The sequence below is a fragment of the Spinacia oleracea genome, chromosome 4 (assembly GCF_020520425.1).
Source record: "Spinacia oleracea cultivar Varoflay chromosome 4, BTI_SOV_V1, whole genome shotgun sequence".
Taxonomy (NCBI): domain Eukaryota; kingdom Viridiplantae; phylum Streptophyta; class Magnoliopsida; order Caryophyllales; family Amaranthaceae; genus Spinacia; species Spinacia oleracea.
This window is the reverse complement of record NC_079490.1, coordinates 97098833-97170921: the sequence shown is the minus strand read 5'-3', so window position 1 is coordinate 97170921 and position 72089 is coordinate 97098833. Positions and strand designations below refer to the sequence as shown.

Genomic DNA, 72089 nt, shown 5'->3' with positions numbered 1-72089 from the left:
TCATTCTAAGTTCCTAGAGTTAGCTAGGTTTGCACCTACTATGGTCCCTGATGAGAGAGCTAAGGCCAACAAATTCATTCGAGTTTTGAACTTTGACACCCAGAAGGTTGTGATTGTTTTGAGATGCCGAACCTTGCAAGAAGCTTATGTTAGCGCAGCGAGTCACTACAGAGTTGAGAAGCTAGAGGAGGAAATCAAGTCCAGGGGTAAGAGAAAGGAAGGAGATTCGAGGAACAACAATCAGAATGGGGGAAATTCTGGAGGCTATGGGGATAAGAGGCCTAGGTACAACAATGGTAATCAAGGTTCGGGTGGAGGATACCATGGAAATAACAACAATTATCGAGGAAACAATGGAGGAAAACCCCAAAACCAAGGGCAGAACCAGAAGTATGGAAATGGGAACGGAAAAAGAAATGAGAGACACTACTATTGCAAGCAGTGTAGTAAGGACCACCCAGGGGTTGATTGTAAGGGGAATGCTGTGCAGTGCTTTGGTTGCAAGAAGATGGGACATCGTGAGTTTGAGTGTTATGCTAAGAAAAACGGTGGTCAGCAACAGCAAGGGAGGCAGAACAATTTCAGGAATAACAACAACCAAGGGAACCCTTCAGGGAGCCAATCTGCTCAAAATGGCCCTAACAAGACCTTGTCTACCCCGAATAGTAGCAATGGGAATGTGAATGGTGGCAACAAGGGGAGGATATTTGTGATGAACCAAGCTCAGGCTAATGGAGAGGCTAATGTGGTGACTGGTACTTTTCTTATAAACTCTATTCCTGCATATGTACTTTTTGATTCTGGAGCTTCGCATTCATTCATATCATCTTCCCTAGTTAAGAAGTTAGGTCTAGAACCTTCTTCTCATATTTTGGCTCAAATTTCTATTCCAACTGGGGAGGTAGTGTCATGTAGAAAACTTTATAAGGATGTTTCAATAAACATTAGCGGGACTATACTACCAGGAGACCTTATAGAGTTCAATCTTGATGATTTGGATGTCATATTGGGAATGGATTGGTTAGGAAAATATAGAGCCCGAATAGAGTGTCATGATCAAAAAGTTGTTCTGAAAGGTCCAAATGGGAATAGAATATCCTACCAGGGTATTGTAACCAAACCTGGGGTGAAGATCATATCAGCCTTAGCTATGCATAAGTACCTTAGAAAAGGACAGGAAGCCTACCTGTGTCAGATTCAAGATTTGGGGAGAGAAGATAGTGAATTAAGTGATATTCTGGTTGTTAAGGAGTTTCCTGACGTATTTCCTGGGGATATTCCAGAGATGCCCCCAGATAGAGAAGTTGAGTTCACCATAGAGTTGATTCCAGGGACTGCACCAATTTCTAAAGCACCTTATCGTATGGCCCCTGCCGAGATGAAGGATTTGATGTTTATAGTGACGCTTCAAAGAAAGGTTTAGGGTGTGTTCTTATGCAAAATGGTAAAGTTGTGGCTTATGCTTCTAGACAATTGAAACCGTTTGAGGAAAACTACCCTACTCATGACCTGGAGTTAGCTGCAGTTGTTTTTGCACTCAAGATATGGAGACACTATTTGTATGGGGTAACCTGTAAGATATTCACATACCATAAAAGCCTTAAGTATATTTTCACACAGAAAGAGCTGAATATGAGGCAAAGGAGATGCCTAGAACTTATCAAAGATTATGATCATGAGATCCAATACCATGAGGGAAAAGCCAATGTAGTGGCGGATGCATTAAGCAGGAAATCCAGTCATTCAATCAATTCTATGTGGGTACTCCCAGATAAGTTGTGTGAGGAATTCTCGAGATTGAACTTGGAGATTTAGGAGCATGGAGAGGTGGAATCTGAAATAAAACTATATGCCATGACTATTACCCCTACCATATTTGAGAAGATTAGAAGTGGTCAACCTGATGATGTCAAGCTAAAAAGGGTGATATCTAAAATGGAGAATGGTGAAATAGGACCTTTTAAGATGCATGATGATGGTAGCATTCGCTATGAGGGTCGGTGGTGTGTTCCAATGAAGTGTGAAGAAAAGAACCAGTTGATGAAAGAAGGACACTTCACGCCCTATTCGGTACACCCCAGAGGCGACAAGCTTTATAAGGATCTCAAGCAACATTTCTGGTGGCCTAGAATGAAGAGGGAAGTCGCTGAATTTGTCTCTAGATGTATGACATGCCAAAAGGTGAAAGATGAGAGAAGCAAACCTAAGGGATTACTTCAGCCTTTAGATGTTCCAAAATGGAAGTGGGATTCGATATCTATGGATTTTGTGACTGCCTTACCTCTGACTAAAACCGGAAAGAACACTATTTGGGTCGTAGTAGATCGTTTGACCAAGACTGCTAGGTTCATTCCGATGAAAGATACATGGTCAATGGAGCAAATGGCAGCTGCATATGTTAAGAATATTGTAAAACACCATGGTGTACCTGATGTTTTTGATAGAGATGCGAGGTTTCTTTCGAACTTTTGGGAGAAAGTGCATTTGGCGTACGTTTGGAACGCAATTGAAGTATAGTACTGCAGTTCACCCAGCAACATACGGTCAAACTGAGAGGACCATTCAGACCTTAGAAGACATGCTTAGAGCTTGTGCCATTGATTTCAAAGGTTCATGGGAAGAGCAATTGGATTTATAATAATAGCTACCATGCAAGTATAGGAATGGCTCCTTATGAAGCTCTCTATGGAAGAAAATGTAGAAGCCCGTTATGCTGGAGTGATGTGACTGACCAAGTGGTGTTAGGCCCTGAGTATTTGCATGACACGGTTGAGAAAGTCCGAATTATCCAAGAGAGGATGAAAGCTGCACAAGATAGACAGAAATCATATGCTGATCAGGATCGTCGCCAAGCTGTCTTTGAAATAGGAGAAAAGGTGTTGTTGAAAGTTTCACCAACCAAAGGTGTTATGAGATTTGGTAAAAAGGGAAAACTTAGCCCGAGGTATATTGGCCCCTATGAAGTGTTAGAAAGAGTTGGAGAAGTTGCTTATAGACTCGCCATGCCAACCGAGTTGTCTAAGGTACATGACGTTTTTCACATTTCACAACTCAAGAAGTATATCCACGATCCATCGCATGTGATTGAGCCAGAAGTAGTGGAATTGGATGAGACTTTGACTTATGAGGAGAAACCCATAAAAATATTAGATGAGAAAGTGAGAAAAACAAGAAACAAGGAGGTAAAGATAGTAAAAGTTTTATGGTCGAACCATCAAACTGAAGAGGCTACTTGGGAAGCAGAGGATACTATGAAACAGAAATATCCTGAATTATTTACTCAGGTATGTATTAGAGTTACGGGGACGCAACTCCCTTTAAGGAGGGTGAATTTTAACAGCCTCGTACTTATAATAAGATGACCTTAATTAGTGTTGCTAATAATACACCCGTCGTCTAAGATTCGAGGACGAATCTTCCTTTAAGGGAGGTAGATTGTAATATCCCATATTTCACTAAGGAAAATAATATAAACAACCTTAGATTTATAGTCTTAGTCATATAATAATATAGATGTATAATATATGATAGTATAAATTTATAACCTTAGTTATATAATAACACCTTTTATTTTGTGGAATACTTTTATAACACTAGCTTCTAATATTATCTAAGATAAGAAAATATCTATTATTTCATAAATAAGTTGGTAAGCCTAGCACCTCATTCACGTTTCTTTCTTTTTTTTAAAAAAAAAAGGAGAGAGAGTTCTTATCTTCATGTAAAACAAACTCCATACTTATCATCTCCCGTAACCTATTAGTCTAGGATTTGCTACTAACAAAAAGATAAACATCATCATCCCTAAACTTACGCTAGTAATCGTAACTGTATTCTGAACAGCCTTATCATCCTCCTTCCATATAAATAATAGTACAAAACCCTAATACAACAATTTTTTCAAAACCCTCGTACACTCACAAAACACCACCAGGAGCCGTGCATAAGAAACCGCAGGAAAACCTCGATCGCAGAAGTGGATATCTACCTACTTTCGGTTACACCGAAACACCATTAAACATCACCGGATTCTACCGTAAGGACTACCGTCTTCAAGCCCTCGCCTTCCTCTTTACACCCGGTCTGTTAGCACTAGAAGCCGAGCTTGAACAAAGGTAATGAGTCGTCTCAAACAGAGTATAGTTTTCCTTATTATTCGACCTTGTCATTCCCGTATAATCGGATTTTCAGAAATAAAAGGAACCTTACTTCATTTAGCCTTGATTATTTGATTGAAATATCACGTGGACTTCCAAGAGCTACTACATTATTGGCCTGAATTCCTTATTTCCTCCATTAATAATATAAAAGAGGAATGTAAAGTAAATGCACCATCTTTCTTGTTTTATAAATGCACCATACAATTAAACGATAATATAAATGCTAACCATGCTAATATATAAGTTGACATACTAATAGAGCTTAGTTTTTATAGGTGTAGCTTACACCCAGATCGTATATATATTGATGTCAATTATGTCATGCTTGTATGTAGAGTGCGTAGAGCGTGAGGATACGTACTAGTGTTTACATGTGCTGTTGGTGATACTAAGCTTGTTAAGGTAAGTTACTATGTTCACCACTTTACCCAACCCTATAAAGAAATATGGGTTTGACATGAATATTTTTGATATGCTATTTGTATAGCATATGATTGTTGATATTGCATGATCTGTGACTTAATTTAAACCCTAAGACATGTTTTATTTTACGTGATCGAGTTTTGATGAATAATGATAGAAGTCAGACTTGACATTATTCTACATATTTAAACCCAATATGTGTAAGCTTATTTCTGTGTAAATCATAATTTGATGTATTACACCCATGATTGGGCATGTGGGGGATTTGTAAAAGTCATAGCAAACCCCTTATTTCACATTAATATCTCGGTGGGAGTGATAATGGGTGCTCATGAATTTTGTATTGGTACTGTGAAAAAAAAACTATTTGTTGCTATAAGAAAAACTATTTTGTATTGGTACTGTCAAAACCATAAGAAAAACTATTTGTCGTGTAGAAATGGTTATACTTGTATGATCACCGAAACCCTCTAATAAAACATAATCACTTAAAGTGAAACATGCTTGGTTGGTAAGACACTTTAGGCAAGATTCCCTAAGGTGACGAACACATTGGTGGTATGACACAACGTGTCTTAATATTTTATCGGAGCTAACTAGCACGACCTAGGCTTATTCTACTCCTTTGAGTTAAAAACACTCACTAGGGGTGTGCCCACTTAAGGACTAAGACCTATTTTGGTGGTTACACCCATTAGGGTGGTAGTCTCGAACTACAATTATGGTGGAATTATCTTGTTCTCTTACCTCTAAGTGATTAATTAACTGTTAATTATGGACTGAGTGCGTGTGCTTGTTACGTGCTAGCTGTGCATGAAATGTTTTTAAGATAAAATGTTTTCCAAAGTAAGAAAAAGGTTTTCGAAAATTGTTTTATAGGGTGAAGTAGTACTTACTCAATTTCTACTGATTTGTGGTTTCTTTTCTGTATATGTTTTTCCAATTTACAGGTATGCATGGCACGTCATGAGCGACCGTTTCGCAACATTAGTAGCAAGTTATTAATAACGTAGATCACCTAAAGACAATCAGTTGATTTTTATTTAATTCAGTTTGTAACGACATTTTGGGTAGTTGGTTTAAGTTATCTAAGACAATGTTGGTTTATTTATAAAGGTTGGATTATTGATGGATAATATAGCCTTACATTTGGGTTGTAGCCTAAATGTGGCGGTAATACCCTTAATTCATTATTTTATGCTTCCGCTATAAGTCTTAAACAGGTATGAAAATTGGGGGTGTTACAATGACGAAGCCCTCCCTCATTTGACGGTTGCGGAGTGGGACCAGATAAATATAATTTTTAAAGCAAACACACACCAACTTACTGCAGATAAGTCTTTTCATGTGTCGGCTCAATGGTTTCCACACATAAGCCGATTTCGAAATGAGGCGTTTTTAGCCGTCGTCGGCTAAGGGTATTTTATAACTAGAGATAGCGTCTTAGATCATGGGACGGGCATTTTAATTTTTTCCTCCCTTTTTTATGATTTCTTTTTGGTAGTCCATGAGTGTGATTCATGCTTGCTTGCCCAGAGAAAGGTATCAGCCAACTGAAGGATGTTGATATTGGAGAAGGGGATGTGACGGACTGGATGGCAGATATTTATAAGGCCAAAATGAAAAAGGCCACTGCGGAGCTTGAGGAGAAGGTAAGTGTGTTAGTGAATATGCTTCGTTTGATGACGAGTCACCACTTAGTGAGTGACTTGTGATTACTTGAGTGCGTTTCGTCAATTTGTTTGGACGGGTGACTTTTTGATGACGAGTCACTACTTAGTGAGTGACTCGTGGTCGCTTGAATGCGGCTCGTCAATTTATTTGGACGGGCGGCCATTTTGATGACGAGTCACTACTTAGTGAGTGACTCGTGATTGCTTGAGTACGGCTTGTCAATTTACTTGGACGGCGACCTTTTTGATGACGAGTCACTACTTAGTGAGTGACTCGTGATCTCTTGAGTGCGGATCGCCAATTTATTTGGACGGGCGACCTTTTTGATGACGAGTCACTACTTAGTGAGTGACTCGTGATCGATTGAGTGCGGCTCGTCAATTTACTTGGACGGGCGTCTTTTTGATGACGAGTCACTACTTAGTGAGTGACTCGTGATCGCTTGAGTGCCACGTCAATCTCTTTGTACGGGCGTCTCTCCTCGGTACTTACCTCTTTTGTTAATGTGGTGATGGCATCAAGTAAAGGAAGTGGCGAAGTTGGTTGCTGGGGCGAAGGGGACTGGCCTTTCCTAGCTTAAGAAGAGGGTCGCTCCAGCTGAATCGGGGTCGACCAGCGTCCTTAAGAGGCCACAGCCCAAGCCTCGCCGTTTGGCCAAGAAGGAGGACACTACTGATGTAGAAGACGCCCCACCTAAAGGGGAAGAACAGGTGGTGGAAAAGCCTGTTGCGATTGTGGACTTGGAGTCCAAATCAAAATCATGTGATGCTCCTTTGGGACAGGTGGATCCCCTAGCCGGCATTGCTGCCGACGTCCGTTCTCAAATTCCTGAAGAGATCACCCGTTGAGCAAGATAATCTGGCGGTATGTTTTATTCGAACATCATAAGGACGTATCGTTCCTCCTATAATAGTTCTTCTTTATCTCCGCGCCATCCTAAGGCCGTTGTTTTTCCTATTGCTCAATGGGACGAGCGCTAAGATTTGGAAGAGGATCAGCAGAATCCCGGCAGCCCTCACTTCTCTGCTAGGGAACGGTCGGCTATTTTCCGTAGCATGTATAACGATGTCCCCAAGGACTACATCGCTTTTCTTTCCGGCCAACCTGAGGCTCAGTTCGGTGCTATGCAGGCTTCCTTGGTTCACGTGAGCATCTGTTTATTTTTGGTTTCTTATTATTTTGGTAGGCGTCTGACACTATCTTGGTTTACCCGTGCAGTTGTTTATTCGTATGGAGTTCTGCAAAAACTGGAAGAAGAAGAAGAAGAACAAGGAGCTCCAGACACATGTCTCTAATGCCGTCAACCATGGGGATTATGCCTTTGCCAATACGGAGGAAATTCGCATTAAGAAGCATACAACCATTAATTGATCTCCAAGCAAAAGAGCTGGCGACGCTGAAGTCGAACAAGGCGGAGCTACTTAAGAAGATTCTGCACCAGGACAAGGATATTTTGGCGTTGACAGACGAGAACAAGAAGGCGGCGACCGAGGTGGTGGAACTCAAAGCCGAGCTTGAGGATTATCCTCGAGTGGCCGGCCGTGCCGAGCAGCTTCAAGGGGAGTTGGATGCCACCAAATCTCAGGTTTGTGTCTTAAGAGAGCGCCTGCAGGAATCTTACGACTAAGGAGAGCAGGCTATCAGGGAGGCCGCCAAGCTGGCATGGGAGAAGCATATAGAGGAATCCGATTTCTCTTGGTTCGAGCGGCGTTTGGACCATAGTTCTGCCGTCCTTGCTGCTGAACGCCTCGGTCACCCATCTCCGAAGTTTGTGCCTTCTGATGATGAGGAGGATGCTCCAGACGGCTCACTCCTGACTTGCTTGGTTGGTGTGCGCCGTGGGTGCTTTTTAAGAAATTTTTTGTTTTTTGCGCCATGGGCGTATGTATCATAGTGCTAGTTGTGCACTTTAAAAACTTTTAACAATTTTTGTTGAACTGTTGCCGGGGGGCATTTAGAATATTTTGGTGCCAGTGCACCTTTTTGCAAAAATTTGCACCGTCTGGGCGGTGTTTGGTTTGATAGTGATGCTTTTGTTTGTGATTTCTTATTCCATCTCTTGATGTATGTGTGTCCCAAAAATATTGCCTTCAAAAACAAATTGCCGCAATCTCCTACCGTTTAATGACGAACGTGTCTATAGTAGGATTGATTGGCACAAGTCAATCAATCGGTATGATTGCCGCTACACATGGTCATCAGAAAATGTTAAACATCTTCCGCGGGCACGACACACACTTGTGCCGTGGGGGATATTAGAGAACGATCCTTGTTTTCAAGGATAAGTTCGCCGCTGAGAAACTTTGATGCTGCTGGATTTTATTTAACCTTCTCGTGTCGTTTTCGGACGAACGTGTCTATAATAGGATTGATTGAAGAAAGTCAATCATTTGGATGACTGCTGCTAGACATGGTCGTCAGAAAACGTTAGACGTGTGACGCAGGCACAACACACACTTGTGCCGTGGTGCATATTAGAGAACACCCTTGTCTTTAAGGATAAATTCGTCGCTGGGCAACTTTGAAGCCGCTGGCTTTTATTTAACCTGCTCGTCTCGTTTTCTGACGAACGTGTGTATAATAGGATTGATTGGTACAAGTCAATCAATCGGTATGATTGCCGCTAGTCATGGTCGTCAGAAAACGTTAAACGTCTTCCGCGGGCACGACACACACTTATGTTGTGGGGAATATTAGAGAACAACCCTTATTTAAAAGGTAAGTTCGCCGCTGGGAAACTTTGATGCCGCTGGCTTTTATTTAACATACTCGTCTCATTTTCTAACGAACGTGTCTATAATATGAATGAATGACACAAGTCAATCAATCGGTATGATTGCCGTTAGACATGGTAGTCAGAAAATGTGAGATGTCTGTCGCGGGCACAACACACACTTGTGCTGTGGGGCATATTAGAGAAAAACCCTTGTTATTAAGGATAAGTTCGCCGCTGGGCAAATTTAATGTCGTTGGCTTTTATTTAACCAGCTCGTCTCGTTTTCTGACAAACGTGTCTATAATAGGATTGATTGACACATGTCAATCAATCGGTATGATTGCCGCTAGACATGGTCGTCAGAACACGTTAGACATCTGACGCGGGCACGACACACACTTGTGTTGTGGGGAATATTAGAGAACAACCCTTGGTTTTGAGGATAAGTTCGCCGCTGGGCAACTTTGATGCCGATGGCTTTTTTTTAACCTGCTCGTCTCGTTTTCTTAGGAACTGTGTATAATAGGATTGATTGAAGCAAGTCAATCAATCGGTATGATTGCCGATAGACATGGTCGTCAGAAAACGTTAGACGTCTGCCGCGGGCACGACACACACTTATGCCGTGGGACATATTAGAGAACAACCCTTGTTTTTAAGGGTAAGTTCGCCGATGGGCAACTTTGATGCCGTTGGCTTTTATTTAACCTACTCGTCTCATTTTCTGATGAATGTGTCTATAATAGGATTGATTGACGCAAGTCAATCGATCGGTATGATTGCCGCTAGACATGGTCGTTAGAAAATGATAGACGTCTTCCGCGGGCACGACACACACTTGTTCCGTGGGGCATATTAGAGAACAACTCTTCTGTTTAAGGATAAGTTTGCCGCTGTGCAAATTTGATGCCGTTGGCTTTTATTTTACCTGCTCGTCTCATTTTCTGACGAACGTGTCTATAATAGGATTGATTAACGTAAGTCAATCAATCGGTATGATTGCCGCTAGACATGGTCGTCAGAAAACGTTAGACGTCTGACGCGGGCACGACACACACTTGTGTTGTGGGGCATATTAAAGAACATCCCTCAGTTTTAAGGATAAGTTCGCCGCTGTGCAACTTTGATGCCGCTGGCTTTTATTTAACCTGCTCGTCTCGTTTTCTGACGAACGTGTGTATAATAGGATTGATTGATGCAAGTCAAACAATCGGTATGATTGCCGCTAGACATGGTCGTCATAAAATGTTAGACGTCTATCGCGGGTACGACACACAATTATGTCGTGGGCCATATTAGAGAACAACCCTTGTTTTTAAGGGTAAGTTCGCCGTTTGGCAACTTTAATGCCGCTGTATTTTATTTAACCTGCTCGTCTCGTTTTTCTTACGAACGTGTCTATAATAGGATTGATTGACGCAAGTCAACCAATCGGTATGATTTTCGCTAGACATGGTCGTCAGAAAACGTTAGACGTCTTCCGCGGGCATGATGCACACTTGTGCCGTGGGGCATATTAGAGAACAACCCTTGTTATTAAGGATAAGTTCACCGCTGGGCAAATTTGATGTAGATGGCTTTTATTTAACCTGCTGATCGTCTCGTTTTCTGACGAACGTGTCTATAACAGGATTAATTGACGCTAGTCAATCAATCGGTATGATTATCGCTAGACATGGTCATCAGAAAACGTTAGACGTCTGACGCTGGCACGACACACACTTGTGCCGTGGGGCATATTAGAGAACAAACCTTGTTTTTAAGGGTAGTTCGCCGCTGGGCAAGTTTGATGCCTCTAGCTTTTATTTAACTTCTATAGGTGATCAGCTTATATTGGTGCTAATCTGGGCCACTTCTTAGGCTTCAATCAATTAGGCTTGTTTTTGTTTGACACCTGCTAATCAGGCCACTTCTTAGGCCGTTAATCAATTATGCTTTTGTAAAAGAGTAAACGCAATTTTATTTTTAATTTTTGCAAGGAGAATTTAGCCAAGTACAAAAGGAACTACTGTACTACGACCGTATAGGCTTTTAAGCGGAATAAAACAAACATAAAATCACACTATATGGTCGTTAGTGACCGAGTACTTTTTAGAAGTAGTATTACTTAAGGTTGTCACAGAATAGGACGACCCTGCATATCTTACATGCGGTAGATTCCATCTCGCACCTCATCATATATATCATATGGACCTTCCCATATAGGAGTCAGTTTACCCTGTTCCTTGGCTCGTCCTACTGCTTCCATCTTTCGGAGGAAAAAATCCCCAACTTTCAGTACTCGCTTTGAGACCTTTTTGTTGTATTCTCTTTCCATGCGCAGCTTGTATAACTGTTGCCTCAGGGCGGCATTACCTCTCACTTCTGGCGAAAAATCTAGAGCGGCCTTCATCATTTCCCAGTTTGCATCCTCGTCATATAACATGACTCGGAGCGTTGGCTCACACATATCAATGGGGAGAACAACTTCGGCCCCATAGGCCAGTAAGCACGGAGTCTCTCCAGTAGAGTTTTTTTGCTGTGGTGCGAATAGAGAATAAGATATTTGACAACTCATCTGCCCATTATCCTTTAGCCTCATCCAGCTTCTTCTTCATTCCTTCAGAAATGATTTTGTTAAAAGCTTCCACTTTCCCATTTGCCTGCGGCCTTCCTACTGAAGCAAAATGGTCGGCTATACCATGCCCAGCTAGCCAGTTTGGGTGTTTCGAACTATGGTCCGTTGTCGAAAAAAATTGACTGCGGCACACCAAACCGAGTGATGATGATTCTCCAGATGAATGCTTTCACATCGTAAGTTTTGATGTTTTTTAATGCCTCCGCCTCCACCCACTTGGTGAAGTAATCGACAACAACAATAACATAACGCCTCCTCCTGGTGCCGTGGTGTATGGGCCCAAGAGGTCCATTCCCCACTTAGAAAATGGTATTTGGCTAGTGATGGGCGTCAAAAATAGAGCCGCCCGGTGTATCAGATGAGCGAAGCGCTAACACTTGTCACACCTTTTGACCAAGGAGAGAGCATCTTCCCTTAAGGTAGGCCAATAGTAGCCGGTTCGAAGTGCTTTTTCTGCCAAAGCCCTTCCCCCAATATGCGAACTGCATTACCCTTGGTGAAGATCTTCTAAGATCTCCCGTCCCTTTTCAGATGTTACACAACATTGAAGAGGACGAGAGTAAGACTTTTTATATAGTGTGTCGTTCCATAATTCAAACAAAGGGAATTTCTTCTTAAGTTTTTCCGCCAGCTTTAGGTCGTCTGATAGAACCCTATTCATTTTGAAATTCATAATTTTATCCATCTAGGTGGATGTCCTATCCAGTACCGCTGTTTTATTATTCTCAATGCTCTTCCGATCCAACACTTCCCAGAGTACGTGACGTGGGGTGTCATAGGAGGCTGAACTGGCAAGTTTGGACAATGCATCGACCTGATTATTCTCTGATCGAGGGACTTGTTTTACCTCAAGGCTCTTCAAGTGTTTCAATTCTTGGTGGACAACATTCATATACTTGATCATTGTAGGGTCTCTTTCTTCATAGTCTCCGTGTACCTAACTAACCACAAGTTGAGAGTCGGATAATACCACAATTTTCTCGGCCCCTACCGCCTTACACATTTTGATGCCGCAAAGCAATGCTTCATATTCAGCCTCAGTGTTTGACGCTTGGAATTTAAAGCGCATTGCATATTCGTAAGTATCACCCTCAGGTGACTGGAAGATGACGCCGGCGCCACATCCATTTTGTGTGGAGGAACCGTCCACTAAGACTGTCCACAGGGTCTTTCTGTCTTTGGGGAAATTAGGTCTTGTCATTTCCATAATGAAGTCAGCAAGTTCTTGCCCCTTGATAGCCTTCCTAGGCTCATAAGAGATATCAAAGGCATTAAGTTCGATGGCCCAATTTAACATGCGGTTGGCTGCCTCTAGCTTTGTGAATGGTAATTTCAACGACTGATCAGTATAGACCACCAGTCTGTGAGCCAAAAAATACGGACGCAACTTCTTGCTTGCCAAAAACAAAGCTAAACCAAACTTTTCCACTGTGCGTATCTTAACTCAGCATTTTGCAAGACATGACTAACAAAGTAGACAGGCATTTGAACTCCCTCTCTTTCCGTGAGGAGGACGGAGCTAAGCGAGTGCTCTGATACTACCAAATACAATTACAAGAATTCTCCTCGAAGGGGGCTGACAAGCCGAGGTAAAGTATGAAGGTGGTCTTTCATTCTCAAAAAGGCCGCTTCTGCTTCAGACGTCCACTTAAACTTAGCCTTCTTTTTTATTGTGCTGAAAAAGTAATGAAATTTATCTCCGGCCCTGGACAGAAATCTACCTAATGCCGCCAGACAACCCGTGATCCTCTAGACTTCTTTAACAGTTTTCGGCAAGCTCATGCCTATTACTGCTTGTATTTTGTCTGGGTTTGCCTCTATCCCCCGCTCGTCAATCAAGAAGCCGAGGAACTTCCCTGAAGTTACTCCGAATACTCATTTTTTATACCTCATTTTATAGGAACGGAGTGTTTCAAAAATTTCTTTCAGGTCGGCCAGGTGTGCCGCTCGTTCCTTACTTTTTACAATCATGGCGTCAATGTAAGCCTCAATGTTTCGGCCGAGCTGCCTTCCGAAAACAATGTTAATTAGCTGCTAAAATGTGGCCGGCGGGTTTTTTAATCCGAACGGCATCACCTTGTAGCAGTATAATCCCCGTTCTGTGACAAACGATGTTTTCTCTTGATCCTCAGGCCACAATGGTATCCGATGGAATCTAGAGTATGCATCCATGAAACTTATTATAGCATGCCCCGCCGTGGAGTCAACAAGCCGATCAATCTTGGGTAGCGGGAAACTATCCTAGGGACAAGCTTTGTTTAAATCCGTGTAATCAACACACATTCTCCAAGTGTTGTTGGATTTCGAGACGAGGACCACATTCGCTACCCACTCAGGGTATTGACCCGGCCTTACAAACCCTGCATCCATCAGCTTTTTAACTTCAAGCGCAGCCGCCTGATTTCATGCCTCTCCATGATATCTTTTCTTCTGACAGACCGACCTCATATTTGCGTCCATAATCAACTTGTGAACGACTACGGCTGGGTCTATACTCGGAATTTCTTCCACAGTGAAAACGAATATATCTTCATATTCTCTTAATAAGTGGACCAGTTATGCCGCTGATAGGGTGTTTTTCCGTCGTTGATAGATCAACACCTCACAAAACAAAATTTATAGAACCGCTAGACTAAGAAACTATATGAACTATAGTGGAAAGTATAGGGATCGTCCCAAAGAAACGGTGGTTCACTAGTGGAAAAAGGGTCATTTGCATCGCACTTTTAAGCACATTTGCGTCGCACATCGTGCGTGGCAAAAGCTCTCGACGCAAATGACTAAAAGTCATTTGCGTCGCACATTTGTGCGACGCAAATGAACCTTATTTGCGTCGCACAATTAGCTAATGTGCGACGCAAATAACTTTTCAGGCATGGTGCTGAAAAGTCATTTGCAACGCACATTAGCTAAATGTGCGACGCAAATGACTTTTCAATATGTTAAAAAAAATGTCATTTGCAACGCACATTAGCTAAATGTGCGACGCAAATGACTTTTCAATATGTTAAAAAAATGTCATTTGCAACGCACATTAGCTAAATGTGCGACGCAAATGACTTTTCAATATGTTAAAAAAAATGTCATTTGCGTCGCAGATTAGCTAAAGTGCGACGCAAATGACTTTTGGATATTCTAAAAAAAATGAGCTGCTGATTTTATTTAATCCATAGATTAAATAAAATAAGCAGCTTTCAGTACTAGTATATTCAGAGCATAAAAATAAAAGTAAACTAGGTGAAAATTTTGACAATATTTCCTTTGTAATTTGACCCTCCCCAATACCGGGAATGTTATAATACATTAATATATACCTGTCAAAACAGTTTACAACCCAATAAAAGGCAAATTCACCATAGATCAACCAACATGTTGATAACCTAACTACACTTTAAACATAAAAGTTTAAGTAAATATCTCTATCCTGGATATAAAAATGGAAGATGTTAGAAATCAAATCTATGACAAATCAAGATATGACTTTCAATACAAAGATGGGATGCATTACCAACGGTGATAGTCACAGTTAAGGCAGAGAACTTCAAGAAAGTCCAGCAACTGGTGAAAATAAACACTCTTTAGGCTGGCTTGGTTTTGTTCTTGTTTCAACTGGCTGCTGCCAGAATTGCTGCTTTCTACTTCTGCCAGAACTGCTGCTGCTGCTTCTAGCTTGTAATCGATAACTGTTGTTGCCAGAACACCTGCTGCTGCTGCTGCTGCTGAAGCTATGTTCACCAGTGCTCGGACGCTCAAGGGATGAAAGATGTCACCCAATGGATGACCGAACCAGGCAGAGTCGACCAGCAGATAATTGACGGCCTTAGAAGGATTACATGAGCTGTACTTTGGTTGCAAACCATCTCCATGGTGTCGCACCCCGATGCTGCTCCATGCCACCCTATTCCACAACATGCTCCTCTTGTTTCCTTGATGCCTACCACCCAAAAATTCACATACCATCACTACCAACATCACAACAGAATCAGCTTAGAGACATAATTATGCATATATAACTGCATAAGTAACACTAAGTATTGTACAACATTATAACCGGCATTGTTACAAGATCATAGGTTAAAAACAGTTCCACCAATGTAATGTAATGAAAGTGCTTACCATAGTGTTTAGGGTTGGACAAGATACGCATGAAGCCTTGGTAAACATCACAGAACACAAACTGGGCATCAGAGAGCTCCAAAGGTCAGTTATGTGATCCAACAAAAGCTGATTATGTTGCGAAATATACTGATTGATCTCATTGACACAACCTCTTGTACTTTTAATATTTCTGCCGGAATGAAAGTACCAGTCAACCACCGTCCTAGTAGCTCATTCCATCTGCAAGACACGTGGATGCTTCTTAGCGAGTTTACTGGCTTCAATCTTAACCATTTCCTTGTATTCTTAGCGAGTTTACTGGCTTCAAACCCTAGCTTCTTCTTGCTCCGGCCATCTTTCTCTTCTTTTCCTCAAGTAGAGACAAAAGGTAGTCAAGATCCTTCAGAGACACGTCAGTGCCCTGTCTACATATTATAGATTATTCAAAGAGTGAACTTCTAACTTCACAGATCAAGACAATATAGAGAAACTCCAAACTTAAGCGTGTGACACGCAAAATTTGCATATCGCAACCTCAAATACTCCAAAAATATCCCCCTGGTCCCAAAATGATCTCTACAATTAGCATATCACAGTTCCGCAACTATGCAATCTACTCAAGTAAACAATATGTCCCTCTTGAAAAAGAAAATGAAATGAAATGCAATCTACTTTGTTGGTTTTAGTTTTGATAGTTTTAGTTTTAGTTGTTGTTTTAATTGCTCAAATTCTTTATTTGTATTTTCTATGCTTGTTGATTATATGAACTCATGAAGAAACAAGTGTAGACATGAAAACAGTAGAACCGAAGGTACATATGGGCCAAAGTAAAGCCAATTAATATTAATTTGGTAAATTGAATTTATAAACCGAAAGCTAGATAGTCCAAGTGCTAAACAAAAAGAAATAAACAACAAGATTTCACAACTTAAGGAATTAGCTCACAGTTCTAATACAGAATACTATGCAATCTGCCTTGCTCCCTGTTTTCAAAATGCCTGAAAATAACTACTGCAAAGCTCAACTATATATTCAAGAACCTGAGCAGCAAAAAACATACTCAATCTTATACAAAGTTGTAAATAAGAAAACACATAACAATGTGATAGCAGGCTGCATCATCTGGAGTTCAACCATTTCTCTTATCATCAGGTATTCGGGTGTTATTAGATTTTCCACTAAGTAACTAACATAATAACACAACTTGTTATTAGAAATACAACAATGAACAATATACCAATTTCATTCATCTTGATTAAAGAACATAAGCCATGTAACCGATTCAGTTGGTACATTCTGCTCATTTATTCTCCACTTTTAAATTCTCAATTGATCAAATAACGAGACTTTGACTAGCTTTTTAAACTTGGTTCAAGAGCAAATCTGAAAGCATATGTTTCAGAAAGCCTAGCCATTCCACCAAAATCGAATCCCAATGGTTTTTATAAGAAGAGATAAGCTTATATAGCTGCATAAAACATAATTCCTATTCATTATGTTTATTGATCATTAACCACGTGTGCTAATGGCATAAAGATCATAGAGTTGGCTAAATGAAAATTGTCATAAACATTGGTTTGACATGTTTCTGATCTGTTGCAGTTTATACTTGAGATTCAGGCTTCCCTATTGGGTAATGTTGCAATAATAATGAAAATCATAAATCACAGGTTCAAACACACAACCCAAAACCACAGAATATCAAATCAAACCCAGAAAATCTATATTTGACCAAAGAATTCAAACCCCATATCATATGACTAGAATGCCATCAAACCATCATACTTAGCAAAATAAATACATCAAAATTTTTAAATATTATAAAACCAGAAAATTAAATCCATCAAATTTTCTTGGGAGGCTGCAAAATAAAATGACAAAAGAGATTAGAGAAATACCAACGAATTTTCTTGGGAGGCTGCAAAATTTCATTGTTGCCAGATCTTAAGTGACGAAATTTTTGCTTCTTCATCAAAGTGATTTTTCCTTCGCAAGCCTTTGCTGCATCATCCTCATCATTATCTTATATGCATGTTTTTTTCTTTGATTTTTCCAAGAATCGTCAAACTTTAGCCTTGCACAGACATCAAATTTGAGTTAGCCAGATCTACTCATGTCACTTCCTCACGATTAGCTAAACACTCAAATTAAGCATTCTATTTACATAACCTACATAAATTTATGCAACTATGGACAAAAAATGAAGTGAAATTTAACATATTTGACGAGAAAACTTAAGAAATACCTCCAGAAATCAGAAATTTGAACAAGTCAAAGGAAGAGCGAGGAGAGGAGATAGAATCAGCTCCTCAAATTATGCTATTCTTCGTCGCTCCGCTGGAACCTAGGGTTTTGCCTCTGAATACCAAATCAGCATAGCTTGAGTTTTCAAAGAAAATGGAGAGATTGGGATGGTATGGTGAAAGAAGGCTTTGAAGGGCAAGCTCAATACTTAATTTTTTTTAAGGAGAGACAGAGGTTTTGGATTTTCAACAATGAAGATCTGGGAAAGAGAATATGCAAGAGAAAGGGGGTAGAGGGGAGACGGAAAAGGGCTTAGCATTTTAGGTCATAAGAATGACGGTGTTGCACCAAAAAAAATTAGAAAAAGAAAAGGAAAAATAAAAAGAAAAAGAAAAGATATTACTGCATCGCGCATCTGTAATATGTGATGCAAATAACAGGTCTATTGCGTCGCTTAATAAGGCAATTTGTGACGCAAATGACTGAATTGACCTACACGGGGTAAATTGCGTCACATGTTAGTTAAATAGCGACGCCAATGATAATGTTTACCCAAATTAGTTGCTATTGCGTCGCTCATTACAATGTGCGATGCAAATGTACCGACGCAATTATGCATTTTTGTACTAGTGGTTATTGAGTTTAGAGTCAAGCTAGTTCGAACAAGAATTTGGTTTGAATTATTGCTAACAAACTAAACTAACAAATATATGAATTTGAATCAAGAAAGGGAAACGTTAGGGAGTTGGGGATAGGCTAGGGAAATCGGGGAAAATGAACTACTATCTAAATAATCATGAATGATGCAATGACATAGCACATAGGGGAATAAAACCAAATGACGTGCTCGCCACCTCTCGGATGGAGCACGCGAAGCAACCTAGCCTATAGAAGAGCTTTCGCCTAATCCTAAGCTAGATAGGCTTGCATATAATAGGAACAATCATTCACTTGCACAAATTAGGCTCACAATGTCTTGCCAAACCTAAATCATACATTCCAATCAAGTCCAATCAATTAGCATTTGCAACTACTAAGCTACTCAATTGGTCATGGAAAATCCTATCACTAAATCAATTTAATTACATCAATCATTCATCAATTTAATCATCAATTCCCCTAATTAAGCCCCTAGATTCTCCCCTTTTTCTAACCTAATTCTACTCACTAATCATTCTACAAATCAAGAAATCCATTAATACTAGGCTAGCAAGCATGAAATTGAAGGAATAAGAGGAGAGAATCAAGAATTCAATTGCAAACTAAAATCAACAACTAGAGAATTGAGAATTAATGGAATTAAAATCAAAGCAAAAGAAATTCAAAAGGTTGAAGAACAATCAAAGAACTATGAAAAAATAGCATGAACAAAATACTAAGAACTTGAATTAAATTGCAAGGAAAAGAGAAGAGTTGAAGAAATTACAGATTTGAAGCTTTAAATCAATGAGTTTCTCTCTCTAGAACACTAGCTTGAAGAGCAAACCTTCTACAACTTCCTAAATTATATTTCTGAAATTAACTATCTAATAAAAATAATGAAAATTCTATTTATACTAACCCCTAAAAATGAGAAGTTTAAACTCGAAAAGGGAATCCCGCGCAGCCGTGCGAACGGGCATACCCAGATGCGATCGCATCTGTGCGAGCGAGCTGTGGTTCCGTGCGAGCGAGCTCAGCGACGAATTTTCTTCTACGATCCGTGCGATCGTGCTCATAAACCGTGCGATCGCACGGGCCTAACTTAGCCAAATTCTCAGAAATCTTCATGTGCTCGCACGGAAATTCAGTGCGAGCCCACCAAAAATCCGTGCGAGCGGGCTCTTCTTGTGTGCGATCGCACGAAATCACAAATAGTTCCTGCATCGTTTTTTCGATTTCGTGCGAACACACAATCTGGGAGCACGAGCGCATGACCCTGCTTGACCTTGGAGACAATTCTGCTGACCCGTGCGAACACACATAAATTCTGTGCGATCGCACGGGCTTAATTCGAGCAATCCTCAAGTCTTTTCCATCATTTCCAACATTTTTACCTGAAAAGTTCATAGATGGAATAAAGGGATAAAATTGCAACAAAACTATACAAAACTATCAAAAATCATAATAAAATCCTATAAAATCCTAGGCCTAGAGCGACCTAAAGTGAAGCGCAATGGTAGAACTCAACTCAAGCAAATCAAACCAAAAACAAACTCATACCACTTATTTGGGGTACCCCCAAGCTTATTCAACAACTATTCTAAACTACAACTCTTTTTGCACTTTTCTTGATTTGATTTTCTCTTTTTTTTGTGTTTCAATTGAAACTTTTCTCATTGCCTTGTTTTTCTCTATTTTTGGCCTTTTCAAAACTTCACTTTCTCCTTTTGCTTTTGCTTATTTATTCACTATATACAACATATTTCCCAAACTTTCCATTCATACCAATCAACAATCATTCCTCAACTTTGTATAATCAATCAAACCCAACAAGCATCATAACTCAAAGCTTCACTATCACTTCTAAGGGTGAAAATAAAACAAAGGCTATTAGGCTTGTAATGTGCTCATAAGAAATGAAGGGGAAAGGCTCAAATGGCTAGCAAGGGGGCAAATGCAAACAAAAATATATGAAAAATAGAAAATAAAAATAAAGATGTCCTAATCTAAAAAAAAGAAAATTAGTCACCGAAAGAAATGCCTCTATCGTCCCCTAGTTCGGTCGCGGTTTCGGGAAGGAAATAGTCAAACTCGGGAGATAAGAAAGTCAATGCTAAGGATCCATGCCACTCAATATATGTATAATGTGTTTGGGCTAAAATGAACATGATCCTCACATGGGAGCAAATACCACTCTCTCCGGTTTCAAATCACTAGAGAGATCGACACCATCTTACCATAAGCCAAGGGTTCAAGACGCATGCTACCCAAAGTTTAACCAACTTTCTTAACACCTAAATCCTAGATTCGACCCAAGACATTGAAAACCGTGCAAACATCTACCAATTAGGAATAAAAGCATGCTAACCTACAAGTTCCAATTTTATTTGCCCAAATCAAGAATAATGCCTAAAAAAACTAGGAAAGTTTGCCTTGACAAAAGGAAAGGAAAAAAGGAAAAAGAAAGAAAAAGGAAGAAAATAAAAAAAAACACACCAAAAAGGAAAACAAAAAGAAACAAACAAAACAAACGAAAAGAAAAGAAACAATAATCAAACTAAATCAAACTAAAAACAAAGAAACTAATATATACAAGTGCACATAGGGTATGGTTTCAAAGAAATGAGAATAACAAATAGGCAACCACACAACAAAACTCCCCCCAAGCTAGAATTAGGCCATGTCCCCAAGGCCTAAAACTAAACAAGGAGGGGCACAACTACCCATCCAACCAAAGGCCCCATATGCAAGATATGCCCATCCCAAAGAATACATGTGAGATAGAAGGATGTTACCAGATATGTCGTGGGAGCAAGTCCCGCAAAGAACCGGTAAAAACCGAACAAACTCACCAAAGAATCAACGAACAAGGCATTGGTGGAAAGTGTGAACCACATCAACAAAACCATACCAAGAGCATGCAAAGAAGCCGCGGGGTGCCTCCCGGAAGCGCTCGTTTTACGTCATTAGCTTGACGAATCCCCCCAAATTTATGGGGGGTCCTTGAGGTCTAAGGTAGCAAAAGATCCAATAGAGTCTCCCAAGTAATAATGTTTGGGCCGATGCGCATTCACTTTGAAGGACCCGAAATCATCATTCCGAATCTCGATAGCACCATGGGGGAAGACCCGAACAACATCGAACGGACCGCTCCACCGGGATTTGAGTTTTCCCGGGAACAACTTCAAGCGAGAGTTATAAAGGAGGACCTTCTCCCCCTCCTTGAACTCTCTCTTCTCAATCTTGGCGTCATGATATTGTTTATAACGCGCTTTGTAAATGCTCGCCGAGTCATAGGCATTCATGCGGAGCTCCTCTAACTCATGGAGATCGAGCAAGCGCCGCTCACCCGCACTAGTCAGCTCGAAATTCAAAGTTTTGATGGCCCACATGGCCTTGTGCTCAAGTTCCACCGGCAAGTGAAAATTCTTGCCATAAACAAGTTTGTAAGGAGTCATCCCAATTGGCGTCTTGAAAGCCGTTCTATACGCCCATAAGGCGTCATCAAGTTTGATTGACCAATCCTTGCGGTTCTTGGCAACCGACTTCTCTAAAATAGACTTGATCTCCCTATTGGTGACTTCCACTTGGCCGCTAGCTTGAGGATGATAGCCCACACCAACTTTGTGATGAACACCATACTTCCGCTAGAGAGCCTTGAACATACCATGGGCAAAATGGGATCCCCCATCACTAATCAAAGGAACCCCAAAACGCGGAAAGATGATCTTCTTGAAGAGGTTGACAACCACTTTGTGATCGTTAGTGGGAGAGGAAATGGCTTCCGCCCATTTGGAAATATAGTCAACCGCTACAAGAATGTAGAGGTTGCCATAAGAAGAAGGGAAAGGACCCATGAAGTCGATCCCCCCACACATCGAACACCTCCAACTCTAGGATAGGATTTTGTGGCATTTCATGTCTCTTGGAAATATTACCCGTTCTTTGACAACGATCACAAGACTTGACAAATGCCCAAGCATCCCGAAAAAGGGTAGGCCACCACAATATACTTTGAAGAATCTTGGAAGAGGTTCTATCACCTCCCATATTCCCACCACAAGGGGAGGAGTGGCACATACGAAGAACACTAGGGAACTCCTCATCCGGGACACACCTCCTTAAAAGGCCATCCGGGCACCGTCTCAACAATGTGGGCTCGTCCCAAATATAGCTCCTAGTGTGAAGGGGTCGAAAAAGAACGAGGCTAATGCGTGACCTCGTCCCTCGTGGGCGTGACGTTTCTTTTTGTCAAATCAAGTGTAATTGGATTTCCTGTTAGTTTACACCCAATTGACTAGTAATATAGGAGTCGCCATTCATTTTTTAACGACAATGAGAAAAACTGACAAAACCCGGTTATCATGACATAAAGGGAGTGCAATTATGTTTGACCACGACGGCCATAGGTTCCCTTGTGATCCCTGGTGTGGGGATCGCTCAACGTACACCCGCAGGGTAGAGATTGAGGGTTCGGGGGACTGTAACTACCGAGAGGAGTACTCGCTCTTCGATAACTCCAGAGGCAGGATATCCTTACTAGCTCAGCATAAATAATTGAACGGACATGCGTTAACTATTAAACTAATCTGAATTGATTTTAACAATATGCAACACATAATACTAGATCGATCGTGATTATCTTGTTTAGATTGATTTAAGGGACCTAGCATGATAGTTCAATTTCTCAAGATATTATCTTTATTAGGCGTGATAGAACAATCAGATTTAATAGTTTAACAGTTTTATAAAAGGGTGATGAAAGCGATTAAATCATGCGAAGGGACACGTTACGACGCACCCTTGAGAGGTGTGTCATGGTTCTCAGAAAACTAACCACTTTGGCTTTGCTATTTCTCCTTTTATTTAACGAATCTCAAGTTTCCGGGCTTAATTCTTCAGCTACAAGGGACAGGATACGTTCTGTTCGATTTTTGGATCGATTGCGACAGAACGCGGGATCAATTTCGCAGCGTGAGGCTTAGGATTAGGGGTTGGAGTCAATACTCAGAATATGAATTGTGTGTTGTTCTTTCACGTCGAATTTGGGGTTGTATTTATAGGGAAGAGTTCGTGGAAAGATAGAATTTTAGAGCACTAATCCAAGAAGAATTAGGAGAGAACACGTACCCAGGTAATTTCAGCGCCCAGGGCTGGGCGTTAAAGATTTCGGCGCCCAGCTCTGGGCGTTGAAAATGGGATCCAGGCAATTTCAGCGCCCAAGGCTGGGCGTTGAAAATGATGTTTGGGCCGAATTCTTTGTCAAATTTGGACTCTTAGAAATCCGGAGTGTTTGAGACTTATCCGAGTCTTTTAGTGTGTATTAACTTTATGACGGAATGCGTCTGGGCCCCTTACAAACTCTAGGTTCGTTAGGATTTTAATCAATACGTAACTCTTATTTTCGAATTATACTAGGAATATGATTCCTCTTGCAAATTCTATCTCTTTTAGGATTTATGTTGGAGTGCAACACCTAATTCTGACAGGTTTCTATCTTTTATGTTTTGCCACTTTTAGCAACTACCCATTACGGTAGTTACTATTTTTAGCAGGTTTCTATAAATAGCAGGTTCGGGTGAAATGAAAAGGGTGATCGAGATTCGTTATTTTATAGGAGATGCGTTGCCAAGTGGAGATTTATGTTCTCATCATCGAACCTTCCATTCCGGGAATGGGGACAAAAGTAGGTGTCTACAGTTAGCCCCCACTTTGACTGAGTCTCGGGATGAGACGATGGTCAAAGTACTGGACGGAGTGCGTCACACAAGCCATAGTGTATGTGACTTGTTTTGTGAGGGTCTCACGAGCCCCCGAGTGATAACATTTGACTTAAGGGTCATCACTTGAAGTGTCGACATATCCCTCACGTGTCATTGGGATTTGTCAACGGATAGTATAGAAACTTCCTCACTTTGTCATTGGAAGTATCTAAAGATGCGTAGAAACTCCCTCACTTTGTCATTGGAAGTAGCTACGGATGTTTTCGAAATCAAAGCTATAAAGCGTAATTGGGCCTGGCCAAGCCCAATCACGAGGTAAAATGTTTTTTAAAGATTCACATTTTCAAGGTTAGCTAAACGAGAAAACCCCCTTGTTTTTATAGGACGTAAAACGAAGGAAAATCCAGCACATCGCTCTTTTTTGGAAAAAACGGAAAACCAATCCTTTAATTTTTGGAAAAGGGAAAACCAGAAAAAGTTATCGCTGCAGCGACTAAGGACCTGCGCGGTTAGTGGCGCAGACCCCGCCGGCTAAAGATGGCGAGCCTGTCCCCTAAGGGTGGACGCCCCGTCCGATAGAAGTGGACGAATCTGTTTTGAAGTTTGTTTGTTTTTTTTTGAAAATAAGGACCTACGCGGTTTGTGACGTAGACCCCGCCGGCTTAAGATGGCGAGCCTGTCCGCTAAGGGTGGACGCCCCGTCCGATAGAAGTGGACGAATCTGTTTTGAAGTTTGTTTGTTTCTTTTGAAAATAAGGACCTACGCGGTTTGTGACGTAGACCCCGCCGGCTGAAGATGGCGAGCCTGTTTTTATTTTGAAGATTTTTTTTCGAAAACTGAGGACCTGCGCGGTTAGTGACGCAGACCCCGCCCGCTGAAGGTGGGCGAGCCTATTTTTGAAGTTCTTACTTTCTTTTCATTTTCGAAAACTGAGGACCTGCGCGGTTAGTGACGCAGACCCCGTCCGCTGAAGGTGGGCGAGCCTGTTTTTGTGTTTTGAAGAATTTTGTTTTCTTTCGAGGGATGCTCGGATTTAGTTACAACCTGAATGTGGGTTGACAATGTGCTTAGACGGACCATTGTCTTGTGGTCATCATCTTTCATGGTTTTGAGCTAGTCTTTACGGCTCAATTTTGCCACTACCACGGTCCTTGATTAGGGGACTATGTGTAAGTATCAACGACGACCTTTGTCTTTGAGGTCGTAATCCGGTTTTATTTTTTTTGAGTTTATCCAAACACGGGACTTCGTACAGCGTAGTCTGGGAATATTGTTTTAACTTTGCATAATGTATATTTTCCTTCGAGCCCCCAAGCATTCGTGCTTGACGGTCATCTCTTGCCAAAGAGGTTCCTTGGGGATAAGCATTTTGTAATGTCCTTGATCGTGTTTGGGATCATTTTTGAGTCGAACGGATACGGCAGGGCCCTATAGAAGTCAGGGGCCTTTTTTTTGGGTCTGGGATCATTTTCGGCGCCCATGCCTGGGCGTTAAAGATTTCAGCGCCCAACGCTGGGCGCTGAAAATGATTTCTGGCGAGGTTTCTTGGTGACACAGTTGGCCTCTTGTTCGTTCGTTTTCTTTTTTTTCTTTTCGTCTAGAGATTCTTTTTTTTGGAACGAACCGTTCATTTGAGATCACCGTTGATTGGTGAATAATTATTTCTCGAGAAACCGTAGCCTAATAGTGGACCAACGGTGTTTATTATTTCCTTATTCGTTCGCCATTTCTCAGCTTAGAACGATTGTGGGATTAATCTTCAACGCCCAAAGTCAGGCGTGGGATTTGGCGTTGGAGTTGATTATTGGGCAGATCTGCCTCTTTTCCGTTCGCTTATTTCACTTGGAGATTCTACGTATTCTCTTCTCTTTTGTTTTTCTTTATTTTTGGACGTAGAATTTTATTAGAGATCACAATGAGCTGAGTGATCGTGATGATTTCTCGAGAAGCCGTAGCCGATTGGTGGACTATGGTGTTTGTCGCTTTGGGGCGCTTATTTAAAGGAACTGTCGCTCTTAAGGCGTGCAGTTATTGCAATAGTTGGGCGAGTCTATATGGCCCAAGGAACATACCTTGAGGCGTATATTTTTTATCGCTCGTATATATTTTTTCTTTTAAACGCGTTCGTGAATGTTCGATACTTAGAATGATGATATGTATGTGCGAACGAGCGTTCATAGAATGGCCGTTGCGTGCGGTCCATTAATCAGTTCGCTTGAATAATTTTTTTTTTTTGAGCAATGACTGATTTTGAATAATTTGCTTAGAAGCTTGATAGGGTTCAGGCCCATTCACGAGGTGGGCTCAAGTATCGTGCCCTTTCGATCGTTCAAACATTTGCTTTGAGATTTATTTTTTATTTTGCTATGGTCGTTTCGTAGCTTGGAGCCCCCAAGTATGCATGTTGGGATGCTTCCTTTTGGCGTACGATTTTTGTAGGTTCTTTCGAGAAAGATGCCTTGGGGTTCCGTTCGTGTAGGTGCGAGCTATCCCTTCCGTGGTAGGTAATATTTCGCTACCTTTAATCCTTAATGTAGGAGTCGTGGGGCTTGCATTTTGAATTTGGGCAATAAGTAGTCTTTGCCTCTTACTCTTGGTCGTGCCCGCATTAGTGCAATATGCCTTACTCTTTTTTTTAGACTTGTACCGTGGGATGGTTGAACTTATGGTGCGACGTAGGCTTGTGTGGCCTAACAGCGTGTCTTAGAATATTCCTCCAGGTGTTGGGATATCATTATTATTTTTTGCATTGGAGTACTTCACCACGCCTCGTTCAGGTGCTCGAACAAGTGTAGCACCTTCTGCGTGGGTGTGCACGGCTTATTACTTCGTTCGATGCGAGGATTCATGGATGTTTTTTTCTTGTTTTTATACCTGGGCAAATTAGGCAAGCCGAGAGAATCAGCGCCCAGGCTGGGGTGTTAAAGATATCGGCGCCCAGCTCTGGGCGTTGAAAATGATTTCTGGGCAGAATTTGACAGTTTTTTTTTTTATCCTTGATTTTTGCTTTTTCTTTGGAACGACGTAGACTGTGTAACAGGTGCTTGTAGGGCGAGCGTTATGTGCAGTAGTTTGATCGGAGTTTTGGTGACTCGCGATTTTTAGTTACCCTTGTTAGTGGGGTGACTTTATATATTCTAAGTAGTGCTTAGAATTTGGGAGGGGTTGTAGCCATTCTAAGGTTCGTTTTACACGATTAAAGCTTAGGATTGTGCCCCTATGACGTGTGTATAGCATTAGCGTCGAGAATCATCATTTCGAGCATTTTTAGTGTGTTTTTCTCAAGCCCCCAATTGTAGCTACGGGATTGGCTTGGTGCTATGATGCTTGGCATACGTTTTTATGCATTCATGGTGACATGGATCATGAATAGTTCGAACCAGACTCGTTTAGTGCGAGGTACGTTCGAGTAGTGATTTGCTACTTCTCTTGTAAATGTCGTATTGTGCGACATTGCCATGGTCAAGGTAGTCACATATTGAAGTGTGCCTTGACCAAAAGCTAGGTGCCTTTCCTTACCCATAATCATATTTAGAAATATCTTTGACTCACTTGCAACATCGAGATAAACGCATACTTAGCTTAAACCAATGACACTTTATTATGTTCGAAGAGGTCTTTGAAAATTATTTAAAATCCGAGTCCTACTGTGTACAATCCGAGGTGTCCTAAGTAAGTTGACTTATAGAAGGGTTCGTACAGGATTACATGAGTGAATCAAAATACTGTTACGATTTTTGGAATGCTGTCTAAGGATTTGCTGGAAGCCAGGGTGCAGGCGTTAAGATATTACTTGTGCCCGTGTGGCACATGCTTTAGGATTTTAGGGCCATCTTTTCCAGAATTGCGGGAATATAAACCGCTTTCAAATTGACTTAGATTTACTTGGTGTATGTCTGTACAAAAGGTCAAGGTATACTTAGTTCTTTCCCTAGCTCTTTCATTTCAATTTTTAGCCCCCAATTGCTATTATGTCTTCTCATTAATGATGCTTTCAGATTTCGATTTTAGATGCCCGTGTCATATGTCTGAGTAGGGTGAGCCTTGGTTAAGTGCCAAGTCCTATTGACAATGTCTGATTTTTTTTAAAAAAAAAGGGGATTCGCAAGCATTTGAATTACCATGAACGGGTGCCATGAGTTCGAAGGAACGATGGGGCGATGCCGTAGAACAATCTTCTTTATTGCGAGCTTACTGCCTTTACTACTTGTTGGCGATCATGACTGTGTCTAGTGGTGAAAGAAGGTCTTTAACCGACCGACTATGTCTTGTGGTGAAAGAAGGTCTTTAATTGAGTTAGTTCGCTTTAGGGAGGGTCAAGTCGAGTACTTTAGAGGTCATGGACGCTTGCGCTAGCCCCCATTCAATTGAGGCAAAGCGATCTTTTGAGTCTTGGCTAAGTTCCTAGGAATGTGAGTGCTCCTTCTGGCAAGGGTACGTGCCCTTATTATTTTTCGATGTGTGCTCGTTTTGGCATCTTGATGACTTGGATTCTTCCTTTGGCTTAAATTTTTCTTTCGACTTGGATTGCAAGTAATTAAATTTCAATAAGGGACTCTATTTTTTTTATTCTTGTTATTCTATAGGCTTTAACATTTTTGCAAATTGGTTGGACCGAATCATGGATTGCCTACGTATCCGCCTTAAATAGATTTAATTTGGAATCAGGTCTTGCGTAGTTCTTAGAAAATGGTTTCTTAGAATGCCGATTTTAAACAAGTACATTATGAGGTGGAATCGTAATGTTTGAAATAGGATGAGATAAGTGAAGTTCATTATTATTTTAATCTGCTGCTTTGCCGTAAGCCAAAATTTTGTTTTATTTTTTAAGTACATGTATTTGCACAAAAATCTTTTCATGTGTTTTTTTTTTGGTACGTATATCTGAATACGTGTTGTACCCCTCCAAGTGTTCGTTATTTTTCCGTGCATGTGCGGATAAAATGACGAGCACTTCTGGACAAAATTTGGCAAGCAGGGAGATTCAGCGCCTAGGCTGGGGCGTTAAAGATTTCGGCGCGCAGTTCTGGGCGCTGAAAATGATTCCTGGGTGGATCTTTTTGGTGCGCTAAATGCTTCTTTTCCTTTTTTAAATGCTTCTTTTTTTTTTTTTGCGCTTTGCAAAGTTTTTCTTTGCAAAGTTTTTTTTTTTATTATTATTTAATTTGTTTTTTTTACGTTAAGCGTAGAACGTACTCTTCATTCGTTTTTCTTTTTTTTATTCGTGACTCAAGACGGCTTGAAAGACGGGTCGAATGAGATAGGATAATTTGTATAGGTATTAGTCAAGCATGAGGATTACATCTGCTAGGACTCACAATTTGCAGCCTCGTGCTAGTGTCATGAGTTTACATCAACCAAGGCCAATGAGTAGCATGGGGACGGCTCAAGGATGTATCCAAACAAGTTATATGGTCATTATACTAATGGTGGTGTAAGAGCAGGTTTGGGCTTTGGAAATAATGGGTATGACGCACGTGTCAATGGCCGTACGTGGTTTGCAGTTGACAACAAGTTCAAGAACAAGAGTCGAGGTAATGGTTTCTTGGGTTATGGCAATGGGAACATGGATGGGTTAAATGAGCTGAACAGGGGCCCCATGGCGAAGGCGTCTAAGAACATAAGGATTTGAAAGGGTAGACATCGTAGAACTTTATGTAGTTTTTGTGGCATGATTTGGATTGGTTGACTCAATTCTTTTCCTTCGTTTACTTGGGTAAATTTCGCACTTTGGGAGGTACGGGCTAAGTATTTCATGGCTCGCTCTCTTCGCTCTCCCTTTTCTCTTTCTATTTTCTCTTTTTGCTTGGGATTCCTCCCCAACATAAAATCCTTCAAAAAATTTTATTTGGGCTAAAAGGTAGATGGTTGTGGTCTTTGAGTCACGAGGCGAGACTGAGTGAGCCTCGTTTGGTAGGCCTATAGTGGACCTTTAACTTTAGTAGGCCTAGGGTGGACCTTTAACTTTAGTAGGCCTAGGGTGGACCTTTTAAATTGTCTTACTTTGCAAGCGTATTTAGTCGTTTCTTAAAATGTGCAAATAGCGTAGATTCAAAATGTTGTTCTTACTTTATTGAAATTTAACGAAAGAATTACATCGAATATAATTTTTTGTTTCTTTTCAGACTCCAGTTTCTGGGATTTAATTGGAAGTTGTGATTTAGACTCGAACTTTCATTAATTTTTTTGATTATAACCCGTGTATGAATACAAGGAGGTGGCCTAGACTCAAAATAATGACGTGGCGTAAGCCTATAATACTTGACCAAGCAACTTTCAGACTTAGGCTAATTGGACCATAACTTTCGTTGGTTGACACTTTAGATTTTTAACCCTTGGGTGTTCATTTGTCATGCGCCATTTTGCTTAATGTTGGCAAGGTAGTTAGTTGGGGAGATCGAATTTTTATTTTTGCAAGACTAGAATCATTAGTGCGGCTTCCCTCTTAGTGTGTATTGCTTTACCCCAATGGTAGCCTTATGGCATGCCGACTTGGATATTTTCATGGTTCGTCATGTTGCATTCATGGAAAATCTTTTAGTCCGTACTTAGGAGTACTTCAAGGAGCGAGTGGCTCGAGAGGATTATGATAGTCGTGACCCAATGTGATCATAAGCCTTGAGGCCATTAATTTTTTCTTGCCAATGGTATTGACACCTTAGGCTCACTTTGGGGGTTGTGCGACTATGGAGGAACGATTTTCAGAATGTGACTGTTTCCATTTTCCAAATACTTGAATTACATAGTATATTCTTTTTATTGGTGAGAGAGTATTGAGGCCGTAGATTCCTAGCAAGGGATGACAATACCTATGGGTGCTTATTGATTTGAATGTTAGGAAGGGAGACTCAATATGGTTTAACCTTTTAACTTGCAGAACGACACCAAGCATTAGGACCGATTCTATGTGTAAGACAACTAAGACTTAGGATTTAGATTGTACTCTGGCATAGCCTAGTCTAGACTCGGATTTATTTATTTTTTATTCGAACATTATTTTTCCTTGAAAACTTTATTTGAACCATTTTTTGAATACTTTGCCCATGTGACATTCAAAGCTATTTAAATTAGCATGCTCGGTTTTGGTGCCGAACATTGTCGTCATAGGAGGCCTAACAACGACACAAAGAGTTATTTATTTTTTTATAAGTCGCTTTTAGAATCGAGTGCCTTTTTCATACGTCCTCGTAGCAATTTTGTGAATTTTTTTACTGCTACGTATTTTTTATGCGCGGGCACCGAGGCTGCTGTGCCTGACCAAAAGGCCAGGCAGCAACTTCGGCGCCCAGCGGAGGGCGTGAAAATTATTGGCGCCCAGCCAGGGGCACTGAAAATGCGTCCCTGACTGGTGCTCGTTTTCTGTTCGCATACTTTTTTTGTACATGCGACTTAATTTTGCGTGCTTGCCTAATAACGTCCTTTACACGTTGTGCAGCGTTTGTGAGATTCGTTACGGGTCATCCCGAGCGTCACTTATTTTTGTGGCGACCGTTCGGATTTGCGGAACACGTATTTTGTTATAACTCTTTGGCCAATTGGTTTATGAATGTTTGGGCAATTTTTAAAGTCGTTGGTTTTCTAGCATTATTGGTCACACACAATCACATAATTCGCCACACATAACTAATATTACATCATGAGGCAAAATAACAATATGTCATGTAGTTTATGATAGGCTTCTATGGGTAGCATTTGCGCCGGCTTGGTACCGCTTCTATCGCAGATCCAACACATGCCCCGGTCGAGGTAGTGCCTTCAACAGACGAATTTCGCCCAAGAGGCCAATCACGATGTAAGCCAAGGGGGCATGCACCAATGAGAGGGACCTAGTGGGCGAGCGATTGGGTTTGGGACGGGTGTACTACTAGCGAAAGTGCCGAGTGGAAAACATTCGAAGCGTATGCACCCCCCGGTTGGCGAGGGGTATCCTTAGTCCCAACTCCCGAGATGAAACATCCCAAGGGAGCCAAGATTCGTTATGCGGTTCTGTCCGTTCACATTAATATGCTGATTTTCAGGTCGTCCCAACTTGATGGGGAAATAAACGCGGGGTAGGATCGTTTCACCCTTCGGCTATTTTGATTACCTACAAGCACGAGTATTTCCTTCAATATCCCCAGTGGAGTCGCTACTGTGAGGGGGTCGAAAAAGCACGAGGCTAATGCGTGACCTCGTCCCTCGTGGGCGTGACGTTTCTTTTTGTCAAATCAAGTGTAATTGGATTTCCTGTGAGTTTACACCCAATTGACTAGTAATATAGGAGTCGCCATTCAGTTTTTAACGACAATGAGAAAAACTGACAAAACCCGGTTATCGTGACATAAAGGGAGTGCAATTATGTTTGACCACGACGGCCATAGGTTCCCTTGTGATCCCTGGTGTGGGGATCGCTCAACGTACACCCGCATGGTAGAGATTGAGGGTTCGGGGGACTGTAACTACCGAGAGGAGTACTCGCTCTTCGATAACTCCAGAGGCAGGATATCCTTACTAGCTCAGCATAAATAATTGAAGGGACATGCGTTAACTATTAAACTAATCTGAATTGATTTTAACAATATGCAACACATAATACTAGATCGATCGTGATTATATTGTTTAGATTGATTTAAGGGACCTAGCATGATAGTTCAATTTCCCAAGATATTATCTTTATTAGGCGTGATAGAACAATCAGATTTAATAGGTTAACAGTTTTATAAAAGGGTGATGAAAGCGATTAAATCATGCGAAGGGACACGTTAATTACGACGCACCCTTGAGAGGTGCGTCATGGTTCTCAGAAAACTAACCACTTTGGCTTTGCTATTTCTCCTTTTATTTAACGAATCTCAAGTTTCCGAGCTTAATTCTTCAGCTACAAGGGACAGGATACGTTCTGTTCGATTTTTGGATCGATTGCGACAGAACGCGGGATCAATTTCGCAGCGTGAGGCTTAGGCTTAGGGGTTGGAGTCAATACTCAGAAGATGAATTGTGTGTTCACTAGTAGAAAAAGTGTTATTAGTAACTAGCAAAAAAGGGCTTTTAGTAACTAACATCGTCCGTTGCTATAGCCGGCGTTACTAATAGTGTAAATTATTTGTAACTGGCAAATGCCAGTTACTAATACCGTGCTATTCGTAACTGGCATAAAGGTTTGCCTTACTATATGTCAACTTTTACATTAAAAATGAGCTTTTTGTAACTGGTGTTGGACTTAGCAAGTTACTATTATATTCTTATTTGTAATTGGCTTCTATAATTGCTAGTTACTACAAGCATAAGCCAGTTACTAATATAATTTATACTAGTAACTATTTCCTTTTCATGCCAGTTACTAATAATTATTATTTTATTAAAAAAAATATAATAAAATACTATACGGCAGCAGCAGTAGCTGTGCAACAGCAGCATCAGATGTACATCGGCCACTTTCCATGCCACCGGCCACAAAAAAAAACTCTACATAATATTCTACGAAAAATTTGACAGAATTTCCCTTGCAAAGTAGATCACCCAGTCAAGTTGGGGTGACGGAATTAAACCTGCAATCAGGTCTACATACTCCACCACAAGTCCTCTTTAATATAATACACCAACATTACACATACCAAAATTTCACAAGGACAACAAAACTAACTTAAGATTATCATCAAAATTTCAATAATCAGACAGGGAAATATTATCAATAAATGTTCTATTTTCTTGGACAATATAAATGAATGTAGATAGAAGTTCCTACGCCTATGAACATAAGATGCGATTATACCTCTCTAAAAATAATCATCACAATTATTGTCACTAAAAAAGTTTATTCTTTCAATAAATAAGTTGTTCTAAAAAACTTAGCCCATTGTTCTCGAACCTTGTTGATTTCTTCATCATTATACGATGCATCCCTTACCCTGTACTCCTTCACAATAAAATAAAATAAGCATTTTAATTACTTAGCATGTAGTATTTTATTTGCTCGCTTCCTTGACTTTAAAAGAAATATTGAAGTATTTACTTCAAAAAGAGATTGAGATGAGAACAACGGACCTGAGCAATAAGAAAATAAAGAGGAAAAAAGAATGTGACAGTATGACTGTATGAGTTGTGCATAATTTACTGCTAAGGTAATTCTCTGTAATCTTATGAAATTCTAGGGTAAAAGGATGCATTCCTTAAAAATTACTAAAATGAAAACAATAATTTATTAATTCAATAAGAAGAATATGGTTGAATAAAAATCAGAAAGATTCCATGTGAAGATACGCATTGAATAATCTCGTGAATTGATATCTAATTAGCTGTTAGACTCCAATGGTCTGTAGTAGCTTCCGAAACTTGTGAAGTAAGGGGCGTGCACTACATGGTCTCCTCACTAACCTTCATGCTTGGATCTTGTATACATGTTCTTAGGGTGTTTCTTTGGTTGAGAGCTTCCTTTCTTTCCAATTAATATCATTATATTTATTTAAATATCATGCAAATCATTAACTGATAAATGATGGCATTTCAACTGGTGTGTGCGTAGCAGTTGTTTAGGATCATGACGGACTTACATGGAGCAGGATATGACACTGAGATCTCTTTCTAATTTCTAAAATCGATTGTTAGATTGTCTAATTATAATTTCTTTATAATTTTTGATCTCTTTACAAATTTTGTGTAAATATTTGTGTTCTTCAGGAATATATAAACTCAAAATTTTTGACTAATAACTTGCAGATTGGGACACTGTGACTGGATGAGGAGGTAGAAGAGAAACTACTGTTAAATAACAACTGAGTGGTGAGAAAAGAGAAAAAGAAGAGCATTTTGACAATAAATGAGAGGAAGCTAGACTGCTAGACAGTTGGGTGAGAAGGTAGAAGAGTTAAAGGAACATATTTCAAAATGTCAAAGGAAAGAGAAGGGCATATATCTTCTCTCCAAAAGAAAGTGGGGTTACGGGAGCGAGTAAAATTCTAGAATGGAAGCCCTGAAATCCCAAGTAAACGACTATACACAAGAAATAGAAAAGTTATCTGTTGAGAATAATAAACTCGAAGAACAGATGGTTGGAAGAAAATTCTTACCTCTACCAACCGAGGTTTTTTTTTACTGGAATTGACAAGCTTTGTGGATCCTCCTGAAGATCGTTGCTTGGATTTTTTAGAGCTGGTCATATGTTCTTCAATACCACTGGCCCTACCGTGCAAAAATGAATCAAAAACCTCCTGAACTCTTTCTTGCACCTTCTCTTCTAGTGTTGCTTCAAATTCTAGAGTTAGGCCAGCTTTCATCTCTTCTAACTCATCTGGTGAACTACCACTATGGGTCGTCTTTTTAGCCTTCCGATATACCGGCCCAAATGCTTGCTTATAGCCTACACCAATCTCACACCCACCAAGTCCCTTGACAAATCCACGGTGGTCCTTTTTCCCAAGAGCCATGGTAAGGGCATCAACACCCCGCTCTAATGGTTTATATACCCCTTCCTCTTTATCTTTGGCCTATTTTTGCAAATTCTCCATCTGGGAACAAGTAATAAGGGTTAGAATGGTTATTAATCGTAATATAAAAATGATGTTTTATGCACCACTTACAACTAGCTTAGCAATGTGAATACTCTCTGTATCTTTGGGGTCAATAGCCCACGTTTCTGGTTGTGGCTTTTCATGCGCTAAAAGCCACTCCAGAGAGCGTTTATTGAAATCAGAATTGGTTGAGATGGTACTCTGCTCAAAAACGTCCGTTGATGATTCTGATATGGTGGGGAGTCTCTTTTCAAGTTTATTTTGCTTCCTCCATTTTTTCCGGGTCCTTTGATAACTATCTTGGCCTAAGTGATGGCGACATTTGTTTAACTTTGCATTTTCCTTTCCCTTTTCACTTTTGACCTGTTGAATAAGGAAACAAAGATAAAAATTCTAGATCATTTAGGGGGACACAAATGAGACTTTACAGATATCTTAAGTACAACGGAGGATATCTTTTTACTATATTACTTAACAAGTTTTGGATGATATAGATCACAATCTAAAGATTCTAAACACTCAAGATCAACTGCACCAGAACATGCAACAGTCAAACAAATCTTAACAAGTTCATAATGAAAGAATCCTTCCAGAATTATGGGATTCCACAAAACAAATTCAATAGTAAGTCAAACCCAAAGTTTATCCATTCACGTACTCCGCCTACCTGTAATACAGCCATAAAATTGCAAAGAAATAAAGACGCTGAGATATTTAGCAAATTTTCTTCAACGCTATAAATAAAAATATTAACACTGGTGTGTTGTACTACAAGGTCATCGCATCACCTCATAGGTAGCAAAATAAAAAATTTATACAAAGGAAAATGTTACAACATGGACACAGTATAGTGCCAAGTCTGCCAAGCAATAAATAATGCAGTTTTAAGAAGTAAAAATCTGACCCCAGATGATATCTTAAATCTGAAAGATAACTGGGTAGCAAGATGGTTTCATATATGGGGTAAGAGTGAGGCGTAAAAGTGCTCCAATTTCTTGGGAAAGGAGACACCTACAAAAGAAATTTGGAGTTCAGGTATTAGGAGGGGTGACTAGGTTATTAAAGTGCAACATCGTCTAAAACTCTAAATCAGATGCTGCTTTGGTTGTTAAACAAGGAAGCTCCAATCTTGCAAGAGGTTCTATGTGCATGTGGTCTATGTCCCCTTTTCAGGCTGAAGCTACAGCTCTACTACAGGGAGTTCGATGTGCTGCAACTTATGGGGACCATATCCACATCTTCACATATTGTGCAAACTTAATCAAAGCTCTCCATAATAACAACACTAATCCAAAGGATATTGGTAACACTCTTCAAGACTTTAGGCAAGTAGTTAATCAATGTACTTATGTCAAATGTAATAAGGTAAATAGAGATGTAGTTAGAGAAGCCCATGGACTTGTGTGGCAGCCAGGGCGTAAGGGTGTGTGGTTTTTTGTAGCAGCAAAAAAAAAAGTCTGCCAAGTGCCAACACAATTTCATGGTCTTTAAAACACAATAGATGCAAGACTCCCGGTAAAATTAAACCTTGTTAATATCCTCCTATGACAATAGTCTTATCTCAAACTCACTGAAGCAGGAAATAACAATAGGTAGAAAAAACACATAACAAGCATCGCCTTCAAAAGGGTACTGAGACTGAATTCCAACCAAAACACAGCAAATCAATTTTGAGCAAAAGCATATAATTTCATGCTGTATAAATCTATCATGGAACATGAAAAAGTCCAGAACAGTCTTTGCAAATTCGGCTCTAACATCAAGCAATAAGCAAAGGAAACTTGTTAAACCCGATTTCAAGAATTTATCAACATCAAGCAATATCCTTCCTGATACCAAAAACCGAACCTAACCGAAAATAGAAAGACCTCTATAACTATAAATACACAGTAGGGATATAAAATTAACAATTAAATTTCACAATTTTAATTTAACAAGAAATAAAAAACTTACGACTTTGTGTAAAAACAACCGAAATTGGGGCAATCAATAGAGTTAGGGTTTAACAAAAGGAAGAGATATTGTACCTGTGTAAGTAATAATATGTCGTTCACGCCTTTAAGGTACAAGAATTCCGATGGTGTTGATGGAGGTGAAGAGGTGTAGCGACGCCGGAGCATAGGAGAAACAGGGAATGAGAAAAGAAGTAGAGGCGGAAGAGCACAGACGCAGTATAGAAAAAACGCGAGGGAAGTTATGTTTTTTGCAAAGTATTCCTGACTTTCGTGGATTTAGTGGGCAGGTGCTGATCTAGGTAATTATATTAATTAATAAAGAATTTATTTATAGCAGTTACTATTAATAAGTTCTAGTCGAATTCGGATTAGTATTTATGTAATTAGTAACTGGTTTTTATTTATACTTCGTACTAGTTACCATTAAAAAGTCTTAGTCCAATTTAGATAAGTATTTATAACTGGCATAATAAATGTTAGTTACTCGTAAACAATTTAGTAACTGGCTATTTGGAAGCCCATTACTACTAATTTGGTTGATGGGTTTTTGGACTAGTATTTACAATGACAGGTTTGGGTGCCAGTTACGAATTGCGTTTTTGTAACTGAACTTATCTCAGTCAGTTACTAATGGGGGGTTACTAATAGCACTTTTTCTACTAGTGGTTGTTCTTTCACGTCGAATTTGGGGTTGTATTTATAGGGAAGAGTTCGTGGAAAGATAGAATTTTAGAGCACTAATCCAAGAAGAATTAGGAGAGAACACGTACCCAGGTAATTTCAGCGCCCAGGGCTGGGCGTTAAAGATTTCGGCGCCCAGCTCTGGGCGTTGAAAATGGGATCCAGGCAATTTCAGCGCCCAAGGCTGGGCGTTGAAAATGATGTTTGGGCCGAATTCTTTGTCAAATTTGGACTCTTAGAATCCGGAGTGTTTGAGACTTATCCGAGTCTTTTAGTGTGTATTAACTTTATGACGGAATGCGTCTGGGCCCGTTACAAACTCTAGGTTCGTTAGGATTTTAATCAATACGTAACTCTTATTTTCGAATTATACTAGGAATATGATTCCTCTTGCAAATTCTATCTGTAATCCCCCGTAATTTTATTATATTCTATTTATATATTTTAACGTATATTTAATATATTTAAATGTAATTTACGAAATTTAGAAATGAATATGTAATTAAAATATAATTATGTTATTACATTTTGAATATTTTAAATGATTTATGAAATCAAATTGATTTTGACTTTTACGTTAAAACGAATTAGGATTTTGGAATCACGTTCTATTGGAACTAGAAAGCAAATCCTAAATTCTTAATTCTACTCCTAGCCCACTTGAAAAGCCCAACCATTAAAACCCAAAAGAACTCAAACCCTCACCCAAAACAAATTCACGTAAAAAGAAAAATCAAGCCTCCTCTCCCTCCTTCAACTCCACGTACAGCATCCTCCCTGCAGTTTTCTCTCCTCCCTTCGTCCGCCGCTTCTGCCCAGCCACCGGACAACCATCACCGCCGGTAACTCTCTTTCTCTCCCCCTCGTGTTTCTTTCTCTCTTTCGTCGTCTTTCTCTCCTCACTCACTAACTCTCTGTTTTTCTTGCGAAGCACCACCAGTGCACGCAACAACCAGCCCTGTCGCCTGTTCCTAGCCGCCACCTACTCGCGCCGCCGGTCTATCGCATTATATTTCCCGGTAACCGCTTCTCTTGTCCTTCCTTCGTTCGTTCTTTTTCTCTGTATTTCTTGCTCTCCTCAATTGTGTTCCTGCTGTTGCACAGCCATCGCACGACCCAGCCACGTCGACGACAACCATCAACCCAGCCGCTGCCGCGCCGCCGTCCCCGGACCGCCGGCCGCCCACTCTTCCTCTTCTTTTGGTTAATTCCTTTTAAACCCTAAGCTAATTTAATTATTTAATTACGTTTTATTAATTCAATTTATATTTTTCTTGAGTTAAGTTTATGATTTTATGATTTAATTACGAATTTAAGACTTACTTGTTTGCATAATTAAATTATCAAATTTCAGATTACATAATTCGATTGAAACAAGAATTTGAATTATTTAAGGCATGAATTTTAATGTTTTAATGGTTTTAAATCATGGTAGAATGAGTATGAATTATTGAAACTATTATTTTTATGTTCTAAGCATGATAAGTTGGTTTTGGGAAGTTTGTAAACGAATTTATATTGCTGAAAATTTAAGTATGATATTTGCAAAGAGTTTTCAACGAATTTCAATCTTTAATTCAATAATTGTTATGCTAGGAAATCAAATATTCAAGTTTTGTTATTGGAGAAAAGTTCTAAATATGTTTAGGATGTAGTTAGAATGTGTTAGTATAGTTGTGAATGATTAGAAGTTGATTGGGGATATTTGTTGGTTGTTTTAGGCGGAGAATTCTCTTTAGGCGACTTTTGAAAGTGTTAAGGTGGCCTATCAGTTTGTTTACACAAGGTACGTACATACTTGTGTGCTTGGAATGTGTGCTAATTGTTGAAACTATGTTGAATCTTGTTGTTGAACTTGGTTATGTTGATATTATTGTTGAACTTGGTGATGTTGATATTATGGACGAACTGGGTTATATTGAATGTGCATGTTTAATACTGTTGGACAAACTTATTGAACTTATTTTGCACTATAAGAACTGTAACATGTTAGTATGGATGTTTGATACAAACATGTTGGTTGGGAACACTAGATTATTCTATATGATTGGGTTGGATCAATTGGTTGTTGTTCCCTTTCTATCTTTTCACTACTTTATAAGGGCGGAGGACCTTGTTTAGTAAGTTGAAACTTTATGCCCATATACAGGGTTGCTCATGGTTAAAGGAAAGGTTGGTTAAGTTGGAATGAGTCTTGATTGATGCTTTTATGATCACTTACTTAATTCCAAGATAAAAACAGTTGTGAACAAATGTGAATTGTCTGTCTTATGTAATGGTTGAGTCATAACGGAGTCTCAATTTGTAAATCATGTAAAGTGAAACTGAATAGCAATAGCTTTAGACTGTGCACGTCTGAAGTGACGGACAAACAGGAGTTGGGGGTTCATGGTGGTAGCCCATGGCCTTTTCTGGGACCGGATTGATCACCGTGTCCTATTTTTATTTAAACGTTCCTCGATATCGCAGGTCACTGAGGTTACGGAGTCGCGCCCGTACCTCGTCTTCCTTAGTGAAGACTTCTGGATGGTCAACTCGGTCCATTGTCTATTTCAACTAAAATGATATTATGGTTATTAAGTCTAGCTTAGTCTAGTCAAGTATAATCGTCAAATTATTATGTTTTGTCTGTCCTTACTTATATTTATTAGTATCATGTTAGGGTTGTGGGTTTGATAGTATCATGCTAGGATTGTTGTTGTTTTAGTATGTAGTACTCAGCTTTGCTGATTACGTGCTTTGTTTGTGTGTGTTGATCATGGCTATGCCTTATTGATCATGTGATGACCCATCTTTGGTGAGCAGTCTCTAAGGATCAATAAGCGTTGCCCATCTACAGGTTTGAAGATGATGCATCATTGGGATCGGGATTAGAGAGCTTGTAGTTCTATTCGTTTAATTAAGTGATTTAATTTGTTAACTTGGTTTTGAAATTTGTCGTACTATTCGTATTTCCTTAATTCAGTTAATTGGTTTGGACCTAATATGTAATAGATTATTTATGAACCTAAAAGTTAGTTTCATGTTTTCCGCTGCAAAATTCTGAATAAGCCGTAACGTTTTCACACGGGCGATAATACTTTGATAATTCCCTACAGTTATATTTAAAAAGAGGTTATTTTAGAAAATGGGAATTGTTGAGGTGTTACAAAGTGGTATTTTTGAGCTAAAGGTTTTACTGACATTTCGTGTCTACCTTTTATATCTTAGGCGCCTAACCAACTAATTAGTTACGTAAAAGTAATTTCGCACTAGTGAATAAATTTAAAGTTATTAGCTAGAAATGTTTGAATTTATTTTAATATTGACTCTTGAATCGTGCTTTGAAATACGTTTTTGGTTATGCGAATTAATGTATTTCGATTCTTTTGAAATTCAAATTAATATTTCAAAAAAAAAAAAAAAAAAAAAAAATTATACTGCTGCTGCTGCTACAGTACCGTAAAAAAAAAAAAAAAAAAAAAAAAATTTAATTATTTATCCTTTTATAATTATTCTTTTAATCCATCCAATTCTTATAAATCATTCTTGTTTTATTCTTTTATGCTTCAATGTTTGATATACTATGATTATTTTGAAAGTTGGGTAGTATAGGAAAGGGCATATAGAATAGAATCATTGTGTCTGCATTATGTTTACATGATTGTAATTTCTCTACCTGCTAACTGTCGTGTCTTTCCTATGCTTTGCGATTGATATACATTCTTACTCATTGTGTATTGTGGGATCATACGGTAAGTGAGAGTACTAATTACTAACATAGAAACTATGTTTAATTGTTATAGATCTCTAATCATGTCTGGCATGGAAGGAAATAGAATAGGGAGCAACTCTAACCCTATTATTCTAAGCGATGATGAAAATGAAATGGATTACGAGTCTGACATTAACAGTTACACCAGCCATGAACTTGTTCTGCGTCGAGTTTTAAGAGCAGGAGAACCTGATAGTGATGATGAAGCCCTTCGTGAATTTGATCGTGCTAGAGGGCAAACTAGGGTCGATATTTATCAAGCTGTTTTGAGACCTGAAAGCGATTCGGAGCCTGAGTTTGAGCATGAATTTGGGTTTGAGTTCGAACAAGAATTTGAGTTTGAGTTCGAACATGAATTAGAGGTTGAACCTGAGTTTGAGTTTGAGCCCGAACATGAACCTGAACCTGAGCCTGAGCCAGAGGAAGCTAATCATCAACTTCAAGGTCTACGAAGATCCTCTAGGCCAAGAAAAGAAGCTTATTATTTTGATATGGATGACGATGATGAACTTAAATATGAGCTATTCACCCTAGAATGTTATAGCGAGTCAAAGGACAAGTCTGATGATGTTTCCCTTTAGCTTTGCTTACATATTTAGTTGTGTGTGAGAAAAATGTTGGACAATCCGCCCAACCATAGTTTATGTTTATATCGTAGAACCTTTTTACTTTATTTTGAAAACAGGTGTGTGTTAATATTTAGGATTGTTATTGACATTCTTCTGAGGAATAAAAGTTAGATTATTGACTATCTAAAGGATCAGAGTATTACGGGCACGCAAGGGGAATGTTTTCTTCTTTTATTCTAACTTATTATTCGCGATGATTGAAGTTATTCCTTGTCTCTCAGTTGAATGTTTTGCATGATTGTTCATTTCGTGTGCATTTTGAATGTTAATGTGATATTGCATTGCTAGAGGATAATGTAAGTAAAGTTTTGAACCTGAATTAGAGCATATAAATTTCAGGTCGCGCTCTAGGATGGCCAATAATAGTGACCTAGCTGCTGCTATTCGCCTCTTGGTGGAAAAACTAACCCAGGAAAGAACTGAGCGTCCCGATTCTGCAGGGGACATGTTTGAAAGGCTTGCGAAAGTTAAACCACCATACTTTAAGGGGCAGGCAGACCCCACCTTCCTTGAAAACTGGATCAGGGAATTTGAGAAACTATTTGGGGCGGTAAACTGTCCTGAGCATATGAAAGTAGGCCAAGCTGTCCTCTACTTGAAAGATGAGGCCGACCTTTGGTGGAGGGAAAATGGGACTAGACTAAGCGCTGCTGAGGGATTCAATTGGGATTCTTTTATTGTTGCTTTGAGGGGGAAGTTTTATCCTCCTTTTATGAGGAAGCAGAAAGCCCAGGAATTTATCAACCTTAGGATGGGGAATATGACCATTGCTGAATACTACAGTAAGTTTATAGCTTTGTCGAGGTTTGCACCTGAGGTGGTAGCTACTGAGGAACTAAAGGCTCAGAGGTTTGAGCAAGGGTTAACCGATGAGATCCAACTGGGATTAGGCGGGGAAACCTTTACGTCCTTAGACATTGTTTATGGGAGAGCTGCTCATATCTACGGCCTTCAGACCAGGAGAGACAAAAAGAATATTGTTGTTGGGGATAAAAGGAAAGAGTTTAATGCTGGGGGAAGTCAGGGGAACTTCAAAAGGAATAGAAATGGAAATGGGAATGGTAATGGTAGTGGTAATGGTAATGGTAATGTTAATTTCCAGGGAAGAAACAACCAGGGAAATAACTATAACAACAGAAACCAAACTGTCAGAGTGTACCACTGCAAGAGGTGCAACAACAACCACCCTGGGAAGGATTGTAAGGGGGAATTGGTAATTTGCAACTATTGTCATAAGAAGGGACATAGGGAGTTTGAATGCTTCACAAAACAGAAGAGAGAGCAAAATAGTGTTGGGAGTAGTAACCCAGGGAAACCAGGGTTTAACCATTCGGGGAACCAAAGTTCGAAGCCTACTGGGGCACCAAACAACCAGGGAAACCAAAACAAACCTGCCAATGGAAGCAACAATAACAACAAGACTCCCGGAAAGCTGTTCGTAATGAGTAGAAATGAAGCTGAACGTTCTGCAGACGTAGTTTCGGGTACTTTCTCTATCAACTCCTTACCTGTTAAAACATTGTTTGATTCAGGGGCAACATATTCTTTTATTTCGACCTCTATTGTTAAAAATTTGAAGTTAGTAGATTTTGAGGCAATTGATTTACCTGTTAGTATGCCTAATGGTGCAACAATAAGGTGTGCGAAACTATTTAAGAACCTGCCTTTGAAGATAAAAGATTGCACTTTTCCATCTAATTTGATAGAATTTAGTTTGGGGGACCTAGATGTGATTCTGGGGATGGATTGGCTAAGCTTATACAAGGCCAGGATAGATTGCGAGATTCAGAAAGTAAGCCTAAAGAACCCTACTGGGAAATCAATATCATATAGACGTTTTGGGAAGTCTAGGAACTTTGGGGTGATCTCCGCATTACAAGTGAGGAAACTGGTCAATAAAGGGTGTGAACTATTTTTCTGTAGTGTCCAAGATGTGAGTAAGAAAGTTGGGGTAGAGATAGAGGATGTCCCAGTCGTAAGAGAATTTGTAGATGTATTTCCGGATGAGATCCCGGGTATGCCACCGGCTAGAACCCTTGAATTTACCATAGAGTTAAATCCCGGAACTGCACCTATATCCAAAGCACCTTATAGGATGGCACCCCCAGAAATGAGTGAGTTAAAGACACAATTGCAGGATTTGTTCGACAAGGGGTACATTAGGCCTAGTGCATCACCGTGGGGAGCTCCAGTATTGTTTGTCAAAAAGAAAGATGGGAGTATGCGGCTATGTATTGATTATAGGGAGTTGAACAACGTAACAATCAAAAACAAATATCCTTTGCCTAGGATAGATGACCTGTTTGACCAGTTGAACGGGGCAAGTGTATTCTCAAAGATTGATTTGCGTTCGGGATATCACCAATTGAGGGTAGCTGAAAAAGACATTCCTAAGACTGCATTTAGGACTCGTTATGGTCATTATGAGTTTACAGTAATGCCTTTTGGGTTAACCAATGCACCCGCCATCTTTATGGATCTGATGAATAGGATTTTCCATGAGTTCCTAGATAAGTTTGTGGTGGTATTCATTGATGATATTCTGATCTATTCGAGGAATGAAAAGGAACATGACGAACATTTGAGGGTTATCTTGGAGACGCTTAGGAAGAACCAGTTGTATGCAAAGTTCTCTAAGTGCGAGTTCCGTCTGGAAAAGGTAGCATTTTTGGGGCATTATGTGTCAAAGGAAGGAGTCTCTGTGGATCCTGCCAAGATTCAAGCTGTGAGTGAGTGGCCTACCCCGAAGAATGTGTCTGATATTCGGAGTTTCTTAGGTCTAGCTGGGTATTATAGGAGATTTGTGAGAGATTTCTCAAAAATAGCAAGACCCATGACCAACTTGATGAAGAAAGAATCAAAATTTGAGTGGAGCGAAAAATGTGAGGAAGCCTTCCAAATCCTCAAAGAACGTTTAACCTCAGCACCTGTTTTAACCTTGCCTGATGGGAATGAAGGGTTTGAGGTATATAGTGATGCGTCGAAGAATGGGTTGGGGTGTGTATTACAGCAAAATGGGAAGGTGATTGCGTATGCGTCGCGTCAATTAAAACCATATGAGGCTAATTACCCTACCCACGATCTAGAGCTAGCTGCGATTGTTTTCGCTTTGAAAATTTGGAGACATTACCTCTATGGGGCAACATGTAAGATCTTCACAGACCACAAAAGCCTAAAATACATTTTCACCCAGAAAGATCTCAACATGAGACAAAGAAGATGGTTAGAGTTGATCAAGGACTATGATCTGAACATCCAGTACCATGAGGGGAAAGCAAACGTAGTTGCCGATGCATTGAGTAGGAAATCTAGCCATAGTATGAATGTCTTGATAGTGCCTGAAGAGTTGTGTCGAGACATGCAGAGACTTAGCCTGGAAATAGTAAACCCTGGGGAAACCAAAGCAAAACTGAGTGCATTATCATTGGGGTTGTCTATATTCGAGGAGAATAGAGAAAGTCAAGCTGGGGATGAGTGCCTAGAGAGAATCAAAGAAAAGATGGGTCAAGGGAAAGAAGTGGATTTCAAGATTCATGAAGATGGTAGTTTGAGGTTCAAAGGGAGATGGTGCGTACCACAAAAGTGTGAAGAACTCAAGAGACGTCTTATGGACGAGGGGCATAATACTCCATATTCTGTGCACCCTGGGGGTGACAAGTTGTACAAAGACCTGAAACAAATCTATTGGTGGCCTAATATGAAACGGGAAGTTGCCGAGTTTGTGTCTAGATGCCTAACCTGTCAGAAAGTCAAAATAGACCACAAAAGACCCATGGGGAAAGTTCAACCTTTAGAAGTGCCTGGATGGAAGTGGGATTCCATTTCTATGGATTTTGTTACTGCCTTGCCTAGATCAAAGAACGGAAATGATACCATTTGGGTGATTGTGGATCGTCTAACAAAATCAGCCGTGTTTATTCCGATTAAAGAGACTTGGAAAAAGAAACAGCTTGCAAGGACATACATTAAGCATGTGGTGAGGTTGCATGGGGTCCCAACCGATATTATCTCAGACCGTGACTCAAGATTCCTCTCGAAATTTTGGCAAAAAGTCCAGTTGAACCTTGGGACAACTTTGAAAATGAGCACTGCTTTCCATCCTGCAACCGATGGTCAGACTGAGAGAACTAACCAGACTATGGAAGATATGTTGAGGGCTTGTGCAATTGACTTTAAGGGTAGTTGGGAAGACCATCTAGACTTGATCGAATTTTCATACAACAATAGCTACCACGCAAGCATTAAGATGGCACCTTTTGAGGCACTATATGGGAGAAAATGTAGAAGTCCCACCTGCTGGAATGATTTCAGTGAAAATTTAGTCTTGGGAACGGAATTCATTGAAGAGACTGTCAAGAATGTGAAAATAATTCAGGCTAGAATTCAAGCTGCCCAGGATAGGCAAAAGAGTTATGCTGATTTGAAAAGAAGAGATGATGAATTTGCAGTAGGTGATAAAGTGTTCCTGAAAGTATCACCAACCAAGGGTGTGATGAGATTTGGGAAGAAGGGCAAGCTAAGTGCCAAGTATGTAGGCCCATATGAGATTCTGCAACGAATAGGGAAAGTAGCATACAAGTTAGCCTTGCCAATGGAGTTCGAAAAGATGCACGACGTGTTTCACATTTCCCAACTAAAGCGCTATATCCATGACGAGCGTCATATCTTAGAGCCTGAGAGAATCCAGATTGATAGTAGCCTCACATACGAAGAAAGGCCTGTGAAAATCCTTGATAGAAAAGTGCGTAGTACACGCAATAAGGACATCAGCATAGTGAAAGTGCTTTGGTCGAACCACGAGTACGAAGAGGCCACGTGGGAAGCCGAAGCTGAAATGAAGATCAAGTATCCGGAGTTATTTTCTGAGGTGAGTTACGAGGGCGTAACTCGTTTTCTTTAAGGGGGGTAGAATGCGATAGAAATTCGCGCTTTTTACCTATTTTTATGATATTTTATGCATTTCATGCTTATTTTAGCAACCTTTACATGTTGATGCAAGTAAATAGATTCTCCGCATAAGAAAATTGTGTTCTTGGGTATTGCAAGTAACTCTTAGTTGGCAAAAGAGTGCACAAGAGTGGCACAAAGTACTTCTACAATTAGAATAAGTTGAAAAGTTTGGAAAAATATGTGAATTTTCGTGCCAAGTTTCGGGACGAAACTTCTTTTAAGAGGGGTAGATTGTAATCCCCCGTAATTTTATTATATTCTATTTATATATTTTAACGTATATTTAATATATTTAAATGTAATTTACGAATTTTAGAAATGAATATGTAATTAAAATATAATTATGTTATTACATTTTGAATATTTTAAATGATTTATGAAATCAAATTGATTTTGACTTTTACGTTAAAACGAATTAGGATTTTGGAATCACGTTCTATTGGAACTAGAAAGCAAATCCTAAATTCTTAATTCTACTCCTAGCCCACTTGAAAAGCCCAACCATTAAAACCCAAAAGAACTCAAACCCTCACCCAAAACAAATTCACGTAAAAAGAAAAATCAAGCCTCCTCTCCCTCCTTCAACTCCACGTACAGCATCCTCCCTGCAGTTTTCTCTCCTCCCTTCGTCCGCCGCTTCTGCCCAGCCACCGGACAACCATCACCGCCGGTAACTCTCTTTCTCTCCCCCTCGTGTTTCTTTCTCTCTTTCGTCGTCTTTCTCTCCTCACTCACTAACTCTATGTTTTTCTTGCGAAGCACCACCAGTGCACGCAACAACCAGCCCTGTCGCCTGTTCCTAGCCGCCACCTACTCGCGCCGCCGGTCTATCGCATTATATTTCCCGGTAACCGCTTCTCTTGTCCTTCCTTCGTTCGTTCTTTTTCTCTGTATTTCTTGCTCTCCTCAATTGTGTTCCTGCTGTTGCACAGCCATCGCACGACCCAGCCACGTCGACGACAACCATCAACCCAGCCGCTGCCGCGCCGCCGTCCCCGGACCGCCGGCCGCCCACTCTTCCTCTTCTTTTGGTTAATTCCTTTTAAACCCTAAGCTAATTTAATTATTTAATTACGTTTTATTAATTCAATTTATATTTTTCTTGAGTTAAGTTTATGATTTTATGATTTAATTACGAATTTAAGACTTACTTGTTTGCATAATTAAATTATCAAATTTCAGATTACATAATTCGATTGAAACAAGAATTTGAATTATTTAAGGCATGAATTTTAATGTTTTAATGGTTTTAAATCATGGTAGAATGAGTATGAATTATTGAAACTATTATTTTTATGTTCTAAGCATGATAAGTTGGTTTTGGGAAGTTTGTAAACGAATTTATATTGCTGAAAATTTAAGTATGATATTTGCAAAGAGTTTTCAACGAATTTCAATCTTTAATTCAATAATTGTTATGCTAGGAAATCAAATATTCAAGTTTTGTTATTGGAGAAAAGTTCTAAATATGTTTAGGATGTAGTTAGAATGTGTTAGTATAGTTGTGAATGATTAGAAGTTGATTGGGGATATTTGTTGGTTGTTTTAGGCGGAGAATTCTCTTTAGGCGACTTTTGAAAGTGTTAAGGTGGCCTATCAGTTTGTTTACACAAGGTACGTACATACTTGTGTGCTTGGAATGTGTGCTAATTGTTGAAACTATGTTGAATCTTGTTGTTGAACTTGGTTATGTTGATATTATTGTTGAACTTGGTGATGTTGATATTATGGACGAACTGGGTTATATTGAATGTGCATGTTTAATACTGTTGGACAAACTTATTGAACTTATTTTGCACTATAAGAACTGTAACATGTTAGTATGGATGTTTGATACAAACATGTTGGTTGGGAACACTAGATTATTCTATATGATTGGGTTGGATCAATTGGTTGTTGTTCCCTTTCTATCTTTTCACTACTTTATAAGGGCGGAGGACCTTGTTTAGTAAGTTGAAACTTTATGCCCATATACAGGGTTGCTCATGGTTAAAGGAAAGGTTGGTTAAGTTGGAATGAGTCTTGATTGATGCTTTTATGATCACTTACTTAATTCCAAGATAAAAACAGTTGTGAACAAATGTGAATTGTCTGTCTTATGTAATGGTTGAGTCATAACGGAGTCTCAATTTGTAAATCATGTAAAGTGAAACTGAATAGCAATAGCTTTAGACTGTGCACGTCTGAAGTGACGGACAAACAGGAGTTGGGGTTCATGGTGGTAGCCCATGGCCTTTTCTGGGACCGGATTGATCACCGTGTCCTATTTTTATTTAAATGTTCCTCGATATCGCAGGTCACTGAGGTTACGGAGTCGCGCCCGTACCTCGTCTTCCTTAGTGAAGACTTCTGGATGGTAACCTCGGTCCATTGTCTATTTCAACTAAAATGATATTATGGTTATTAAGTCTAGCTTAGTCTAGTCAAGTATAATCGTCAAATTATTATGTTTTGTCTGTCCTTACTTATATTTATTAGTATCATGTTAGGGTTGTGGGTTTGATAGTATCATGCTAGGATTGTTGTTGTTTTAGTATGTAGTACTCAGCTTTGCTGATTACGTGCTTTGTTTGTGTGTGTTGATCATGGCTATGCCTTATTGATCATGTGATGACCCATCTTTGGTGAGCAGTCTCTAAGGATCAATAAGCGTTGCCCATCTACAGGTTTGAAGATGATGCATCATTGGGATCGGGATTAGAGAGCTTGTAGTTCTATTCGTTTAATTAAGTGATTTAATTTGTTAACTTGGTTTTGAAATTTGTCGTACTATTCGTATTTCCTTAATTCAGTTAATTGGTTTGGACCTAATATGTAATAGATTATTTATGAACCTAAAAGTTAGTTTCATGTTTTCCGCTGCAAAATTCTGAATAAGCCGTAACGTTTTCACACGGGCGATAATACTTTGATAATTCCCTACAGTTATATTTAAAAAGAGGTTATTTTAGAAAATGGGAATTGTTGGGGTGTTACACTATCTCTTTTAGGATTTATGTTGGAGTGCAACACCTAATTCTGACAGGTTTCTATCTTTTATGTCTTGCCACTTTTAGCAACTACCCATTACGGCAGTTACTATTTTTAGCAGGTTTCTATAAATAGCAGGTTCGGGTGAAATGAAAAGGGTGATCGAGATTCGTTATTTTATAGGAGATGCGTTGCCAAGTGGAGATTTATGTTCTCATCATCGAACCTTCCCTTTCGGGAATGGGGACAAAAGTAGGTGTCTACACCTAGAATCATACTTCAACTTGCGGCGCTCTTGAGTTGTGAGATCTTCGGGGATCGCCCCACAAGCCAAGTAATTCACTATGTCAACAAACCAAGGGAGTTGGGAACTCCCAACCATGTACAAGGTATCATCTCTCAAAGCATCCTCAATTGGAACATCATCCGGAGCCTCACTCCCAAGTTCTAGCCTAGATAGGTGGCCGGCCACCACATTCTCGGCTCCTTTCTTATCTCTAATCTCGATGTCGAATTCTTGAAGGAGTAGCACCCAACGAATGAGTCTCGGTTTGGCCTCCTTTTTCGCCATAAGATAGCGAATAGCCGCATGATCAGTGTACAAAATTGTCTTTGACCCTACCAAATAGGTCCTAAACTTTTCAAATGCATGCACAGTGGTGTAGTTGGCTTGAGCTTGATTAAGAGTCTTTGACATATAATATATCACATGGAGCTTTTTGTCCTTTCGTTGACCAAGGACTCCCCCCAACCGAGAAATCACTTGCGTCGCACATCAACTCGGAAGGTAGAGACCAATCCGGAGCTTGAACTATAGGAGTAGAAATAAGGGCACTCTTGATTGTGTTGAAGGCCTTGAGACATGCGGAATCAAAGTGAGAGTCACACTCCTTTTGGAGGAGGTTAGTGAGAGGTCGAGCAATCAAGGAAAAGTCCTTAATGAATCGCCTATAGAATCCGACATGCCCAAGAAAGGACCGGATCCCCTTAACATTCACCGGGGGAGGCAACTTCTCTATGACTTCGATTTTCGCTCTATCTACCTCAATCCCATGGTGAGAGACCTTGTGCCCTAGAACAATTCATTCCTCCACCATGAAGTGGCATTTTTCCCAATTGAGCACCAAGTTGACTTTCTCACACCTCGCAAGGCACTTCCCAAGATTGATGAGGCATTCATCATAGGCCGGTGGATCCTCCCACCATAAAGTCATCCATGAACACCTCCATTTCTTCTTCGAGCATATCACCAAAAATAATCATCATACACCTTTGGAACGTCCCGGGGGCATTGCAAAGCCCGAATGGCATCCTCCTATAGGCAAAAGTCCCATAAGGGCAAATAAATGTAGTTTTCTCTTGGTCTTCCGGGTTTTTGGGGATTTGAAAGAACCCGGAATAACCATCAAGAAAGCTAAAATACTTGTGTTTGGTTAGACGTTCAAGCATTTGATCAATAAATGGTAGAGGAAAGTGGTCTTTCTTAGTGGAAAGATTGAGTTGGAGATAGTCAATACACATGCGCCACCCGATTACCGTCCGGGTGGAAATGAGCTCTCCATGTGAATTCTTGACTACCGTCATCCCACCCTTTTTTGGAACCACATGGACCGGGGATACCCATCGACTATTTGAAATAGGATAGATAATCCCGGCCGCCAAAAGCTTCATGATTTCCTTCTTAACCACCTCTCCCATAGGTGGATTAAGTTTTCTTTGCCTCTCACGATGTGGGACGGCATTGTCCTCAAGCTCGATATGATGCATGCAAAGGGTTGGGCTAACACCTTTCAAATCACCAATGGTGTAGCCCAAAGCCCTTTGATGACGTTTCAAAACATGAGTGGGCTTGAGCACTTGCTCGTCATCTAAAGAGGAATTGATAATCACGGGATAAGAAGAATTTGGACCGAGAAATACGTACCTTAAGCTCGAAGGTAGAGGTTTTAGCTCTACCTTGGGAGCTTCCTTACCGATTCGGGCTTCATCCAAAGCTTCTTTCCCATCAAACACAAGCATGCATTGCTCCGGTTGAGCGCAAGGTGAAGGGGCATCCAAGAGCTCCTTGTAGTTAGCCTCTTCAATCCCTAAATCACCTAAGCCTTGTCTATTCAAAAGAACAAGCTCAAGTGGATCGTTAGTGGTGAGCAAGTGCTCATGCATTTCATTCACTATGGGATCAAAAGAGTCCACCAAGAAACATTTCTCATTAGTGGAACTAGGATAATGCATGGCCTTATTCAAGTCAAAAAACAAACTATCCTTCCCAACTTTCAAAGTAATGTTCCCTTGCTTGACATCAATAATGGCCCCCGCCGTGGCCAAGAATGGGCGGCCTAGAATAATAGGGACATACACGTCCTCATCTATTTCTAGGACTACAAAATCGACGGGGATCACAAATCCACCAACTCTCAAGGGAATATCCTCAACCTTGCCAATAGGGTACTTGACCGAACGGTCGGCAAGTTGCAATGTAATGTTGGTTGGGGCAAGATCACCAACTTCAAGCTTGGCGAACCCCGAATAAGGCATTAGAATAACGTTAGAACCCAAATCACACAAGGCATTGCTTATTTCAAGCTCCTTAATAGGACAAGGGATAGAAAAACTACCCGGGTATTTGAGTTTGGGTGGCATTTGGTTAAGAATGATAGTACTACAATTCTCAGTGAGGTTCACCGTCTCCTTTACGTCGCAATCCCGCTTCCCACTCAAGATTCCTTGAGAAACCGTGAGTAGGTACGCATTTGTTTCAACGTATCCGTAAAGGGAAGAGTGATATACAATTTTTGAAGAACATCAAGGAATTTTGAGAATTGCACATCTAACTTGTGCCTTATGAATCTTTGGGGATAGGGAAGTTTAGGAGTGGGGAGAGGTAGGAGAGTTGCCTCCTTTGGTATAGGAGTTTCACCTTCATCATTGATGGGAGGCTCCTCTTCTACCACATCATTGTCACTAGACTCAATGACTCCCTCTTGATCCTTCCCATTGGGCTTAGAAACCTTATTAGCTCTAAGAACATCATCTAAAATCCTCCCACTCCTTGTCACTATGGCATTCATTTGCTTTGGAGCATGACTTTGGGGTGGGAGACTAGCATACGCATGATGTTCCCTAATGGTATTAGCAAGTTGAGCTAATTGTTTTTCAATCATCTTGAATTGAGTGTTGGATTGTTTGAATCCATCCTCAAACTCAACATTCTTCTTGACTTGCGCCCCCACAAACGACTCCATGAGAGCCTCAAGATTAGACTCGAGAGGCGGGAGTAGTGGAGGTACATTGCCATAACCACAAAGGTTTGATTGATATTGGTTGCCAAAGGTCCTCGGTCCATTGAATCCGCGAGGTGTAAATTGAGACACACCATATGGACCTCCCAATTTCAAAGGATAACCCCCACTAGAGGCACTCCTAAATTTCCCATAAGAGTAGTTATAGCCCCCTCCACCTTGATGGTTGGGATTATAACTACCTTGATTGTATTGGATTTGATTGCCAAAACCTTGAGGTTGACCATAGGGCGCTTGCCACCTCGGTTTTTGCTATCATACCCACTTCCTTGGCCATAGCCTTGGTGGGATCCATACATAGGGGGCCCTCTAGGTTGCCTAGAATTTTTTTTATTGTTGGGGTTATCATTCCCAGACCTCTCATTCAAGGCATGAGCATATTCCACATCAAAATCACCTTCATACGAAGGGCCATAATCCACAAAAGACACATTATGAACCAAGGGACATGCATTGGGGAAGTGACCATAATCTTGGCAATTATCACAAAAAGAAGTGCCCTGATGCATAGTGTCATAGGAACTAACCTTGCTTTTCCCCTTAGTGAGAAGAGTGGCCGAAGGTGATGGAATTGTAGATGGTGATGGTGGTTGGCTTGTTGCTCTTCCCGCAAATGGAGATGGTGGTTGGCTTGGCGAGCTTCCAAGTTTCTCCAACCTCGAGCTAAGCTTCTCAATGATCCTAGCTTGCTCCATAGCATACACCGATCCTTTACCATCATCATTCCTTCCCTTGCCATCATAGTACCTTGCACCAACGTGCCAAGCTTGATAATTTGGACCACGTCCTCAATTATCTCTTCAATTTGATCTTGGGTCTTGTTCATGATGAGACCTCCCGCGCCCCCATCAAGGCTTGTCTTTGAACTTGGGCTCAACCCCAAGTAGAAGGTTTGAAGCAACAACCATTTAGGGATCCCATGATGAGGGCATTCCCTTTGGTACTCCTTAAAACGATCCCAAGCTTCAAAAAGTGACTCGTCTCGCCTTTGCTCAAAGGATTGAATCTTGTGGCGATATTCCGCCGTCTTTCCATGCGAGTAAAACTTACTCAAGAAGGCACTAGTCACCTCGTTCCAAGTGCGAAGTGAGTTGGGCTTGACCTCCTTGTAAAGCCAATCACTTGCTCGCCCAAGTAGAGAGAAACGAAACAATGTCAACCTCACGTAATCCGATGTGACACCATTGTGCTTGATTGTGTCACAATAGTTCTCGAATTGTTTGAGGTGCTCGTGAGGTGATTCATTGATTTTCCCACAAAAGGGGTGGCTTTGGACCAAATTGATCAAGGCGGGCTTGATCTCAAAGTTGTTGGCACTTGTGGGGGCTTGAGTACTGCATATAGCTTCAAATGCCCCCGGTATTCCCAAGTTCTTAACCGGGAGCGCCATATTCTCAAAAGCTTGCTCACTCTCTTGTTGTTCCTCACCAACACTCAACGATTCGAATCTGTTGTGGCTTGATGAGCTAGACCGAACACGCCTAAGCCTCCTTAGTGTCCTCTCCAATTCGAGGTCAAGAGGATGGAGGGTCCTTTGATGAGCACGCCCCCTAACAAGCATACAAACTCAAGAAAACCGTGAGCAATGCCAAGGAAAAGAAAGCTAAGCTAAATTGCAATGTTTTTTTGTATTTTCTAATGATGAACTAGTCTCAACTAACTCAACAACAACGACCGTTCCCTGGCAACGGCGCCATTTTGATAGGGTGTTTTTCCGTCGTTGATAGATCAACACCTCACCAAACAAAATTTATAGAACTGCTAGACTAACCAACTATATGAAATATAGTGGAAAGTATAGGGATCGTCCCAAAGAAACGGTGGTTATCGAGTTTAGAGTCAAGCTAGTTCGAACAAGAATTTGGTTTGAATTATCGCTAAAAAACTAAACTAACAAATATGTGAATTTGAATCAAGAAAGGGAAACGTTAGGGAGTTGGGGATAGGCTAGGGAAATCGGGGGAAATGAACTACTATCTAAATAATCATGAATGATGCAATGACATAGCACATAGGGGAATGAAACCAAATGACGTGCTCGCCACCTCTCGGATGGAGCACGCGAAGCAACCTAGCCTATAGAAGAGCTTTCGCCTAATCCTAAGCTAGATAGGCTTGCACATAATAGGAACAATCATTCACTTGCACAAATTAGGCTCACAATGTCTTGCCAAACCTAAATCATACATTCCAATCAAGTCCAATCAATTAGCATTTGCAACTACTACTTAATTGGTCATGGAAAATCCTATCACTAAATCAATTTAATTACATCAATCATTCATCAATTTAATCATCAATTCCCCTAATTAAGCCCCTAGATTCTCCCCTTTCCCTAACCTAATTCTACTCACTAATCATTCTACAAATCAAGAAATCCATTAATACTAGGCTAGCAAGCATGAAATTGAAGGAATAAGAGGAGAGAATCAAGAATTCAATTGCAAACTAAAATCAACAACTAGAGAATTGAGAATTAGTGGAATTAAAATCAAAGCAAAAGAAATTCAAGAAGTTGAAGAACAATCAAAGAACTATGACAAAATAACATGAACAAAATACTAAGAACTTGAATTAAATTGCAAGGAAAAGAGAAGAGTTGAAGAAATTACAGATTTGAAGCTTTAAATCAATGAGTTTATCTCTCTAGAACACTAGCTTGAAGAGCAAACCTTCTACAACTTCCTAAATTTTATTTCTGAAATTAACTATCTAATAAAAATAATGAAAATTCTATTTATACTAACCCCTAAAAATGAGAAGTTTAAACTCGAAAAGGGAATCCCGCGCAGCCGTGCGAACGGGCATACCCAGATGCGATCGCATCAGTGCGAGCGAGCTGTGGTTCCGTGCGAGCGAGCTCAGTGATGAATTTTCTTCTTCGATCCGTGCGATCGTGCTCATAAACCGTGCGATCGCACCGGCCTGACTTAGCCAAATTCTCAGAAATCTTCATGTGCTCGCACGGAAATTCAGTGCGAGCCCACCAAAAATCCGTGCGAGCGGGCTCTTCTTGTGTGCGATCGCACGAAATCCCAAATAGTTCCTGCATCGTTTTTTCGATTTCGTGCAAACGCACAATCTGGGAGCACGAGCGCACGACCCTGCTTGACCTTGGAGACAATTCTGCTGACCCGTGCGAACACACAGAAATTCTATGCGATCGCACGGGCATAATTCGAGCAATCCTCAAGTATTTTCCATCATTTCAAACATTTTTACCTGAAAAGTTCATAGATGGAATAAGGGGATAAAAATGCAACAAAACTATACAAAACTATCAAAAAGCATAATAAAATCCTATAAAATCCTAGGCCTAGAGCGACATAAATGCCGCTCATCAGTCGCCAGCGGGTCGTCTGGAGAAATCCCGATAGGCACTACCCTGTCTGGCTTTTCTGGTTTCAGCATGATTTCGTAAAGTATCCCAACAGGCTCAGGATGACGCCCTTCTATGTGAGTCGTTGCTATAGTTAAAGTTTCCTTCACAGATTTGGAGCCGGTGCCACTACACCTTCTTTTGCGACCTACCACATCTTTTGTTGCCTCGGCTGATTCCCAGGCGTCTAGATTCAAGGTAGTTAAGTAGCTATCCCGTGCTTTCTGCTGATCTCCATGGATAGTATTGATACTACCATCATCACAAAAAAATTAATAAGCATCAAGTGAGTAACGATGACAACTTTTTCCCTGTTCAAAATTGGACGCCCCAGTATTACATTGTATGCAGTCAAATCTTTGACTATAAGAAAACGGACATCCATCTGCCGAAACTCTTTCTTACTTCCCATCCGGAGTGGGAGAGAAATAATACCCACGGGATGAATGACGCTTCCCTCAAAACCGATGATAGGATAGTGAATTTTTTCAATCTTTGCCGGATCATGCTGCAGCCGGTTTAGACATTTAAGGATAATGACGTCGAAAGAGCTCCCTATGTCCACTAGGATTCGCCTACCCTCAAGTTAGCAATTTTTAATTCAATAGCGGATCATCGTGCGGAGTAGTTATTTTTTCCTGGCCGGCCTCGCCGATCTCCACTTTTGGAAATAGATCTATTGCCGCCTTTCTAGTTAGCATCACCTGCCCCAGCCGCCTGGCATAATAATTTTGACCTCTCATGGTTGGACCCCCAGCTTCCAAGCCTCCAGATATAACGACCACCCATTCGGGATCGCTCCGGTTGCCCTCGTCCTCGAACGGGGGCGACTTGCTCTTTTTGTAGAACTGCTTCCCTGAACCTCCCGCATTCTTGCTAGTATAGTTCATCAAAAAACCCTTGGCGGCAAGACCATCTAAAGCTCGCTTCAAGCTCTTACATTCCTTTGTCTCATGCCCGATGTTACTGTGGAAATGACAGTACAATTTGGGATCTCGGCTTTCCGGCAGCGATTCCATTGGAAAAGGCCGTTCTATCTCAAATTTCGAATCAACATCCATTAGGATGGTGTATAATTCTGTGTTATATTCAAAACGTTCTCGATCATAGGTCCTTGCCCTCTTCTGTCATGCAGCCGCCGGGACCCTATCAGGTTCCTTGGCCCATGTCCGATTTGGCCGGGAACTCTTTTTCTCAAATTTTTCTTTCTTCGCAACTGGCTCAGCGGTATCACTTCCTCGGGGGTCTTTTGGGACGCTATAGATTTCAGTTGCGTGGATGAACGCCTTAGCCTCATCCAATACTTCCGCCATAGTCCTCAAACTCTTTTTCACTAGATCAAACTTGAAGGAACCCTTTTTCAGCCCTCGAATAAAGTTGTCGAATGCCACACCATCCGAAAGATCTGGGATTTTCCCTAATTCTAAATTAAATCTCTTTACATAGCTCCTCAATGACTCGTCTTTCCCTTGTTGAATCCGGCTCAAATGCCTACTAGTCTTCTTTTCCTCTTTGTAAGCCATGAATCGAGTGGAGAACAACAGCTCAAGTTCGTCAAAGGAGTTGATTGTCCCTGCAGGGAGTCTCTCGAACCATTTAGACTCTACACCCTTCAACGTACCTGGGAAGTATTTGCACCAAGTAGACTCAGTTGTTCCCTGAACATACATATGATGCCTGTAGGCTAGAAGGTGCATATCTGGATCGATAGTCCCATCATAGTCATCAATGTTTGCCGGCTTAATTTTGGGCTCTTTAGGTTCCTTCATGATGTTTTCGGCGAAGGAAGTGGAGTGGCCGATAGCCATATGAGCCACTCCTTCCTGAATGTGATACACAGGATCTTGGTGCTGCGAGGGTAGCAGACGTCGAGATGAATCATGACGCCGAGTATGCAGACTCGGGGGGGTGGTTCGTGGACGAGCCTGACTCTGATGGGTGTAAGTTGGACGAGGAAAAGACCTATCATGCATAACTGGGGTAGATCCCGTATCAGAGAGCTCAGGTTCAGAGTCAGGTACCAGCTCGGCCTGGGTCAAGTGCTCGAGACGTCTCTCCAATATGTCGCTTGGGCATCTTGCGTGGTAAATGAGTTTGGGCCTGGGCAACTCGATTCCATGGTAACCGCCGCCTTGCATTTTCCTCGGCCTGCCTGGTCTAGACATTAGGGGGACGCAGAGAAAGTGAAGGTATGATCTCTGCCGCCCGTTCCCTAGCATTGGTTGCACTTGCATTGAAAATCAACATACTCTTCCGTACCTCCGCATTAATCGTCTTGCCTATTTCAGTCTGTAAGCCGGCCAAGATATGCCGCAGAGCCCCTACAGAGACGGGAAGGTCTGGATTCTCATCTAGCACAGTTTCTGCCATAGGATCTGATATAGGCATTTTATATAGAGTTTTTACCCCCGTCACTTAGTACTTTTTGATCTCAAATGAGCTATTCGGAGCGATTTGTAGTACTAATGTGCTCCTTGTATTGTGTTTGTAGTTTCAGATTCATCATTGTAGGAATTAGCATATTTGTGTGCATTTCCTACTCAATTTAATCAATACAAGAGATTATGTACTTTCGAGAGCACAAACATTGAGTTGGAAGAGTTTCAAGCAAAGCGAATAGTGAAAGAAGTAGAAAACCGACACTCGTCTACTCTTTTGATCATAACTCCAGTTCTACAACTCCAAATTAAGTGATTTTAATTGGGTTGGATTTTAGACTTCAAGAGCTTTCCAACGAGTGGTCACTCGCCTAATTCCAACGAATAACAAAGGAGATATGGAGTTTTGAAGATAGAGGATCGTGCAGTTTGTACGCGCGCCCGATCGGGCGAATGGCTGCCCGATCGGGCGGATTTCTGCCCGATTGACCTGTTTGGCGAGCAGAAAGACCGATCTGGCGGCCGTCTGTCCGATCGGGCGACGACAACCTCCAGCGTTTTTTCGCTTACTTTATTTCCGGTTTTCGCTTGTTTTTTGGGCAAACTATAAATACTAAGCCCTTATTATTTAGTTGGACATCTTAATTTTTAGCACTTAGTTTTTATTCTTAGCTTAGTTTTATGCTCTCAAATTGTTAAACACTTAGTTTTATTTTTAATCAAAGCTTCAATTTTTCATTCATTCTTCCGTTCTTCATTTAGGTATTATTTCTTACTTTGCTTTATTATTTTGTTTTAATCATGTTTTCAATAATAATAATTGCTTTGTTTATTGTTAATATGAGTGAGTAGTTTAATTTCTAGAGTTAGGGGATCCATGAATGCATGATTGGGATCGAATGTGGACTTGATTATTGATTAATTGGTTGTGATTTCTATAGCTTATTTTAATTGCTCGTCAATTCTGTTCGGCCGGACTATTTTGATTGAGTTTTATTAACCTTAGATTATGCGCCGAGAGGTATAAATCTGATGTTTTTGGTCTGTGGCTATTAGATAGGTTTTGTTTCTAGTACATAGCGAGAGCCAGCTAGTTATATATTCCTAAGGAATTCATAAGATTCGAGAGATGCATGTTTTCCTAGTTATGATTGTTGATTGATTGTTGTTGTCCGTTGTCCAATCTCGGTCTGCAATTGTGGTGAACTGTTGCCCTAGATTCCCTTAATATTGATATTTTCCGATTTGATTATTGCCATAGTTTCAATTTACAAACCAAACCTAATCCCTTGTTACCAATAGTCTAGACTTGTTGATTAGTAGTAGAAAGAACATTGTTTCCATGTGGATACGATCCCTACTTCCCTTGCTATATTTTTAGTTGGTGAACGTTAGGTTTATCTTTGATAGGAGTGCGATTTAGCCTGTCAGGATCCTAGTGTCCTCCAGGGGGAGGTTGGTTTGTCTGGTCATCTTCATCATTGGAAACCTCCATCTCGAGGGGTTGACGAGGAGTGTGTCTTGCACCAAATGTTTGGGCAGCCTCAATCGTGACCATCTGGATGGGCGTCTGTTGATTCTCAGACGACGTTTCTCTTTCTCGAGGCGGTCGTTCCTCTCAAACCGGACGCACCATTTCATTCTCAGGTCGTTGATCTTCCATTTTACCGTACCTCCCCACAGACGATGCCAAATGTTGTGGGGTTTTTTTCGATCAGCTGATGACAAGGAGGTTTCTGGTCTGACACGGCACGATCTCGGCTCCGACCTGCAAAACAAGAATATTCCTCTCGGAATATTCCCTCCGATGCTTAAGTAAAGATTTTTTTAGAGAGACAATGTAGAGAGAAGGAAGAGCATGAAATATTTTGTGGTTGTTGTGTAATTGAATGTCCTTGTCCTTGGGACTTGGATCCTTTTATAGTACTAGGTTAAAGAAGGAATGACCTAAAATCTCTTCAATTTGATTGGCTGAGCTCTGAGGGGTGTACACGTATCCCCTGCATTGTGTAGCCATCTTGATAGGTGACATAAATGGTCTTTTGGGCCTTTGTTCATGATAGGAAGATGTACAGGTTTTTCTTCAAATGTTGACAATGATTGATTCTAGTCAAGTTCGACTGATTTATCAGATTTAGAGACACGTGTCACCATCTTTGGCATGCAAGGTGTTCCATGCCACCTAGCAGATAATAATCCACATCCGACAGCTTAATAAGCATAACTCAGGCCACGTGCCAATTTCCAATTGGGATAGGTGGCAAGGTAATTTTACCCACTACAGATGGGATTGTCAATGTCAATAGATTGGATCCTTCACGTTAGCAATAATGTATTGTTAACTGTATAATTGGAACAACTTATCTAGATTTTACAAAATTACGAATTTAACAACTTGTCGCGCCGTGGCGGAACCACTGCTCTAAAAGATAATTTCGCGCTATCTTCGATGCAGTAGAATACTTACGGTTGCCCTTCAGGGTCAATACGACACCAAGGATTATGTGCAGTCACAAGCCTCGATTGGGCCAGAATGTTTGCCCAAAACAGAAGAGTGTTTGAGAGAGAAAATTGAGAGAACAGTTTATGTGTAGTGTGTTCATGAAAAACAGAAGAGGAATATTTATTAAGGAACTGTAACAGCTAGTAGTGGAAGTAGTGGAGCAGTTACAACATTTAGTGGGTTGATTAATTCTTCAGACCGTTATGAATTGATCAAACCATTTTTGACCAAAAAGAATAAACCGTCCCACAAACCCACCCCATGCTCGCGAACCGCCAAGTACCAAGGCCCAAGGCCCTCGGCCCGAGCCCGACCCGGCCGGCCGGTGTGCCGCGCGTGTGTGTTGTGTGCCAACCCATGCCACTCTCATGCTTTCTTAAACAAGTATTCCACTAAAGCCCCCAAATAAAAACAATAAATGAAGTTGGTATTTTTTCAATGTGGGACTTTTCACATTCTCACTTTTTCCACTCCTTTTCTTTTGCAATTTCACAAGGATTTCCAAAAATCCCCCACAGGTCCGAAGATGAGAAGAAAAAAGAAAGAAATGAAGGAATTGTATTTCTAGGTAAAACAAACAATTGAATAAGTGTCAATGTCTTGCGACTTGAATTAACACTTAGTGACATTCAAGCTATGATCTTTTTCCTACCAAGTGACTTTCGTTTTAAACTTAATAGGAGTTTAGAAACCCGTTACTCAAAGCTCACAATTGAACATGTATAATATTCTGAATCTCCGCCAATAAAAGTGACGCATTATACTAGCCATACTTCCATAACCTGGATGCTTATAGGTGCTCTAGAGAATAGCCCATGCAATTCTCATAGGAAGTGGCCTCACTTCCACACCTAAGTAGGTGAATCCCGTAAAGTGTGAGTTACATCACACCACAAAAAATATGGATATTGGTTCATTAAGAGTCATGTGCTCAACCTCGTTCCAAACAGTAGCAAGCACATAATAAACATCTAAGGGATGGAAAAAAACAAAAAATTTGCTTCTGAACTATTACATAATGTTCCCCTTTGAACTCATAGTGAGTAGGAGTTCATTACCTTACAATTCATCCAATGGGCCTCAAGCCTATCCCCTCCGACGTTTCCGAAACTAGTTTCTTACATAGGCCTTTCAACGGATCCACGATGTTCTTTTCAGACTTAACATAGTCTAGTGAAATCACTCCACTTGACAACAATTCTTTGACAGCCTTGTGTCTCAAATGAATGTGTCTCTTTTTCCCATTGTAGGCTTGGTTGTTTGCCACGACAATAGCTGATTGCGAATCACAATGAAATGAAACTGAAGAGCTAGCTTCCCCCACAATGGAATATCTGCAAGCACGTTCCTCAACCATTCTGCCTTGTGACCTGCCAATTCAAGAGCAATAATGTAACGCCCCGACTTCTAGACACCTTTACTTAGAATAATTATCTTTAATTAGCAGCGGAAACCCTAATTTAGTCGGAGCGTCACATGCCGTATCTCCCTCGCGGGAAATAAAAGGCGAAAAAAATACTTCTTAAATTACTAAATAAACTTTAATCATAAATAATTCTAGCGATTAAACATTAATATTAATTTCTAACTCAAATCATTAAATCAAACTTAGAGTTTAATTAATACATCCCTTTATTACTAATGACATAGTTATCTTTACTAAGCATCGATCGTGAATTCGATGGTTGCATCCTCACTCTAATGCATCCCATGATCTTCTTCGTACCTAAAACAAAAGCAACATCGTGAGCCGAGGCTCAGTAACATACTACCCTAACAACGTAAACTCATTTCAATTCATTTTATTTAATTTGCAATCAGAGAGAATAGAATATAGTAAAATGCTTTAATAAACGTATTGCAATTAAATCTCCTTTACATCTTGAAACTTTAATATCTTGATTTGCGTCTAAAAACAAGCCGCTTTGAATTTTGATTTCGTGTTTGGACTCGGTTTTACGGGACGGGCCCCGGCATACTCGGTTTTGTGGGTCAGCGCCAGAATTTGGATTGCTTAATGTCATATTGACAGGAAAAGGCCTTGTAAGACTAATGGAGAGGTCCATTGGGTGAGATAGTGTTTGGATTTTGAAATTGATTTTTGGAAATTGCATTTTGTACCGAGTTCCGTGATGGGAACGGGCTCGGGAATTGGACTTTGGATTTTAGATTTTGGAATGCATTTTAGCAATTGGGACTTTCGCACGGAGTTGTACCAACCACCTAGCTAGGATAAGAGTATCTTCATCATCCCATTAGGGGAGACGCGATTTAGGTGTCTACAACGACATCTTCAGGACAGGGGACAACACGACCCCGTCACGGAACGGAACTGTTATTCCAGTAGGAACACGCACAAGAGGGGGGGGGTGAATTGTAATTAGAACTTTGATAAAGTTTCTTGCGGAACTTAAGAAACAATCAAGGAACTGAGAATAGAGAAGACAATAACAACAATTGTGAAAACTTCTTGATACTAATCAAGAAGAGAATTCTTTTATTATGGTAATGCCTCGATTACAATAATCTCTCCAACACAAGTTCCTCTCAAACTCGTGTTCCTCACAGTAATCTACTTCGATTACAACTCCTTAACTTCTCTCTCTCAGACTTAAACTCTAAGTCTAAACAGGATAACTCTATCCTTACTAATACAAAATATAATTCGTGTTTGGATAACTCTAGATATTAATAATGCTTTTGTGTGGATATAAGGAACTTAGGAACTTTGAATTAGCTAGGACACAAACTGTTTTAGAAAATTTTAGACAAAACGTTTTTAGGAAAGCAAGAACTCTCAGAATGTTTGTGTACCTTAAACCAAAAACGATTTCCCTTTTATAGTGTTTATCCTTAGGGTTAGTTCCCTTCAAAACCTCAACTGCTAACTGCCAGCACTTTGGTCTCCACGTCCCTTGACTTGAGGAACAAGGGGAAGACCACTTCCCACGTTCAGCCATAAAGCAGTTAGTGGTTTGACTCAATCAAACCCTAAAATATTTCTTTAAAACAGATTTTATTTATCTACAAAAACTTAGGAGAATTTTTAGGAAAATAAGTTTTGTTTAAATAAAATAAAACGTAAATCTATTTTATATTAAATATGTAAAACTTGTTTTTATTTATGTAAATGTTTTCCATAAAAATTGCTTCCAATAAAATAAATGGCCTAATTAAATCATAAGTTCCTTGAGTACTCTATATACCATTAGCATAATTAATATTTACATAAAATTCTAAGTACAGTAGACTACCTAGACTTTATGTCTTCCCTTTGTCTGGAACTTGCAACTCAGAAGCTTCAGACGTTCCAGCTAAGGAACATTGATGAGTTCCTCTCTTGCTAATACAGGAACTCTTGGCTATGAGTCTGTAATAGTTCTTGTGGATATTCGAAACTCTTGATATGTAACTGTGTTGCTCCTCTTGTGACTTCAAACTGGAACAGATACAACTTCCAGCTCTGGAACTCCAGTGACTGTTCCAAGTGTACATCAGGAACTTCACCAGCTTATTCAAGTTCCTATCCTAATAGAAACTTGGGCATTTACCTGTTCAAAGTCATTTAGCAACCATAATCAGGAAGTTTGCAATATGTGTGTGTCATCAACCAAAACTTAGGAACAACAATATTCCCCCTTTTTGGTGATGACAACACTTGCAAACTTTTTACAAAGAGAGTAAGTACAAACAGGAACTTATACAGACTATTGTGAAACAGAACATAAAAATTGAAAAACAAAAGAGAAAGATTAAAGAGAAGAAAGAAAGAAAAATAACCTTACAGAGAGATTCAGAGAGATTGATGCAGGAACTGGGATTGAGTGTGCCTTGGAAGTTTGCACCCTTGACTTCCCCCTGTTGACATCAACAAAAAGCATAGCACGAAATATAGCCATTCCAAACACAGTGCCCCACGATCAACGTTTGGCAAGTTAAGCTAGCCTCAAAGTATTAAACCAACTCATACAATAAATTGAAAGCAAGCAGTAATGATCAAGACTAGAAAGCACAGATATGTGTAACCAAGCAAGTCAAAATAAGATGGAACAAATACCCAAGTTTGAAAATTATACAAACCGAAAGCAAATTAAAAAGATTGTTCCATGGCAAAAGATAAAAGAAACATGGGATAGGGTGATTTAGGCTTGGGATGGGGAACCAGAACCAGCAGTTTCTTCTATCACAGTCTCCTCAAAAGATTCCAGATTGTTGATCTTGGTGAGGATTGTGGCACGAGTTGCATTGGCTTGTTCTGAGTAGTGGTGAAGATCGTTTTGGAGAGTCTTGACACTTGTAACCAATGCACCTATGTGGGCCTGCATTGAGCTAATCCTGTGATCTGTTCCCTCCTGTAGTTCCACCAGACGAGCAACTGTTGCCTTTAGCTCCAATATCTGATCATCCTTTGTGTTCCAGGCACCCCCATGATCTTGAACATGTTCCTGTTCAGATGAAACACGACGAGCTTTGGACTTTTTGGAGGATCTGGGTGTCCTTTTTCTTGGCCCAACAGTTTCAGGCAGTTCCTCTTGATTCAGTGGAACAGCATCCTCCTCTATGGGCATCTCCTTGACATCCCCTTCCTCATTTATTTCCATGAAGACAGGCCCTCTTTTCTTGTTCTCCTTCATTGCCACCCTCATGCTCTTTCTTTTTCCTACACTCTTCCTGTTCCCTCGAGGTAAAGGGACCTCTATTTGTTCGAGTTCCTCCTCCTCCTCCACTTCTTCTTTAACTACAGTTCCTTCCTGATCTTCCTCATCTTGTTTCTCTTCCTTTCCAGCCCTAATGACTTTACCCTGAACCACTTTAAGATTTAATAGATGGAGCATTTCAAGTTGAAGGATTTGGGTGGATTTTAAGGGAATCACAAAGTATGGGCTAAGGTCAACTGAGAAGCTTTTGAAGATTTCTGTAAGAAGGGAGGAGTATGGAATTTTGAATTTGGGGATACAGGTGGATAAGTGTTTGATCATGATTGCAGGAAAGTTTATGGGAATTTTCCTTTCAAGACAATACATGAGACATGCATCAAACAGACTTGCTATGTTCCTTTTCTGAGTTCGAGGAACTACACCTCTCCACACAATATTAAACAGTAATTTTTGAAGAGGTGAAAAGCAGTTGTGTGAGGTGGAGGTGGATACTTTAGAATCTCCTCCAATGGAACCAACTATATCTTTCTCATCTACATTATCTATTGTCACTGTGATTTGACCTTTGAGCCACATATCAAAACCCCTATTGGGTGTACCAAACAGCTGTTCCAGATAAGAGGCATCAAATTTGATGCGAGTTCCATTCACTTTACTTGAACATACATTATCAACACATGCAAAGTTCTTGCAGAATTCTTTCATAGCTTCAGGAATTAAGGGGGATTTGGCATAGGTACTCAACAGACTTACCCACTTTTGTTGTTCAAGGATTTCCATCAATTCTTTAAATTTCGTGGCTTCACACCATGTTGAGTTGATTGCGAACCCCTCGACCAGGTTGTTTTCCTTTGCAGTGAGTTTCTTGGACCCTTTTGCTTCCCCCTGAGTTTGAGCATTCTCCTCTGTTTCCTCGATGTTTTCACCAGAAGCTTCCACTCGTCGTTTTTTGGATTTTCTTGTGGAGGATCTAGGGTTTGAGATTGGGGATTTCATTTCGATGTCAGAGTTGGTTTGTTCCCCCTGAGTGATTGCGAGCATTGGATTGTGGGATCGAAGAGGAATTGGCGATTGAATGGGTGAGGTATCCATGGGAACTGGAGATGAAGGGTTTCTCTTTCGTTTGAGGGATGTGAGATCAGTGTTGTTGCTTGTGAGAACCATGGTGGAGGTTTTTATAGGTGAAAGGAGAGGTGATGTCAGTGGAGAAGGCGTGTGGGAGAGAGAGAAAGGGGGTTGCATGGATTGATTGTGGAAAGGGAAGAGTTTCTCCTATTTATTGCCAATGGAACCGTTCCAAACATTCTTTGAATATGGGTATTCGGTTTTTAATTTAAAAAATAAATAGATAAAAATAAAAGGAAAATGTAGAAAAAAATTGTGTTTGACTTTGACTTGCTTAATTTCGTATCTCTGACTTAACTAGTTTGAAAGGAACTGCTTACCTTGCTCATTTGAAGTGTGAGTGAATTTGCCACGATGGTAAGCTTCAACTATGTTTGCACACAAGATTTTGTGTTTGTAATAGTCTATATGTACCATGATTTTTGCTTTTGCCTTAGAGGAACTCCAATTTGGCAATTACCTTAGCTTGATCATTCCGAGTTCCATTCTCATTTTCTCATGTTTCTCTCTGTTCAAAGGCTTAGTTAAAATATCAGCAATTTGGTGATCAGTTTGGCAAAAATCTAATTTGATCAAACCTTTCTCAACATTATCTTTAAGGAAATGGTGTCTGATGTGGATGTGTTTGACTCGGGAATGATGAACCGGATCTTTTGAAATACAAATAGCACTAGTGTTATCACAATAGATAGGAACACAATCATAGATAATACCAAAATCTCTTAGCTGTTGTTTTATCCATAGAATTTGTGAGCAACAAGCTGCAGCAGCTACATACTCAGCTTCAGCTGTGGATAGAGCAACAGTGTTCTGTTTCTTGGAACCCCAAGAAACCATGCATGGACCTAGGAACTGTACCATACCTGATGTGCTTTTTCTATTCACTAAGTCACCTGCATAATCAGCATCTGCATATCCTCTTAGCTCGAAGGATCCGCTTCTTGGATAGTATAGGCATAGGTCATCAGTTCCTTTGAGATATCTTAGTATTCTTTTCACCGCAGTTAGATGGGACTCCTTTGGATTTGATTGAAATCTTGCACATAGTCCTACACTAAAAGAAATGTCAGGTCTACTGGCTGTTAAATATAATAGAGATCCAATCATACCTCTGTATTTCGTTTGATTCACACTTTTCCCATTTGGATCAGTGTCTAATCTGGTAGCAGTTCCCATGGGAGTGTGATTTACTTTGGCTGATTCTAGCTCATATTTCTTTAGGAGTTCCTTCACATACTTTTGTTGGTGTATCATGATTCCCTCCTCGGTTTGCTTGATTTGTAAACCAAGGAAGAAGTTGAGTTCCCCCATCATACTCATTTCAAATTCACTGCTCATCAAGCTTGCAAAATCCTTGCACAAATTTTCATTAGTTGCTCCAAATAATATATCATCAACATAAATTTGAACTACTAACAAGTCAGTTCCTCTAGATTTTAAGAATAAGGTTTTGTCTATTCTACCTCTTTTAAAATCATTTTGAAGGAGGAACTTTGATAATCTCTCGTACCAAGATCTAGGGGCTTGTTTTAGTCCATAGAGAGCCTTATCTAATTTGTAAATATGATTTGGAAATTCGGGATTTTCAAATCCAGGGGGCTGTTCCACATAAACATCTTCCTCTAAGAAACCGTTTAAGAAAGCACATTTAACATCCATTTGATAAAGTTTAAAACCCATGAAAGCAGCAAAAGCAATTAAGATTCTAATGGCTTCTAATCTAGCAACAGGTGCAAATGTTTCTTCAAAGTCAATGCCTTCCTGTTGATTATAACCTTTGACCACTAACCTTGCTTTGTTCCTTATGATTGTTGCATGTTCATCTTTCTTGTTCCGGAACACCCATTTCAGCCCTATCACCTTCTGGTGCTTTGGTTTGGGTTCCAAGTGCCATACCTTGTTTCTTTTGAATTCATTTAATTCTTCTTGCATGGCAATGATCCAGTCAGCATCTTCCAGAGCCTCAGTGTGATTTCTTGGCTCAAATATGGAGAGGAACGCGTGGAATGCGCAAAAGTTCCTTAGTTGTGACCTTGTCTGAGTTCCTTTTCTGATGTCACTCACAATGAGTTCCATTGGGTGGGACTTTAGATGCTTCCAAGGTTTAGGTTGAAATTGAGCTACTGGTGTTGTGGCATTTTCGTCAGTTCCTTCTATGACCTGAGTTCCCTGTTGGTCATTGTGGGGTTCCTCTGGTGTTGTTTCTGGATCTTCTTGGTTTTCTGCTTGTTCCTCTAGTACGGGAACTTCTTGATTTTGTTGAGCAGTTCCTCTTGCTGTGTGTTTGCTTAGTTGGAACTCCTCATCATTTTCTGCAGCACGAGATAAACCAATCTCGAAAAATTCTTGTTCCTGTACTATGTCAGTTTTGTTAGATTCATCAAATATTATATGTACACTTTCCTCAACACACATAGATCTTTTGTTATAAACTCTATAAGCCTTGCTATTTAAGGCATATCCTAGGAACACTGCCTCATCGCTTCTTTCATCAAACTTCCCCAAGTTCCTTTTTCCATTGTTGTGGACAAAACATTTGCTGCCAAAGGCTCTAAAGTAAGAGATGTTGGGTTTTATACCTTTTAGTAGCTCATAGGGGGTTTTGTTTAGGATTGCTCGAATCATAACTCTATTTATAATGTAACAAGCAGTATTGACTGCTTCAGCCCAGAAGTTCCTAGGCAGGGAACTGGCTATTAGCATGGTTCTTGCCATGTCCTCTAGGGTTCTATTTTTCCTCTCAACAACTCCATTTTGTTGTGGAGTTCTGGGAGCTGAGAAATTGTGGTCCATACCTTGTTCCTTGCAGTATTCATCGAATTTGTAATTTTCAAATTCTGTTCCATGATCTGATCTTATATGGATCAGTTGGTGACCTGTGGTTTTCTGGATTTTCTTTGAAAATGTAACAAACTCATCAAACGTTTCATCCTTGTTTGTTAGAAATATGACCCAAGTAAAGCGAGAGTAATCATCAACAATAACTAATACATATTTTTTCCCACTTCTGCTTTGAATTCTCATTGGTCCACATAAGTCCATATGGATGAGTTCCAATGGTTTTGTGGTGCTTACCAATTTCTTAGATTTAAAGGAACTTCGGACATGCTTGCCTTTTGCACATGCATCACACACTTTATCAGTTAGGAACTTGATTGAGGGGAGTCCTCGAACCAGTTCCTTTGATCTTAGTTTGTCAAGCAGAGAGAAACTAGCATGTCCAAACCTCCTGTGCCATAGTAGGGAATTTTCTTCAAGGGCACTGAGGCAGGTTAGATTGTTCCTGGGAACTGTATTGAGATCCACAGAATATGTGTTCCCTTTACGAGTTCCTTCCAAAATAACCTTCCCAGTGTTATTGTTTATGATTTGACAGTTTTCAGAAGTAAAACTTACAGAGTTTCCTTTGTCACAGAATTGAGAGATGCTTAGTAGACTGTGCATCAAACCCTCGACTAAAAATACATTTTCAATGGCGTAGGAACTTGACCTTCCAACTTTTCCAATTCCAACAATTTCTCCTTTCATGTTGTCTCCAAAGGTCACAGTTCCTCCATTGTAGGCTTCTAGTGAGAGGAATTTAGATTTGTCTCCTGTCATGTGTTTGGAACACCCGCTGTCGAGATACCACGAGCTGTTCCCCTTCACTAGAATCTGTAAAGAGATCAAAGGTTAGTTACAGGAACTCGGGTTTCCTCGAGTTCCTTTTCAACTATAACTTCAGACTTCTTAACCCATTTTTGCTTTACATAATTTATGTTTCTTTGATCCTGTTCCTTCATCTTGGAACACTCAGTACTTATGTGACTTCCACTTCCACATGAGAAGCAGACTTTTACACTAGGAAGATCCACATACTTCTTCTTATGACTAGTTTTATGGTTAAAGCCCAATCCTTCTGTTCTCTTAGATTGAGCATTCTCAATCCATTTGGGAGGAACTTTAGGTGGTTGTCTCTGTGCCCTGGCCATGGATAGTTCCCTTTCCAGTTTCTCTTTTTGTTCCTTTGTGGTGATCAGATCTT

General features: G+C 40.2%; 2 protein-coding genes, 2 long non-coding RNA genes and 1 other non-coding gene across 8 annotated transcripts; 3 read left to right on the top strand and 2 right to left on the bottom strand.

Moving 5' to 3' along the window:
• Positions 1-14640: 14640 nt before the first annotated feature.
• On the bottom strand, positions 14641-18410 carry LOC130459986 (uncharacterized). Of its 4 annotated transcripts, XR_008919780.1 has the most exons (5): positions 17934-18409; positions 17587-17762; positions 15859-16113; positions 15707-15767; positions 14650-15524 (listed from the first exon to the last, which is right to left on the bottom strand). XR_008919780.1 is itself a non-coding variant. In XM_056827627.1 (4 exons), the coding sequence occupies exons 2-4, from the start codon at positions 17658-17660 to the stop codon at positions 14996-14998; spliced, it is 468 nt and encodes a 155-aa protein (XP_056683605.1). In that variant the 5' UTR covers positions 17661-17755; positions 17934-18410; the 3' UTR covers positions 14641-14995. The 4 variants fall into 4 exon arrangements, 2 of the variants coding, with proteins under 2 accessions (XP_056683605.1, XP_056683604.1); XM_056827627.1 differs by lacking the exons at positions 15707-15767; positions 15859-16113 and having other exon boundaries at positions 14641-15014; positions 15099-15473; positions 17587-17755; positions 17934-18410; XM_056827626.1 differs by lacking the exons at positions 15707-15767; positions 15859-16113 and having other exon boundaries at positions 14641-15014; positions 15099-15473.
• A 15486-nt stretch (positions 18411-33896) lies between these two features.
• On the bottom strand, positions 33897-38021 carry LOC110788512 (uncharacterized). The gene is made up of 4 exons (XM_021993152.2): positions 37812-38021; positions 35854-36147; positions 35344-35781; positions 33897-34193 (listed from the first exon to the last, which is right to left on the bottom strand). Exons 3-4 carry the CDS (start codon positions 35698-35700, stop codon positions 34092-34094), a joined length of 459 nt encoding a protein of 152 aa, XP_021848844.1. The 5' UTR covers positions 35701-35781; positions 35854-36147; positions 37812-38021; the 3' UTR covers positions 33897-34091.
• A 1508-nt stretch (positions 38022-39529) lies between these two features.
• Positions 39530-42576, top strand: LOC130459570 (uncharacterized). Its single transcript, XR_008919069.1, has 3 exons — positions 39530-39623; positions 40142-40206; positions 41226-42576. It is a non-coding gene; the product is annotated as an uncharacterized lncRNA (long non-coding RNA).
• A 6129-nt stretch (positions 42577-48705) lies between these two features.
• Positions 48706-50688, top strand: LOC130459851 (uncharacterized). Its single transcript, XR_008919538.1, has 3 exons — positions 48706-48784; positions 49303-49367; positions 50386-50688. It is a non-coding gene; the product is annotated as an uncharacterized lncRNA (long non-coding RNA).
• Positions 50689-54936: 4248 nt separating this feature from the next.
• On the top strand, positions 54937-55039 carry LOC130460324 (small nucleolar RNA R71). The gene has a single exon (XR_008920227.1). It is a non-coding gene; the product is annotated as a small nucleolar RNA R71 (small nucleolar RNA).
• Positions 55040-72089: the final 17050 nt, after the last annotated feature.

Excerpts from the sequence above, each read along its gene's own strand:
- LOC130459986 (XM_056827627.1), bottom strand. The coding sequence starts at position 17,660 with ATGAAGAAGCAAAAATTTCGTCACTTAAGATCTGGCAACAATGAAATT. Across the intron at positions 15,474-17,586 it reads CCTCCCAAGAAAATTCGTTG|CATCGGGGTGCGACACCATG; the intron begins GTATTTCTCTAA and ends GGCATGGAGCAG.
- LOC110788512 (XM_021993152.2), bottom strand. The coding sequence starts at position 35,700 with ATGGCTCTTGGGAAAAAGGACCACCGTGGATTTGTCAAGGGACTTGGT. Across the intron at positions 34,194-35,343 it reads AAAAACCTCGGTTGGTAGAG|GAGTACAGGGTAAGGGATGC; the intron begins GTAAGAATTTTC and ends TTTATTGTGAAG.